General features: G+C 44.3%; 2 protein-coding genes and 1 pseudogene across 3 annotated transcripts; 1 reads left to right on the top strand and 2 right to left on the bottom strand.

Annotated features, from left to right (window-relative positions):
* The first annotated feature begins 13222 nt into the window (after nt 1-13222).
* On the top strand, nt 13223-34245 carry Mfsd1 (major facilitator superfamily domain containing 1). Of its 2 annotated transcripts, XM_038347815.2 has the most exons (16): nt 13223-13454; nt 15172-15224; nt 16076-16188; nt 17742-17784; nt 19551-19618; nt 21505-21613; nt 22626-22728; nt 24246-24344; nt 25059-25170; nt 25875-25931; nt 26246-26402; nt 27843-27940; nt 29558-29670; nt 30693-30740; nt 31383-31440; nt 32580-34245. In XM_038347815.2, the coding sequence occupies exons 1-16, from the start codon at nt 13295-13297 to the stop codon at nt 32581-32583; spliced, it is 1395 nt and encodes a 464-aa protein (XP_038203743.1). In that variant the 5' UTR covers nt 13223-13294; the 3' UTR covers nt 32584-34245. The 2 variants fall into 2 exon arrangements, with proteins under 2 accessions (XP_038203743.1, XP_038203744.1); XM_038347816.1 differs by lacking the exon at nt 32580-34245 and having other exon boundaries at nt 31383-31444.
* Nucleotides 34246-46549: 12304 nt separating this feature from the next.
* LOC119826568 (lysophosphatidic acid receptor 4-like) lies at nt 46550-48323 on the bottom strand. Its single transcript, XM_038347956.2, is given in 5 exon segments — nt 46550-46645; nt 46979-47141; nt 47143-47438; nt 47441-48190; nt 48261-48323. Coding segments are annotated over 5 exon segments (1368 nt in total).
* A 13908-nt stretch (nt 48324-62231) lies between these two features.
* On the bottom strand, nt 62232-63602 carry LOC119826774 (annotated as a pseudogene).
* Nucleotides 63603-71270: the final 7668 nt, after the last annotated feature.

Raw genomic sequence — 71270 nt, 5'->3', positions numbered from 1 at the left:
AAAATTTACTAAAAATTGTTCGAACACACAAATGTTCTGTAACTGCAGGATACAATATCAACTTTAATAAAATATTGGATGTATTTTCACACACTCGTGAGGAACAATCTGAAAAATAAAAAAAAATTTGATCCATAATTTGAATAGAAAACTAGACTATCTGGAAATAAGTTAAATAAATGTCTAAATTTTGTAGAATTAATAGCAAAAACATTTTTGAAAAACTGAATAAATTGTATTTATAAAATAAAATGAAAAGATAGTCTCTGCTCATAGAACAGAAGACTGAAGGGTCTAGGATGGCCTTACTACCCACGTTGATGCACAGACAAAAGTCATTGCCCAAAACTCCAGCTGAATTTTCTTTAAGAAACAGTAATTGACAAGTTTTTTTTTTTTATCATAAAATTCACAAAAAATGCATGGAACCTGGAATAGCTGAATATTCTTGGGAAAACAAACAAACAGCAATCAAAACCCTCTGGAGGGATTACAATACTTTACCCCGAAATTTATTACAGAAGCATTGTAGTATTGTTAGACGACTAGAAATACCTATCCGTGAGGTATGGTGGACAGACAAGAAACAAGCTGTTACGTTTATAGCTTACTGACTTTTGACATATGTTTATAGCTTACTGACTTTTGACATGGGTCCCAAGACAACGCCACTGGGGGAAAATAGACTTCTCGGCAAATCGTAAACTGGACGCGCAGTTCCACAAAAGTAAGTAAATGCTCTTCTTATATGCAGTAACTAACTTAAACTGGGTCACGACTGGGTACGGTGGCTCAGTCCTTTAATATCAGCATTTGTTAGGCAAAGGTAGGGATATCACTGTGAGTTTGAAGCCAGCTTAATAGATCAAGTGAGTTCCAGGACATCGACCACGGTCAGTGTATGGGCGGGGGAGGGGAGTAGGGGATACTCTCTCTTCTGGGGATCGAACTCAGGCTTGGTGGCAAGTGACCTCTCTTCCTGAGCCATCTTGTGGGCCCCATCTTTACCTTTCTCCTTTATGCATCAATCAACGCTTTTGGAATTGGCCAAAGACCCTTTTTTTAAAGGTCACCCTAGGAGAAGGACTGTAACCCATGTTGTTTGCCTGTTGTCACTGACTACTGTCCTCTAAGATGGAAATGCCCTCGTCCTCCCGTGGAGAGCCGTCTATGGAGTGCAGGTGAAGACGCCTGATGGATTTCCGTGCCTGTGTGTATTTTTTCATCAAAGGGCCCAAATGCCAAGCAGTTCGCAGTACAGATACTGAGTCCATGGTATCATTCACACCACCATGCATTTTGCATAATTTAGATAATTTGTTACCACCTCAAAGCCACCACACGTTTGAGAGTGTGCTCAAGGGAGCTTCTCTAGCCTTTCAAAAACTTCCTCCTGTTAAGCTTGGTAGTCTCGGGCTTCCCATAACAAACTTGACCCTCAGGAAGTTCTGCCCTTATCCATCCAATGAACACATGAGATTTATCTAAAAAGATTTTAACATTAAAATATAATTCCCTATTTTTCCCATTCCCTCCTTCCAGCCCATCCTTGGTAGAAGATGTGGATTTTTCTAAAATAAACGTGATTATTCTAAAATAAACCAGCCGAGAAAACAGTCCTAGAGTGACATCCGCTGGCCACGGGGCCTTAGTGACTGAGTGGCAGTGACAGGACTCTGATGAGCATCCCAGAGATGCTCCAAATATCTGAACGCATCCATCACAGGCTTAACGGTTTCCACTTTTAAAAAAATTACATCTGTAATGATCCTGGTGAAGACAGAGGCTGCTGGCATCCTGGCTAGCCAGCCTTAATTTCCAGCCATTAAGGACTTTATTTATTTATTTTTTATAATGTAGATGGTGCCTGGAAAATGTGAAGAAGATGACACCCAGGTTGTTCTCTGGCCTTCATGTCACGTGCACGCCTGTGTACCCACACATCCAAACGTGCACATAATTTCTTCCCATTATTAGAGACGTTCTCTTTATTTCTGGAAATTTATACCATATGTGCACCACAGGCTGGCAAACATTCGAAGGCACCCCGTTCTCTTGTTTTTAGTTGTGGGCAAACAGAGACTATCTTTGAACATTTTGTAAGTGTAGGGTTTTAATTTCACCCTTTGTTTATGTGTAGTAGAGGCTCGAGCAATTTGCATTCCCACCAACAACGTATAAAGGCTCCTTTCCCCACACCCTCCCCAGCATGTGCTGCATTGTTCTCTCCTTTGAAAAAAGATTTTATTTTTATTTTCAGTTGGATATGTGTGTGTGTGTGTGTGTGTGTGTGTGTGTGTGAGAGAGAGAGAGAGAGAGAGAGAGAGAGAGAGAGAGAGAGAGAGAGAGAGAGAGAGAGAGAGAGAGCGAGCAGGGTGGAAGGGCATATTTGCATATGAGTTCAGCTTTGTCAGAGGCTAGAACAGGGCTTTGGATTCCCTGAAGCTGGAGGTAGGGGGTTGTGAGTTCCCAGTCTTGGATCTAGGACACTGAGCTTTGGTCCTCTGCAAGAGCAGCACACTGTCTTAACTTCTGAGCCATTTCTCCAGCCCCGTTATTGTTTTTTTGATGATAGCCATTCTGATTGAGCTGTGACAGAGTCTTTAAGTGCCTCCCTCATCCCCCACCAGTGTGTGTGTGTGTGTGTGTGTGTGTGTAAGTCGGAGGACAACCTTGGGTGTCCGTCCTCACTTCTCTTGTTTACGTCAGGCTCTCTTGTCCACCACAGTGAGCCAGGCCAGCGGCTTGAGAGTTTCTTGGATTCTGTCTCTTCCTCCTTCCATATCGCCACAGTTAATTATGCAACTGCTGATGTGCACATCATATGGATTATGTGAGTTCAAACTAAGTGGTGTCACACTTTTCCTACTCAGCCGTCTCCAAGAATCTTAATGCAATTTTTATTTTTCTGATGACTAAGGGTGATGAACTTTTATTTTTATTGGTTTGCTTTGTTTGTTTGTTTTTGAGACAAAGTTTCTCTGTGTAACAGCTCTGACCATCCTAGAACTCACTCTGTAGACCAGGCCGGCCTTGAACTCACAGAGATCTGCCTGCCACTGCCTCCCAAATATTGGGAATAAAGGCCTGTGCCACCACTGCCCTGCTGAGCTTTTATGTATTTATTTTTTGGTGTACTTGTTGGACATTGGTATTTATTTTGACAAATAACTCCCTGTTCCCTTACTTTGCTCATTTACTGATTTGACATATGTGTGTGTGTGCTTTATTTTTTGAGTTTTTTATATATTCTGGTATATAATCCTGTGTGATATAAATATCTGCAGAGATGTTTTCCCATTCTTAGGCTCTCCATTATGGTGATTATTTGTTTTACAGAAGCGTTTTGATGTTCTGCAATCAATCTCATTTGCTATTTTTTAAATTATTTCTTGAGAGAATTGAAGTTCTATTTAGAAAGCCACTGTTTGTGGAGTGTTTTCCATATATGTTCCTCTGGTGGTTCCAAGGTTTGGGGCCTTGAGGTTTCTTGTCTGTTTTGAATGCTTTCCATATAGAGAGGGAGACAGAGATCCGGTTTCAATATTCTGCTTGGGGCTGTCCAATTTCTCCACCACCGCCTGTTAGCATAACTGTCCTTTCTCTGACATGTTCTGAACCCTTTTGTTGGGCTGTAGTTGTGAAGACGTGTTTATGGGTTTTCTACTTTAATCGTATGCCTGCCTGTTTTTGTTCCAGTACCTTGCTAAAATGGTAATTTTTATAATGCAAAATGCTTCAATGCTTCTAATGGGGAAAATTTGGCAACACTTAACAAAATTCAATTTTACTTTAACCCACGAATCCCACTGTAGCCTAAAGTCACAATTCCTTCGGGTAACAGAAAAGTAAATGCACTCAAGATTATTGCAAAACACATTTTGTAATAACACAATGCTGTAAATGTACGAAATGCACTGCAATCCAGGACACATGTCCTTGATGAGGTATTATGGGGGTGGAAGAAAATGAAGATCTAGTAAACTGGTAAGACGGAAGGAAATCTATGTAAAATTCTATAGAATATTTCTCAATATAAGTTAGGTAGATAGTGCTAGCTGTTAACAACAGCCAATGCTGCTTTTTTGAACATATATAACCCAGATATATATATATATATATATATATATATATATATATATATATATATATATATATATATATACCTAAAGCAGGAATCGAGTATGTTTTTAGGTAAGAAACTTGGGAGTGAGGAATGGAGAAGGTGGGTGGGTCCGGACGGCTTTTCAGGTCAAGCAGGTTACCAGCCTTCCTGCCATGCTCACCAGAGCAGGTCACTCACTGTGTAGACATGCTGCAGAGAGATAAGAACTACATGTGGTTTAGGTGGAGGAGTTGAACCACACACAGCTCCGCTCTGTTGCAGTTCTCCTAAACAAGTCGTGCTGGTGTGAGGGGCAGCAGGAGATCACGGGGTGGGGAGCCAGGTTTGTCTCATTAGTTCCTCTTTACTCTGACAAGCATGGTGATTGGCGCCAGTTGGGGACTTTCTCAGTTGTAAATTGCTTCTATACAGGAGCACTCCTCGGTGCTGTCTTCCAGTGGCATTTTAAAAACCTTCTCGTCCAGTATTCTTTTCTTCTTCTGTTCCACAGGTCCCTTTGTGTTAATCTTTTTTTTTTTTTTTAATTATGTATATAGACGCGTGCACGCAGTTGTGCGCGCGCGCCCGCGCGCGCGCGCTCACACAAGCAAAAATTCCGTAGCATTTTCTTTTAGAAGAGCACAGCGTGGACCTCAAACTCCTCTGGAGCTTCGGAGCCTTTTTGTCAGCAACAAAGGCGGAGCCCCTCCCTCTGAATGTCTTTCCTGCGCCGTCTACTGGCGGAGGTGAGCATCGTACCAGTCAGCAAAGGAAAACAACAGTTGACAGAGTCAAACAACCCTTCACACAGCCCTGGCCTGGGAAGGGTGATGTTGGCCCCATATACCATAAATCCAAAACTCGCGTGGAGCGTGATTATAGACACTCTACTTAACTGTTCCTGCACCAGGCTTGTCTTTCTCTTCAATACGTAATTCACAAATGTTATGTGCACCGTTTTCATTGTTTAATTTATGACGATGTGATTCCTCTACCAATCTAAATGGTTTCTTAGAAACTTTCCAGGACACTTGCTCAACTATGTTCATAGCAGCTTTATTTGTCATAGCCAGAACATGGAAACCACCTAGCTGCCCCTGAACCGAAGAATGAATAAAGGAAATGTGGTATATTTACACAATGGAGTATTAATTGGCTACTAAAAACAATGACATCAGGAAATTTGAAGGCAAATGGATGGAACTAGGAAAAAAACCCATCCTGGGTGAGGTAACCCAGACCCAGAAAGACAAGCAAGATATACAATGAGTTTATTTTATTTTATTTTATTTATTATGTATACAATATTCTGTCTGTGTGTATGCCTGCAGGCCAGAAGAGGGCACTAGACCCCATTACAGATGGTTGTGAGCCACCATGTGGTTGCTGGGAATTGAACTCAGGACCTTTGGAAGAGCAGGCAATGCTCTTAACCTCTGAGCCAACTCTCCAGCCCCCAATGAGTTTATTTTTGCAATTGACTTTAATACAGACTTCCATGCATCTGGGTAGGGAGACAGCTGATAACCATATCGATGAATATGCCAATGGTCACATGAGAAATAGGAGCACAAACACTGTTCTGGAACATCATAGAATGGCTGGGGTGTACGGCCTAGAAGCAGAAGTTAGCGACTGGAGAAGACTTTAAAGGTGGTGTTTATTTGGGGTTCCAGATGGTTCTATGGTCCCTTGTTGTTACCGTGAGGAGCTGCTGGTGCATATTGAACGCGTTCCAAACACCATGCCTTCCTTGTCACAGTGGACTGAACCCCCTCGCACTGTGAGACAAAATAAATGCCCCCCCCCCTTAGCGTTCTTCTGTTGGACATTTGGCCACACAGTGAGGGAACTAGTTAATACGGCACATGTCTGTGTTCCCAGCATGCCAGCCTTTCTGTTCTTCAGGACATAGCAATTGGGTGTCTTCAAGGGGATGTAATTTCTCCCTCTCCCTCTTAAGTTTTTAAAATTTCATGCATATGAGTGTTGTGCCTACATGTATGTATTGCATCACACACGGGCCTGGTGTTTATGGAGACCAGAAGAGGGCACTGAATCTCTGGACTAGAGTTACAGATGATTGCGGGCCACTGTGTATGTGCTGGGAATGGAACCTAGGTCCTCTGAGAAAGCAGCAAATCTTAAAGGTCTGGGTCACCTCCCCAGCCATCCTTTCCTCCCCATCTTTTCAAAATAGATCATAGGATTGCACAGCCAGTCTGCAGGTTTCTGCATTAGAAATATACATTTCATTGTATGAATTAATCCCATGTATGTTCCGGATTTCTGTTGCTTTGAGAAAATCAACTGGTTATAGGAAAAGGTTGTTTGGGTGAATCTTTCAGAAGTTTTCAGTTCACGGCTGATTTACTCTGTTGCTCTGAGGTCTGCGACGAGGCTGACACACCAGGGTAGGAGCGTGTGGTAGAAGAAAGCTGCTGATCTTGTGGTGCCAAGAGTTGGGGGAGAGGGGAGAAAGGGGGAGAGGAAGGAGAGCTGAGAAGATAAAGAAAAAAAAAAGAGGCAAGAAGAGGGCAAGAGCAAAGGGGTCAGGGGCCCAAAGGCATGCCCCCCAAGTACACACTCCCGTAGGTACAGCCACACAGATTCCACTGAATATGTTTCCTGTAAACGCCACTATTCCATTTATCTCTACGACTGAATAGATGGTGGCTGTGTGCATGTATCACCCGCTCACTCTGTTCTAGCCATCCAGGCTTGTTCCAGGCTGCAGCTACTGTCGACAGTGGAATAGTAAACACGACCATGCAAGCATCTCTGGGGTTAGATTCCGCTGGTACCCAGGAATGCTATAACTGGACCACGATAATCCTGTTTTTAGCTTAGATTTCTCCATGTTGATCTCTTCTGTGGCTTTCCATAAAGATTTACTTTCCCCACCACTGGGCTAGCATTTGCTGAGGTCTTTTCCCCCTTGCTGTTAGCCATCGTGGGAAGCTGAAGCCATTTCCAAACATTTATTGGCCAGTTTCCCTTCTTCTTTTGCAATCTGTCTGTTCATCTCAGCGGCCCTTTTATTAACTGGAAGGTTTATGAGGGTATTAAGTTCTTGCTGTTCTTTATATATTTTAGATAGTAATGACTGACTGATGTAGAGCTGACAAACTTTTTTTTAAAAATAATTCATAGACTTTCTCTTTACTTGGGATTGTTTCCTGCACTTTTTTATTGAATATACTCCTATTTGTCAGTTCTTGGGGTGACTTCATAGATCGTTGCAGTCCTTTACAGGAAGTGCATAGGTACAATACCTTAAACAATAGCAAAAACATATGTAAGATATGTTATAGAAAAAATAACCTTAAATTGGTATAAATATACAAAATCTTTTAAACAGTAATAGAAACATACATACAGTGTGTTGTAGCCAAAATTACAATTTGTATCAATATACAAAAAGTCCTTTAAACAAGAGTAAAAAACATATATACTGTGAAACAAAATTGACTTTGAATTTGTACCCATATACCAATATCCATGCCAATGCAAAATATCTGAGATTAATAGCTGTTTGTTTTCCTACATTCCCATATTCCTCTAAATCATTACAAACATCCATGACCAACAGAATAATCAAAGACCATTCAGACCCTACTCTTGGGAAGGTGGACCTTGTGTTCTTTAGACTGCTTCCTGCTGAACGTGGGCAAAGTATTTTTAGGGTCCCAAAGAGAAAATCTGTGCTAATGGCCAAGTCTTGGGAAGACCATTATAACCTTTATTGATAGATATTACCTGTCAAAGCCGGGCGGTGGTGGCGCACGCCTTTAATCCCAGCACTCGGGAGGCAGAGGCAGGCGGATCTCTGTGAGTTCGAGGCCAGCCTGGTCTACAAGAGTTAGTTCCAGGACAGGCTCTAAAGCTGCAGAGAAACCCTGTCTCGAAAAACCAAAAAAAGAAAAAAGAAAAAAAAAAGATATTACCTGTCAAGTTTCAGGAGGTCTCCCCTGATCAGACCAGATCCAAATCAACCTGGAATGAACCTATAGCACTTCTCTTCTCCAAAGCACTTTTTATTTCCATTTGACAAGTAAATTTTTGACTATTTTAAAGTTAAGTCACTCTTCAACTATCTACTCTAGGTTATTTCAGCAGTCCCTCCTTCAGTTTCAGGTCTCTCGGCAGCTGTTCTTTGCTTTTTAGCAATCAAAAAATTCAAAATCCACACAATGCTATTTAGGATCCAGACTCCCTGTCTGTCTCCCATCTTTATGTCACCTTTTTCTTTTATATTATTTTTTGCTGTCTCTGTAAAGACTTTATTATTTTTAATCTATTTCTTTCTCTCTATGACTGCCTATACACATTTTCTTTCTTTCTAAAGCCCATGCATATTGCAAAACATACGAAAACCTGTTTAGAAGAATTTTTGCATCTCGACCTCTTTTACTGCATATCCTTTAGCCTTCTTTGACTGCACAAGCAAACTTTAGACTGCTAAGCTACTACACCTGGATCCTCCTTGTGCTCCGCCCACTCTTGGGTTGAGTCCTGAAAGCCAAGTTCAAAGTTTATGTCCTGCTAAGAAGTTCCTGACTGAGAGCTGCATTAAATCTTTCGAGCTATGAAAGCTGGCACCTGTGTTGCCACAAGTGGTTTTTACTTGTGTTAAGTAAAATTCTAATTTCTATTTAGCACTGCCAACTGAACAGCGCTGCCTCTTAAAGGAGTGCTGTACTTTTTTTTTTTCAGCTTTCTCAGGCCCTTGATGGATATTTGAGCCCCAAGTTGTTACACACACACAAAAGTGCAAATTAGGAGAGGTCGATTGCAGACTCTCATGACTTCCAAAGACTGCTAGGAGACATTTCCAATCTATGGCCCACTATTGGGATAAAAACTGATGAACTCGTTAATTCAGACAAAACCTTAGATGGTGACAAGGACATAATCAAGAAATTATCATCTGAAGCTGAGAGAGAACTGACTTTGATAGAAGAGAATTACGGAAGGCACATGTGGATCATGTGGATCGTGTGGATCTGAATCTTGAACCAATTCTATCCGGTCTTTAGGGATAAGTCTATTACAAACTGGCCATCAGTTTAACATTTGCTTCACAAAAGGTGAATGTATGCCATGTGAGACTGTTACTTCCTGGAATCTCCGTAAGTCTAACATTGACACAGGAGACCGATTAGCTCTTACAGAATCTCTATCATTTGGCAATTCCTTTAAAGTTACTGGATATAATAAGTAACCTCTCCTATCCAAGCATCATCATGTTCATGAAATTTATATTGATTGTATCTCAGATCCATTCCTCCAATGGTATTGACCTTACCTTTAAAGGCCTAATCATCCTTTTGCATTGGGAATTAGCATTTTAAAAAGTCAGAAATTTGATTATTATTTGTTCAGATTCTGAATTTGGTATCATTCTATTTACTGATGAAGTCAATATTTGTAAGAAATCTGTGAAGGCTTCCTTTGGGCCCTATATAATTGGTCATTTAGAAGAAATTCCACCTCCTTCAACACAATAGAAATACAAAGTGACTATAATAACAATTTCTACTTAGAATTTCAAAGACTTAAACATTTAATAACAAATTGGATTAGAGATAGTAGAACTAGGCTCTTAGCTGTATTGTTGATAGATATACAAATGGGAATTGCTATGATGAAAAACCATGATCCAAGCAAGTTGGGGAGGAAAGGGTTTATTTGGCTTACACTTCAACATTGTAGTTCATTTCTGAAGGAAGTCAGGACAGCAACTCAAGCAGGGTAGGAATCTGGAGGTAGGAGTTGATGCAGAGGCCATGGAGGAGTGTTGCTAACTGGTTTGCTCCTCATTGGTCAGTCTGCATTCTTGTAGAACTCAGGACCATAAGTCCAGGGATGGCAATACCCACAATGTGCTGGACCCTCCCACATCAAACACTAATTAAGAAAATACCCTACAGGTTTATTCACAGCGTGATCTTATGGAGGTTTCTTTTTCTTTTATTTTTCTTTCTTAAAAGAACTTTTTATTGTTTCTTTGTGGATTTCACATCATGCATCCTGATCCCATTCATCTCCTGACTGAAGGGTCCAAGAATAAGAATATAAAAATGTAGATTCCAGAAATAAGAATGTAGAAATAAACAAATATAAAGTTGTAAGCCTAGGAGAATGAGAACAGACTGTCAGCAGCTTTCTCAGCAGCTTAAGGACTAACATGGGTTACTCTGCTTTATAATCCATAGCTCTATTTAGAAGGCCAAAACATCTCTCTGCAAACCAAGAGCTAGCCCATGAATAGGAGCTGAGTCAACTTTTAGGAAATAGATATATGACCTCTGGGTTATGCATTATCCCTGCTATGTGAAACTGGCAGCATCAAAGGGGAGAGCACAGGGCTTCAGTAAACACTGCCTGCAAGTACCAAGGAAGACAATAGATTAAGTATAAACACTAGTTTAACTGAAAGACTCTGTTAATGGAGATTGTAAAGTAAGGCAACCTGTATCTGAATTTCACCTCAATATTGTAAAAATTCCTTTGTTCAGACCTAATGCTTGGTGCCCCTACTATAAAAAGGTGGGTTCAGAAACCGGCCTTTGCCACAGCCTTACAAAATCTGTCTCTGGCTGTAGTCTCAGCTAGCTGATAAGCTTTTTGTGCCCCATGGAGATTTTTTTATTTTATCTTATTTTTTTATTTTATCATTGAATCTGGTTTCTGGAATAAAGTTTGCTTCTGGTTTATTAGACTTTGGTAGTCTGTCCCCATCTTTGCGCGACCCCATGGACCTAACACTGACCCTTTGTATCTTCCCTTGCAACCTTTCCCCAACCCTGCAAAAAAAATGTGTCATGGAAGCTGTAGTGTGGCCCAGTGAGTCACACAGTATACCCTTTAGCCCATAATCTTTACTTGCAAATGTTCTTTGCAATGAGTCATTGGTCTGGCTCAATGCCTCTGCCTTCTGCTACACCATCAATACAGGTCCCTCACTGGGACTTCTCCTGGACATCCTGTTGTTGACCTGTGTCACGGAGATCCTGCAGCTTTGGATCTGCAGGACCAGCACCTTTACGCACTCCAGCAGATCACAGATGGGGTGAATGCTGGGGTGGTTTCTGGCCTGGGTGGGGTAGCTGGGTCGGTGGGTCAGCACCCCGCCAGGTCTTTCTCACCCTCACCACTAGGGTGAGCTCTCCAGCACTGTCCCAGTTAGCTCAACCAATGCAGCAGGTAGCAAGGGGGCAGGGCCAGTTCTCCTGCTCTCCTGCCCTGGGGCCCAAGCAAGCTCACCCACACCCACACCGCCAGGGTCAACTCTACTGTGTTGCCCACTAGGTGCAGGACCTACTCTTCTGAGCACTGTAGCTGGTGCCCGGCAGTGCCAGCCCTCCCATTGCCATTATCCTGGGGCCAGCTCTTCTGCCTGCGAGAGGTCAGAACTTATGGGGGTATGGAGGCTTTTTCTTAGTTGAGGTTTCCTCCTCTCAGGTGACTTCAGCTTGTAAAGTTGACATAAAAGTAGCTAACACAAGACATTTAGTCATGTATCTTGTGGGCAGAGTCAGCAGAAGTAAATTGATGGTCTAGACCCTTCACTGCATTATAGCTGTTTAGTGAAAGAATAAGTCCAAGATGGAGTGACTGCTGCGCTGGAGATGTTAGTCAGAGGTCTAAGAGGTAGAAAGCAGGTTCTGTGTAAATATTCCAAATCATATCTCTCCTCGGACACTCCGCCTCTACTTACCCATCCCCTCTCTTTGGATCTCTTTGGAGAGCCAACCTAGACATCTGGGAGACACTCAAAAGGCCCCCTCTTTGTTAGGGGCCATTTCAGGCCTCTTTCTTCTCAGGGCCTTGAAGTAAAATCGTGACATTTCAGGCCTCTTCATTTTCACAGGGCCTTAAAGTTTTAACTGTGAGACATAACTCAAAGTTAATTAAAACATTGAGTGCTAATCTTAGAGACTCAAGGTCCGAAAAGCACCATAGAGTGCTCCCCTTGTCTGTAGCTTATGCTAACGTTCTAACCACTGACCTTGCAAAGCTGCCGAAGCTGCTGAGTCTCTCTGCCCAAGTTTCCCCCCTCCCTCTCTGCCCAAGTGCAGCCGACTCCCTCCTTCCCTTTTCCCCTCCCTCTCTGCCCAAGTGCTGCCGAAAAACTACTTAAGACAGAAGCCTGCTTCAATAAACTGAGACCTTGACAAGTGCACCTAGCTTGGTCTCATTCTTTTCTCCCCCCATGTTTTTTTTTTTTTTTTTCAGATAGCGCCCCTTCAGAGGACCCTGAATAGCTGACCCCGCTGGCGGGGTTACACCTCTTCTTTCAGATCTCATATGCTATAGTTTAAACACGTCCCTACTTTACCTTGTAGGCAGTCCCTGAAACTTTCCTTTGTGCCAAGCCTATGGAGAGTCAGACTCGAAGTCTCTCACTTTTAGTTCTTCCGCATGTTTCATAGCTATTTTTAGCACCTAGGCTTACTACATTCCAAATTCTACTTGCAAAGCCTTGGGACACCTAGAAAAGTGGCGTAGTAGGCTGCCGCTGCCAAATCGAATTTCTCAAAACAAACCTAGTGGTCTTGACTCTCTGCTGGCCATCTTAGAAGGGCTCTTCATTCAGGACGTTTCACATCGCTACTCTGGACTTCCTTCTCTTATTCCAGGATCAATATAAACGTGTAATTATAGACGCATAAAACCCAGATGAGACATTTGTGAGGAATGCCCGTTCCCGCTGCAGTCATTCAGCCTCCAGATTATTAGTTTCTGTCTGGCTCCCTAAGTAAATTCTCTCACCCGTACTCTCGAGGTGAGAGAACTCGTCCTTTTCCCCGACATCAGTGCGAGGCACATCAGAAGGTCTGGGAGCAGATAGAGTTGGCGAAGTGAGGGAGAGAGGGGGGCTCAGCTGCCGAAGGATTTTGAGGTCCCCAACTGCCATCCACTGGGAGTTCTGCATCCGCACATCCTCCCGGTCTTAAACCAGACGCTAAGGGGAATGGGTGGATCCGATCCACCACACTTTACCCCACTTACATCAGTGGACCAGAAAACGCAGTAAACAAATACTCCGCCACCACGTGAACAGGCGTTCACGTGAGCACGACGGTGCGTGACTCGCGGGGGTCACGTGAGCGCACGCGGTCACGTGAGCGCCGTCTCTCCAGCCTTGCTTTTGCTTCCCTCTCCGTTCCGAGCTGCTGTCCGATGGAGGAGGAGGATGAGGAGGCGCGGGCGCTGCTTGGGGACCGGCCCGAGGGGGACAGCGCGGTCCGGGGCGCCCCGCGCGCTCTTCCCGCGCTCTGCGACCCCAGCCACCTGGCGCACCGGCTCGTGGTGCTCTTGCTGATGTGCTTCCTCGGCTTCGGTGAGCCCGGGAGGGTTAGGGAGGATGCTCGAAGGGATTCCGGGGTTCAAGTCCCCGGATCCGCTCTGCCGCCCGGGCTTGGGACCCCCTCTATCCTTGTCGCGAGCGAGGCCTGGGGACAGAGCTAGCGACTTTTGTTCCTGCTAAGTCCCAGAGTGCAGCAGTTCCTCCCTGGGGACGGGGGTGAGAAGGAATCTCAGTTGTTTGCCCAGGAGCCCTGTGCTCAGGAGACTTCTGAGCGCTGTTCAAATCCCTCTCCCTCCTTTCCCCAGGCGTCAACTCCCCACCCCACCGCGCGCTCATTTCTTTCTTGGTGTTTCTTTAGCTCTCGCACCGGCTTTGGGTTCACTGTACTTTGCTGGCAGCCTAACACTGGGCGTCTTTTCTTACCTTTCCCGTGTGAAGCAACCCTACGGGATCCCACTTGTTTGGAGGCTTTTGGTTTCACTTAAGAAATCTGATCCTCGGAAAGCAGTTTCTTAAGATTCTTTTAAAAACATCTTTCCCTCCTGTGTTACAGCTTACATTTTCGCTGCAAGTGTACCGATTCGTAAATAGTGGATTGACTGGAAAGTGTTATTTCAGGGATCAGATTCAAAAATATATGCCCCTGGTGTATAGCGGATACTTTTGGCTTTGGTTTCTTTGCAGTTTGTACACGCTGTTGACTAGTTTTTGGAACGATGGAACCCATTCCTTTGCTTTAAAACGTGGTGGTACTGAGCCAGGCGTGGTGGTGTACTTCTTTAATCTCGGTCCTGGGAGGCAGAGACAGGTGACTCTATTAGTTACAGAGGATAGCCAGCGCTAGCGTGAGATCGTGTCTCAACAAACAAACCTTGGTATTGAATCTCTTACTGAAAACTAAACTAGGAACCAAAAGTTCTAGGTTTAGAATCAACAACAAAGAAGCAAAGACAAAACACTTGAAGATTTGGTCCCTACTCAAGCTGACAGCTTATTTTTGGTAGGTAGATTGGGTTAAGAGTTTGAGGAGCCGGAGTCCCACCTCTCTCGTTACCTTGTCCACCTTGGTACTGGTAGCTTTGGGTATCTGCAGTCAGTGTGGAAACAGGCAGTGTTGTCTTGGGGGCCTCCTCAAGCCTGTCAGTCACAGTTGAGATACTTCTCCCGGTCATAGATAACACCTCTCTCCCCACTTGAGTTTCTAACTCCTCAGGAGACCGTGTTATATTTTCGTTTGATCCTTTAGTCTCTCGGTGTTGTTGTTGTTTCTAGTACCGTATTCACGTAGTCATTTGCTCCTTGGTATTTTGTTTACAGGACCAGAATTTATTTCAAAGACTGGTTTGGTTTGAATAGTGGAAGTTAATTCTGCTTTCAGGAAAAGTGACGACAGCTAACTTGCAACTGTAAAGAATGTAGGATTTTTAGTGTTGATGGCTTTAAGAAAGGAAAATGAAGGTATGTCATGAATATATTAATATAGTAATAAGCATGGGAAGCATAAAAGATTAAAAACGGTGGATGTTAGGTTTCTGTTATTTGCTGGGTATGCACATTGCTCAATTGTGGAAGTTCTTTTGGATGGCAGATGAGGAAGTGTCTAAAAAACGTTTCCATGGCATGAGCAATAGCGTAAGCCTTAAACTCCCCAGCGTAGTTACTAATTAGGCCTTGTAATTAGGCCTTGTATCTTGAAACCTCTGTGCAGACTTGATCATTGCAGCTGACATATGCGCTCTTTCTTCCCTAGGTAGCTACTTTTGCTATGACAGCCCTGCTGCCCTCCAGACCCAGGTTAAACGGGTGAGTTGATCTTCCACATTCTTGTGCTGTTCTTTGTTTTGGAGCACTGACTTACTGACTTACAGATGCCATGAGCTCTCGGGGTGCCCCATTCTAGTGTCATCAGCAAACCCACAAGCTGCAGGCTTCTTGGGATCATATTTGCTTCCCCACAGAACTCATGGATAACACATATATGGCAGATAGTTTCATTCTTTAGGTAGATGATTGTGAACTTGTGTTGCTAAAAATGCCAGTTTTTGTTGAGATTTTACACTCCCGCTGCCTACCCCTCTGGATAAGTGATCTGTGGATTGGCTTTGACCTTCTTAGATAAGCTCAGCTGATCTTTATTAATGTGGGTATCGTTTGCTGAGTATTGTCCCTATCAGCATCTGTAGTCTGGTTTTGAATTGTAAATGTATATTTGATATTTGTTGTTTCTTGGGCGTTTAGACTGTTGTTGGGAGTATATTTTTTTAAGCCATTAAGCAGAGGGTAATGGCACGGGTTGTCCTTCTGTGTTCTAGTAGGTGTTAAAGAGGACAGAGTCCATAAGACTGGGCAAAGATGATTCTTTTCTATGTGGGAGGAATCCATAATGCAGTCAGAAATGAAGACATAAGGATGTCGGAGATAGAAACAGTCTGAGTTGTGCCCCGTACCAGTGACTGGTCCTGGAATCCATGAGGCCCGATCAGTAGTGTGTGGAGTTAAGCTGTGCCCACGTGTGACTGTTCTTCTGAGTGCAAGGATTGTAGCTTCCCCGAGAGTCTCAAGGAACTTACCCTAGACAGCTGTAATCACTGTTTGTTTTGATTTGTTAATTGCTAAACCTGTTTGGAAAAAAGTTTTCTTTTCTTCCCATGTAGGACATGCAAGTGAATACCACGAAATTCATGCTGCTATATGCCTGGTATTCTTGGCCCAATGTAGTCTTGTGTTTCTTGGGTGGCTTTTTGATAGACCGAATATTTGGAATACGGTAAGCTTGCAGAAAAGTTAATTCGTGGGCAAACTTTACTGGTGATTGGGAAAATGTAGGAATGGGTTGACATTTTTCTTTGAAGAACTCAATAGACTTGTCAAGTGACTGATGATGGACATGAGGATTTGTGCTCTGTTTTTGAAGATTTGTTTTTGTCTCTAGACTTCATCCTTGAGGCTTGGTTGATCAGTTAAGATCAGGCCTAGTAAATGCTGCAGATAGAGTAAGGTCATCAGTTTCTGGAAGTTATGCTCTTAATTTGGGTCCAACGACCCAGGTGTGAGTCATCTCACTGCCACTTGGTCAAGTCCCTACTGTCCTAAGCTTCGGCTTCCTCATTGCCAAGTAGGGTCACAGTTCCTGCCTGGCAAGTGTCTACAGAGATTGAAGGAGAGCTGGAGATGTAAGGTCTTTGCACATAGGTAGAGAGACATCCCTCAGCTCTGGTAAGACTTAAGAATTTTCCTGTTTCCGCCTTTCTGTGGCCATTGAAGTTTTTGTGGCCATGCACGTTGGAGGCTGAAGAGGGATAGTCCTGTAAGCTTTGTCACTTTGTACCTTTCTCACTGGCTGTGAAGACTTGGTGAACATAGCTGGGAGTTCCCTCGGGAGGCAGAAGCGATGCTGCTGCTGTGGATTCAAATTGTGTCTGAGGGATGTGTGTTGAAAGCACTCCTGTGTGCTTGGTTTGGGGTTTGCTTTTAAGAATCTTAAATAGTTAAGTACGAAGGAAGTATTTTGCTGGGTCCCAAGGGATAAAATTAGAGTTTTCAGGGAAATGAATCCCACTTATTCGGAGGAGGAACTTGATTTTTCATTGGGATGACATAAATCATCTGGGGACACTGAGTTTTCCAGTTGTAGAGAACATTCAACTGATGGTGTGGTCTTTTTACAAGGATTTTGAGTGGGTTTCAGTTTCAGAAATACAGTTGACTCTGGTGACTTTTGAAGATTCTTCTGATCCTGCTATTTTAATTGAGCTGGTGAAATAAATAGTTACTTGGACTAAAGTTGGACTTGGAACTCCATTAGCTTGCCTAAGATTTATCTTCTAAAAGTAGTTTTTAGTTATCAAGAATTATAGTCACTTAAATTATCTACTGTAGAACTTCATAGACCCAATTCTAAACTCGTAAAATAGAGATTTATTTTATGCCGCTAGCATCCCGATCCCCAGGAGCTGGAGTTGCAGGCATTTGTGAGCTGCCTAACCTTGGGTCCTCTGCCAGAGCGATGACTGCACTTAACAGCTAAGCCCTGAACAGAAGTTTATTAAAGAATTTCCATTTCTAAATGGCTTGATCCTGGAGCGTTTTGAAGATTGCTCAGGTTTTAAGGGGCAACAGTGATGTGCGTGAGCCCGGGCCATCGCTGAACCTCTACAGTCCCATCAGAATGCTGGGCTTCTGTGTATGAGTGCCTGGCTTAGGAAAGCTGCAGGCGAGCGTTTTTGTAGAGTGGGCAAAGAAACCCGAACAGCTGGTTAGTCTAGGACTCTGTGGCCACTGACAATAAGATGAAGAAATGACATTTTCTCTCTCACACAGATGGGGCACGGTTATTTTCAGCTGCTTTGTTTGCATTGGACAGGTAAGAAAGGCCAAAATATTTGTTCATTCCTTGACAGTGACTTTGAAGTCTAATCTAATTCCCCAAGCAAGATATGTTTAATGAATGACCAGCTTCATTAATCAGGCCCACGAATGGCCACGTGGAATCATTTATTTTAAGCCTTTAATTACATCGTCTTAGTCGCTTTCCTCATCACTGTGAATGGCAGAAGCCACTTAGGAGGGATGAAGGTTATTCTGGCCCACAGATTGAGGGGAAGGCATGTAGGTGGGAGTATGAAGCAGCTGGTCACACAGTGTCTTATGGGAACCATAAAGGTGCAGCCTCTAAGGCTTCCTCGCAGGGTTCAGAGGAAAGATGCCACAATAAGCTAAAGGAACTGAAGTCTGAGGTTAAGAAGTCCACTCACAACATGCTCTTTCTATCCATGTGTCTTTATTGTTATTTCTTTCTTGTTCTCCATTCTAATTCTTCTCTCCTAACTGTCTATAACTTCTCTGTCTCAACTTTGATTCCAATTCCAACTCTCTACTACATTTTTTTCTTCTTCTTTTTTTATTTTTCTATCTCTTCTAATTTCTGGGATGCTTCTGCTCTCTTTTGCTCCAGCTTCTTTCTGTTTCCACTTGTGTTAACTCTCTTTGCCCTTGCCCAGCTATAATGACCCACAAAACCTTGCAAGGCATAGGTAACCAGGCAATCAATATAAACAGACAAGGGAAGTTTATCGCCCTTGGTCCATTAGCGTTTTTTTGTCAAATGTTAGCAAGCTTCATTGTTAGCAACTCTTAAGCTCGATGCTTATAAGAGGCCCCAGTGGAGGTTTGTCTTCCTCTGGACTGTGTGTAGATGGTTAATTATTTTTTCTGAGAGTAAGACTCATGGTTAATCTCCTGAACTAAAGTCATCGTTAAATGGAGGTAAAGGTGAGGTGAGGAGTTAGGAATCTTTTAATGCAAGGTTAGGTCATCACTTTCCTTATCTATAAGTGAGGTAAAACCAAAACATGCTTATTTTTTTCTTTTTTGTGAGCAGCTATGAATTAGCAGCTTTGGGCATGTAGTAACTCTATGTCCTTGGACGTCTGGGAATCTCTTAAGTGGAGTGCTTTTGCCTAGACCCTAAATGCTGACCAAATGCCAGGCAATAAGAAAAATTGCAGGAAGGCAGATCTCTGTGCTTACATAGGAGAGAGGAGCAAAGGCCTGGTAGTGGGAAGCGGGATTCTAGACTGTGTGGCTGTCTCCAGACGTAGCTCAAATAGTGCTGAACTGCGGGAGACAAACCCCAGATTTGTAAGAGAAGGGGGATAGCTACAGCGAGAAATCTTACAGCGAGAAGCAGCCACTTTATTCACAAGGTAACGATTCCAATATGCCCTGAGTCTTGGTTTAAACCGCCAGCAAAGCTTTTGGCTCTGATGAGTCGCTTCCTGAAAAGCTGGCTGAGTAATTACTGTATAATGTTGTGGCTTGTAGCCGTGTGTGTCACAGGAAGCAGAAAGGGAGGGTGCCCGCCCAACTTGCTTTCTCCTTTTATGCTGCCCAGCTCATAGAATGGCACCACCCACGTTTGGGTGGGTTAACCTGATCCGGAATATCCCCCACAGTTATGCTGGAGGCTTGCCTTCTGGCCAGCATAAGTCCTGTTAAATGCATGAGCATTGGTATTTTAATTTCTCAGATTTTCTAGTCTGGCTAATAAAATTATTGTGAGAATAAGGTTTGTTGTGTTACTCAGCCTTTTCAAATGTCCTGAATTTATTTTTCTATTACTGTTTACAGGTTATTTTTGCTCTGGGTGGAATAGTTAATGCATTTTGGCTGATGGAGTTTGGGAGGTTTGTGTTTGGGTAAGTTATTCCATAATTTCATGTTATCTTAGCATGTTTATTAAGGATCTGTTTAATGCTAAGGACCAAAGCCAGGGCTTTCCATATCTCAACCTATCCACTGACACACCACTTGTCCCTTATTGAGGATTTAAAAGAAATAACATCATCATCCCTTGTGAGGTATTTACTGCTCTAGAGGCTGTGGGACCTGGGAGAATGGAGCCATAAATGAGGCAGACTAAAGTCTCAGGCAATAAACATTTGTCAGAGCATCAGACAGTTTATACTCAGGGTTCAGTGGAGTCACCAGAGTAAAGTGTGTGTTCACAAGGACGAGCTGCAAATGACTGACAAGTCACATGTGGCCAAAACCTGTTTTTCCGTAGAGGCATCTAAGCAAGAGTAGCCAGTTGTACTAAAGTAAGCTCTCTCCTAGCTGCCATTCCTGGGAGGTGCAGGAAAATAGTTCAAGAACATTTTTGTGGTTTTGAAGAAACTGAGGTCATAGGACTCTTGCTTTCTTGGCGTTTTCTCACAAGCTCTCAGAATTCTCCTCACATGACTCCATTCTCGGACCATGTTCAGACAGCAAGGAATTATTTCACATCCTTGAAATGTAGCCTAAATATGTAAGTGTGCTTCTTGGTTACTTGTTCTAACCAAGATGCAGTGTTTTGAGTGATCGTGGTTAGCTGTAGAGTTTGCTTCTTCATAACGATGTTTTTCCTGATTGCATTTAAGACAGATTTGATTCCATTCACGAAAGTATGGACCATCAGTTTCTACGTCAGTTACTCTGGGCGTCTTACTCTTTCTGAGTGAGTGGCGTGTATATCTTCCTGCTCACTGTTCAGGTGTCTTGAAGTAGCGCGCTATCTCTAGGCTGACTGCTTCTAGGTACACTTCAGTGTCTGCTACACAAACCTGTTCTGAGTCCAGCCGCAGGCTTCCTACCCTGAGGCATACAGTTGACAGAAGGAAGTCTTTTTTCAGAGGCACCAAGGGCACATGGATAGATAGATGTGGTATATTTCTGAAGGAAATAAAATGTATAGAAGACCTTGAAAGAGATTCTGGAACAAAAATGTGGTTAAAAATGGCCACATGGGTGACGTGAGAGTGTGGGAACTTATTTGTAGACGAGGAGGAAGATGCCTTTGGACTAGGACAGAGCCATGCGGACCTATTTTAGGATGTGGAGGTGACATCTTTGAAATGGGTCTCAAGGGGGTAGTAATAAATGTGTGGAGCTAAGTGGAAGAACATTAGGACCCAAGAAGTAGAAGAATGTTGATTCTGCAAGAGCTTTGCGTATTGGTCTGAAAAGTGAGATTTCGGCTTTACAAACTGTGAACTCTGCCCCCTCAGTGTTTTGTGTGGGACAGATGGTGCAGGGGTCAGCACTCCCCCCCTCAGTGTTTTGTGTGGGACAGATGGTGCAGAGGTCAGGCTCCTTTCGTTGCATGTCATGATCGCGAACTCAGCTTGCTGCATCATTCCAACATGCCACAATAGAAGACAGTCATCACATTTTGTTTACAGTTCGTGGCAGGTGGAGTATGTGAGTAGGCTGTCTGCCCTGGTGTCTGGGATCTCTGCTGCAGAGATTCATGGAAGGCCAGTGGTGCCTCTCGTGTGGGTTGCTTTCGTGTACCGTGGGGATGGTTGCTGTTTGTGCAAAGTAACTTCGGACTCCAGCTGTGAGTGCCGGGCTGAAGTGGCCGATGCCATCTTTGAGATGCTTATGACTACGCAGCATTCGTTCACTGTGTCTTCTTGGCTGGAGCCCTCAAAACTACCGCCATTCAAGAGGGAACAGAAGTCCTACATCTTTTGGGAAGGAGTGTTGAAATTGCTAACTGGGGTTTCTTTCAAAGCTGTGACTTTCCTTCCCCCACATTTAGAATTGGAGGAGAGTCCTTAGCAGTTGCCCAGAATACATATGCCGTGAGTTGGTTTAAAGGAAAAGAACTAAACCTGGTGTTTGGACTCCAACTCAGCATGGCCAGAATTGTAAGTATGGTGCCAGACCTCGTGAGGCCCAATAGGAGGCAAATTATCTCTTCAAGGTCTTAGAAAGAAGTCTGCTGGGCACACTTGGGTGTGAGGAAGTAGGCATTGGTTTTTATATGTCACTTTCAGAAACACCTGTTTGTGTGTGCGTGGTCCTGTGTAGGTGCCTCTGCATGCAGAGGTCAGAAGGGGGCATTGGGTGTTACTCTCTGTCACACTCTGTCACGCTCCTGTTCTTATAAAGGAAATCATTTGATTGGGGCTGGCTTACAGTTTCAGAGGTTTAGTCCATTATCATCAGTGATTTGACAGCATGCAGGCAGACATGGTGTTAGAGAAAGAGCTGAGAGTCCTACATCTTGATCTGCAGGCAGCAAAAAGAGACTGAGCCACCCTAGGGGTAGCTGAGCATATGAGACCTCAAAGCCTGTCCCCACAGTGACACACTTCTTCCAACAAGGCCACACCTACTCTAGCAAGGCCACACCTCCTAATAGTCCACTCCCTTTGGACCAAGCATTCAAACACATGAGTCTATGGGGGCCATACCTATTCAAACCGCTGCACTTTGTCTTCAGTAAAGGATTCATAAATAGCATAAAACAGTAAAATGAACATCCATTAGTTCAGAGTCTTAATATAGCTTGTCTAATTTCTCATCAATTTTGACACCCTGCCTCAAAAGTGCTCTACAAAGAAGTAGGCTCCAATGCCAGTGAAGAAATGGACTTGAAAGCAAGGAGTGAGCAAGCAGGCAAAGAGCAAAAGCTTCCTTTTCCCGGGTCCTTAGATAGACTTCCAGAAGAAGGTGTTGCCCAGATTAGAGGTGGATCTTCTGCCTCAAAGGATCTGGATTAAAGGTGTGTCTTCCCACCTCAGACTAATCCAGATTATCTCCCATGTAACGTGGATTCCGGTTATACTTACTTTACTGAGATACTATAAGTAAATAAGTAAACCCTCCCCCAAGAGTATTAATAATTGAGAATACTGTTGTTTTTTCCTTCCTCAGGGAAGCACAGTGAACATGAACCTCATGGGATGGCTGTATACTAAGATGGAGACTTCACTGGGTGCAGCTGGCCACCTGACCCTGGGAGTGACACTTATGATTGGCGAGTGAATCCTTCTGTCCCGTGCCTTGTCCTCTGAAGGCCTGCCATAGGGGATACTGTGCCAAAGGAGAGGAACTCTAGACTCAGTGCCGACACTGTGGTTCTGGGTTGTGATTTTTGTCTCCTTAGCTCATTAGTTCTTTTGGTTAGAAATAGACAGTCATGCGCCTTGTTTCTTCTTTAACGGGCTCTTCGAAGGAGGACCTGATTTTCCCATGTGTACCTCAGTGCTTTTTTTGGATATTGTATGTGCAAAGAGACCGTGCGTGTGAAGTGAGGTCAGCCAGGGAGTGTGTCCAGGTGAGCTCACAGTCACAGAGAGCAGGAGGAAGCTGAGACCCTTTCGCGCAGACTCAGCAAGGCCACTAGAGAAAAGTGGTGTGGCGTGGTGGAAAAGTCCACTAAGTTAAAGCCGGGAGCCTGGGAATCCTCTGCTGCCATCACTAGTGGTCTTTGCGGGTCTTTGCATACCGGGTGGGCTCCTCTTGTCCCATGGTGCCGGTTGCCGAGTGACTGAGCGGAGCATGAAGATCTGTGTGTGCCTGCTCTGCACAGATCTCAGATGAGTGACGAGCCCGGGTGCCACTGGCTTCTCACGGTGGCTTGTGGAGCAGTGAGGTGCAGCTTGGTTTCTCATGTCTTCTTTTCCTTGTAATCGCTTGGTGCGCACAGCGGTTAAAGAGGTAGTGGGGGGCGAGGCTAACAGGATCCTGTCTCGAGGCTACTTTCCCCCCACACCTCCCTTCTCAATGGCTTTGTCTTAGTTAAAGTTATTTTTACTGTCAGTTGCTCTTCAACATTCCATTTAGTTTTCCCCACATGCAGAATTTTAAAGAATTTCAGAGGTAGAAAAGAAATGGGCCGTCATCAAATCAAAGCCTCTCATTTTATACGCGAGGAACTGCGCCTTAGAGAGGCCAAGTTTGGGTCCAAAGCCATCACCTTGTCGGTGGCAGCAGCAGAACCCATTTTTTTTTTAAATTGGAACATACATAGTGTGCTACTTAGCTGGAAATTCCTCCCCCTCTCTTTCTGTGATGTATGTATGCGTTCATGTTGTTCTGTGCACATGTGTGTACGGGTGAACGTGTTACATGTGTGTGGAGGCCAGAGGTCAGTGGTAGATGTCTTCCACCATCACTCCCCACCTTAGGTTTTGAGACAAGGCCTCTCCCTGAAGCTCCTCAGTTAGACTGGCTGTCCAGTGAGCTCCGAGGATCTCGTCTTCACCTTCCTGTAGCAGCCACCTGCTCTCCTGTCTCTGCAAGCCCAGGCTGTTTTGTTCCAGTATTTTCCTTCTAGTTTCCAACCTTCTGTTGAGCCATACCGTGACAAAAGTGACCCCTGCTTGCCGGCTGTCTGCCGCTCTGTGCCTCTTGTGTGTGTGTTTGGCGTTGGTCTGCTTTTCTCAGCCCTGACTCTATTTCCCTTTCCTCAGTGACCACGCTGCTGCTCTTTGTGTAGTCTGCAGCTTTCCCAGCCTTTGGGCTTTTCTAAAATTTCTCTCCTTTATTTAGGGGGTGTAACGTGCATTCTTTCACTAATCTGTGCCTTGGTCCTTGCCTATTTGGATCGGAGAGCAGAGAAAATCCTTCATAAAGAGCAAGGAAAAACAGGTACGTCAGCCTGGATGAAGAGGGGGACAGAAGACCATACAATAATCCAGATCAGACCAAATCAAACCGAATTAGAAAAAGCCCAGGTTTAATGGATACTAAAGCTCCCAGGTGACCTTCCAGGCCCTCAGAGAGGAGATGGGGAGGGAAGACTGGGAAACCACTTGTTTGTTCTCTAGTAAATACCCTGTGAAGAGTGGTCTTGAGCATCTCTGGGGAGGGGTCACTGTTTGGCAGACCACAGAGGTGGAGTCTGGACTGAGGCAACTCCCAGGGGAAGGGGTTTGGGATGCAACCTCCACCTGAACATTCCAGACTCTCTGGATATATGATGCCGGAGGCTGGGGTGATGCTTCTAACTAACAGGCACCGTTAAAGCTACTTTAGAGTGGCATAGCCACAGCACAGTGCTGTGGTGCTGAGTGTTTATATTTTCAGACTCATTTTTGCTTATCTAAATTTTTGTATGTATTCCTCCGTTTAAACGTTTTGACAGACTGTACATCCTTGATTGTTTTCATATTAGTAAAATGATTTTAGTTCCCATAGATGGGAACAACTGTACCTTCTGTTTTTTCCCTATTACTTGTAAGTTATCTCAGAGATGCTATTTATGGAATTTTCCAGAAAAAATGTTAATTATGTGAGTAAAAACGATGACCATAGATGAAAGGTCCTTAGGTTTATGAAACAACGCGTCTTCCCTTTCTCAAGGTGAAGTCATTAAGCTGACTGACATAAAGGACTTCTCCTTGCCCCTGTGGCTGGTCTTCCTCATCTGTGTCTGCTACTACGCAGCGGTGTTCCCGTTCATCGGCCTGGGCAAGTGAGTATCCTCCAGCCGCCTGCCCACCTGTAAGTTATAGCGAGAGCTGAGTCACGTCGATGAATGGGTACTTTCTGTAGATAAGTTTGCCACTCTGGACACAGTATATATTTCGACTACTTAATTCATGTTCTGGGATACAGTGGGCATTGACAGCTCCGGCTTAGCTTTGTTTTAATACTTTCATTATTCTCTTGAAGAAATCCTGCAAAATTTTCTTTCATTCTTGGATCAGGAGGCTGCTTACTGTGCATTGGTGCCTGTCCACTTAGGGTTAATCCTGCCAGACTTAGGATCAGGATTCAAGGCAGGTTCTTCCTTGCTTCGTCTGCTTCTTGCTCATTCGTTGGCTGCTGCGGTGTGAGAGTGCAAATGGGTTTGCAGGAATTGTGTTTTTATGTCTTTATAACCTTTAAAACCACGTAGCCACAGTGTGGCAAGAACTCTATTGCACAGTAAAGGACTCAGCCGTTCTGCTGTTACTTTGGTGTTCTGAAGACGTGTGGACAGGCATAGTTGAGTCAGTGAAGGAGTCCCTTGAGTCCTGAGCTGCAGCGGGTGCTGTGTGACTGATAAAAGACAACAGTGGGAGAATGTCACCAGGAAAGGAAAGACCGTTGGACATTAGAGTTATTTTTAACTTGTCTTTATTTCATGAAGCGAAAGTAGTTCTCCTAATGTGCACTTTTCTTTTTTAATTTTAGAGTTTTTTTCATAGAGAAATTTGGATTTTCTCCCCAGTCAGCAAGTGCAATTAACAGGTATTTGGTATAATTCTGTACGTTCTTGTTGCCTGTGATATTTGGGGTATTTATAAGCAGAGGCTGTGCCTGAGAGGCCAGAAAAGTTGTGTGACCCCAGCCCCCCCAACACTGTGGACCCCAGTCCCAGGGACTTGGCTTTGCATTAAGGGGAAAAAAAACCCCCAAAACCAAAGAATTCTCCTTGGTTTTTCTCTTTCTCTTTTCTGGTGGTCATTTGGGAAGAGTGCTGAATTATCGAGCTGGGCTTGCTTAGTCTGCTGGTTGTAGAGATGCTGTGTGGCCTTCTGTTAATTCCTGTGCTCTCTGGGCAGTATCGTGTATGTCATATCAGCTCCCATGTCCCCAGTATTTGGACTCCTGGTGGACAAAACTGGGAAGAACATCATCTGGGTTCTGTGTGCAGTAGCTACCACTCTCGTGTCCCACATGATGCTGGCCTTCACCTTCTGGAACCCATGGATCGCTATGGTAATTAGTGGGGGATGGTCAGGGCTTCAGAGAGCACCCATGTATGCTTGTTGTGCCTGGCAAACCCAGCTGGCAGTGCCGAGGGGGGCGTGACTTGATGATAATTTTGATAAAGTAAATATATATATATATATATATATATATACACACACACATATATATATAAGGATTATCAATTATTAATGTATAAAGGTTTTTCATTTGGCTTATTTAGTAGGGAGCAGTCAAAGCTGAAGCAGAATTTGAAATAAAATAGTCTCATGACTGGAAAACTAATTACTTCCATTTATTTTTCTGAGCTGCATTAAAATAAGTCATTTCGCCGGGTGGTGGTGGCGGCGCATGCCTTTAATCCCAGCACTCAGGAGGCAGAAGCAGGCGGATCTCTGTGAGTTCGAGGCCAGCCTGGTCTACAAGAGCTAGTTCCAGGACAGGGTCTAAAAAAGCTGCAGAGAAACCCTATCTCGAAAAACCAAAAAAAAAAAAAAAAAGAAAAAAAAATAAGTCATTTCATTAAAAGTGACCAATCTTTTGGCCCAGTAGCCATTCTTCTGCCTCTGATTCTTAGTAGGAATAAAGGTGGCAGGAAGTCCATGAAGGTTTTGCTGTCTTCTTGGTGTCCATTTTCAGAGTGTAGGCTGAAGTGCTGTGTGTCTTACCTGTTCTCACTGGAGCACCCTGGGCATCAGTGGGCAGTTCCACGGAAGTCTCCTACACGGACATCCAGGTCCTAGGGATAGGAGTACTGCCCTAGAGGCTTTGCACAGGGAACGTCTTACGTTACGATGCTCAGCACTCCTTCCTCATTTGTAACTGTGCCAGGAGTGCACGGATGTGTCCATTTTCCTTGTCAGTGTTGGGTGTTGGCATTATTTTCTTATTTACCAGTTTGATAGGTACACGTAATACTTAATTTAAATTCAAATCATGCTTTTTCTTTTTTTTTTTTTTAAATTTGAGACATACTGTTGCTGTATACAGCTAAAGTTATCTCCAAATCACTATGTAGACTCGACTGGCCTTGCACTCAGAGTTGCACATCTGCAGGCTGTTGCCAGCATAGTCAGCATGGCAGCTGGATCCCTGCTCTGCTTTTCAGTTCAGAATCGGTCCTGTACGGGTCCTGTAGTAGAATAACGTCACTCTGCTGCCTTGATTATTCATCTGTTATTAAGAAAAATCAGATAAAAATCATGCCTGAAACTTGGATAAGAACTTCTTGGAAATTGTCTGTGCTCTTGACTACCCAGTGGCCCAGACAGCTTATACACACCATTGAAAATGGTTAAGACAGTGCTGGGCACTGAAAGAGGCCAAGCATTTCAAATTTTAGTCTAATTACAGTAAAACCTATTTACATTTCCATTTAGCTAGTATGTGACTTTACTAATGTTTATCAAGGAAAAATCACATACTGTATCCTTCTGCCCTCCTGTCCAGTGTCTCCTGGGACTCTCCTACTCATTGCTTGCCTGTGCTCTGTGGCCAATGGTGGCATTTGTAGTTCCAGAACACCAGCTGGGAACTGCGTACGGGTTGTAAGTATTGCATTTTCATCGCCTGTCACACAAGCTGCCTTCCACCGTGTCAGTTATCGTGATGCTCCGTGTGTCCTAACTGTAGTGACGCTCAGAGCTCTGGGAGAGCGCTGACCCTGCGGGTGACTGGAAACGTCGTTAGTCCATTTTTAAGCAACTGTTGCGGTGTTTCTGGTCATTTTGCCTAATATTGGTCTGAGGAAAACAACCCAATGGAGAAGGTTAGTTTAGTTCCTGGTTTTAGAGGTTTCAATCCATAATTCCTGACTCCATTGATTCTAGGCTAGTGGTCAGGCAGATCCCTCATGGCAGCCTGGAAGCAGGTGCGCACGCACGCGCGCACACACACATCCTACACCTGCTCTGAGGCCTTTCTTCCTGTATTACTCAGGACTCTGTAGAGTAACAGAATTCACAGAATGCATCTCTCTATGTAGAAAGGGATTTATGGAGTGGCTTACAGACAGCAGTCCAGCTAGTTCCAACAATGGCTGTCTATGAATGCCAAGTTTAAGAATCCAGTAGCTGTTTAGTCCATGAGGCTGGATGTCTCAGCTGTTCTTCAGTATATTCTGGAATTCTGAAGATGTAGGCTTAAATGCCAGTGAAGAAATGGTCTTGCTAGGGACCTGAGACCAACCAGGCAAAAAGCAAAAGCTTCCTTCTTCCATGTCCTTATATAGGCTTCCAGCAGAAGGTGAGCTCAGAGTAGAGGTGGGTCTTCCCACCTCAAAGATCTGGATTAAAGGTGTGTCTTTCTAACACAAAGATCCAGATTAGAAGTGGATCTTACTTCAAATTAAGCAAAATTCCCTCATGGTGTGCCCCTCTGTTTCTGGGTTTTATAATTCCAGATGTGGTCAAGTTGACAGCCAAGAACAGCCATCACGGGCCTTTTATTTTTCTCAGGCCTCCAGCCTGTGGGTGGTGCTTACCCATGTCCAGGGTTTCCCGCTGAAGTCCTTCCTCCAGACATGACCAACAGACATACCTTAAAGAGTTCTTTTCTGTTAGGTGCTCCTTAGTCCAGACAAACACAGGTATACTTGGCCGTCCAGCAAGGGAAGCCTGTAGCAAGACAGCTGGCGGAAGCTAAAACCCATAGGAGACATGGCTACTCCTGTCCATCTGAGCTCTGCTCAGTGGGAGGATGATCGGTATCCCAGGCCCCCAAAGGCAAAGGGGGGTGGTCAGGGGAGAGCGCCTGCTCCGGTGACTGCTGTGCAGGCAGCTCTCCCTTTCCTTCATCAGGTAGGCATTTCAGACTTCCCTTGCCTTGGAGCCGATGGCCGAGTAGCAGGAACAGTCCAGGAGAAACCCCCAAATCTGCTGGGAGTGGTGGCGCCCGCACACCTTTAATCCCAGCGCTCTGGAGTCAGAGCCTGGTGGATCTTCGTGAGTTCGGGGCAAGCTTGGTCTACAGAGTGAGTTCCAGGCCAGCCAGGGCCTACATAGCTGCCTTGTCTCCAAAACCCAAAATCTATCCTGTGCTGCCTGGCTGAGAGTCTTTCGTAGCACCCGTAATGTGTAGTCTGTGATATTAATAGTGAAGTTAGTCTGTGTATGAAGACTCTGGAGAATGAAATGATTTTTTTTTTTTTTATCCCAAAATCCTAGCATGCAATCCATTCAGAACCTCGGGCTGGCTGTCATTTCCATCCTTGCTGGCATGATACTGGATTCTCGAGGATACTTGCTTTTGGAGGTTTTCTTCATTGCCTGTGTTTCTTGTGAGTGTGCCATGTGGCAGCATTTGATTTCTTGTGATATAGAGTAAAATGTGCAGATTTTCACAGTTGGGTTTGCCATATCATCTAAAGGAAGATAAACAGTGTGTATGCCTCAGCAAGTAAGGGCAGGCAGCCAGGCTCCACCTTGTGGGCTCTGAACTGGCTCCTGGTGGGAAGTTAAGGGGGACGTTTTCATTTGTTCCTTTGTAAAGGCACACGGTGTCCTCAGATGAGAAATCCCTGCAAAGCCTACTCCTGTCCTGTGGAGTGACAAACTGGCCAGGAGCTGGCAGTTCTAGGGGCGAGAAGTGAGGAAGGGGGAGAGAGAGAGAGAGAGAGCGAGCGAGCGAGAGAGAGAGAGAGAGAGAGAGAGAGAGAGAGAGAGAGAGCACTCGCACACGTGCGTGCGTGTTTGTATGTATGTGTGGGGGGGTTGGCTCCCTCCTTCCTGTGAGGTGTCAGCCACCATGTCATCCCTGAGCTAAGGAGCAGTGGTTCCCTGTAGGGAAAACGCTGCAGCACTTGAGAGCTTTCAGAAACAAAGACCTGTGTTTTTAAAATGACAATTGTCTTAGGGTTTCTGTAGCTGTGAAAAGACACCACGACCATGGCAGCCCTTATAACGGAAAGCATTTAACTGGGGGTGGCTTACTGTTCAGAGTTTAGTCCGTTATCATGGTGGGAAGTATGACCACACGCAGGCAGACACGGTGGTGGAGACGTAGCTGAGAGTTCTACATCTGGATCCCTGAGCAGCAGGAAATGAACTGTCCCACACTGGGCATAACTTGTGCATATATGAGACCTCAAAGCCCGCTGCACGGTGACACACTTCACAACAAGGCCATACCCACTCCAACGAGGCCACACCTCCAATAGTGCCACTCTCTACAGGCCAAGCATTCAAACACATGAGTCTGGAGACCATATAGTCAAACCCCTGCACCCAGGAAGAGAAATTTGGTTTATGCGTTAATTTTGATTACAGAGGGGTTGCTTACAAGGTGCCTTGTGTTTTCCAGTGTCACTTTTAGCTGTGGTCGGTCTGTGTCTGGTGAACCGTGCCCGAGGTGAGCAGCTCTCATGATTTCTTTTTCATCTCCGGTGGATCTTCCCCAGGGCCAGGGCTTCACGCAGTGATTTCATTTTTATAATCACACATTCTGAACCTTCGGTTCTATCAAAATTGCTGTTATGCCTATTCGTCTCTAGTTAGATCAGTGTTTCATAATATAAAATCTCAGGTGTATATTAGCAAAAAGTCCCTAAACCCCTCATAATCTCATTTCTAAAAATAAAAAGTAAATTAATTTCCACTTTAAGGTTGAGTATATTTGATTTAGAATGAGAAATAGCAGATTTTTGACTAGTCCATACTAGTATGCGTTAGTGTATTTTTTATAAGAATTTGATGTCTATTAATCTTTCTAATTGCTTGTCCCTAAAGGCATGATATACTTAAGAGAATATAACACAAAATTTAGATTTCTTTTAATTTTTCTTAATTTTCAGTGATACTGACATTTAACAGTGTTTCAGTTAAAAAACCTGAAGCAAAATATAACTTCAAGCTTAAATATACAAAGCTAAAATTAAAGTGTGATTATATATTTTTCATTTTGTCTTTCATAACTTTTCATGCAAATATTTATGTGTATGATTAAATTTTAATTACTCGTGTTGCTTAAAATGGCTACTCATTTACATTTTAGGTGGGAATCTAAATTATTCTGCAAAACAAAGGGAAGAATTAAAGGTTTCTCATACCGAGTGAGTACTAAAAGGGAAAATTTGTATCTTGAAAACTTTAGCTGTGAGCATTTCATTTCAATTGAGGTTTGGACTTTAAAAATATCAGTTGTTTTCTTGATTTTTAAGAGCGAACAGGTCTGGAAATAGCAATACAAAATTCTTAGTTATTTTAGAAAATTTAAGATGACTATCAAGGCTTAAATGCAAGAATGAAAAGAAGTGGGCTTGTTGCCTCCTGTCTGGACTGTGCCCTTCCGTTCTCTCAGTTTGCCCCGTTAAAGTAGTTACAGTAACTTTTTGTCTTGCCCTGTGTCCTCCTCTCATCCTTCATCAAGAGAGGCGGGGGCGGAGCCTGAAGCGGGGCGGAGCCTGAAGCAGGGCGCTGCCTGCTGGCTCCCTCACTGGCCCATGCTTGCCTGCCTTTCTTGTACCGTCCGGAGGCCTCCTGTGTTGGCATGATGCTGTCCCACTGGACTGCGTCAAGTAGCAGTTAAGACAGTGCCCACAGATATGCCACAGGCCAGTCTGGTCCTGCAGTTCCTCAGTTTAAACAGCATGTGCATTACATTACGTCCCTGGTGACTCTACTATGTCCAGTTGATTTCCTAATATCAGTGTGCTGTTTGCTTTTTTCAGATTTCTTCTTAACAGATTAAAGACTGTAGTAAGGGGTTATGTTATTTTTTATAAGTATGTGTTAAAACATGATGGTAATTCTGTTTCCTGTTATTTTTTAAAGATTTTAGCCACTAAACTTACGATTTAAAGATTTATTACAAAAATGCATATCATCTGATGTTCAGTTTTTGTGACTTGAATAGGTTGAAGTCTGGAGTAACAGCCTGTGTCTTTTAGAACATGTTTTTCATGTTGAACTGAAATGAAAGGCTGCAGAGCTGGCTCAGTGATTAAAAGTGTATGCCGTTCTTACAGAGGGCCAGCGGTTAGTTTCCAGGGCCGATGTTGGTTTGGGTATCTCACCAGCTCCAGGGGACCCAGGGGCCTCTTCTGTGGCCACCTGCACTCATGTGCACCCCCACTCCACCCCAATAAAATGATAATGTTTTCCATCTGTATCTTACAAAGTTACAATTTTCATTTTGAAAATTGTATGAAGCTTCTTTCTTTTGGGTAATTTCTTGTATTCTGTTTTTCAGATAGCACTCTGAAATGATCGTCTTGAGAATGGGCAGCGTGCACCACTAATTGGAAACCTTCATAAAATTTTTCTTTCTTTTCTTTCTCTTTTAACAAAAGAGTTATTTAGAAAAATAGTAGAGTGGAAAATATATTTATATTTCAAATATACCTACAAAAAGTGTGTTCCTGTAGACCATTTTGGCCTGTGGTTTCTGTAACATGAGTTACTAAATAATTCTAATCAAGAGGGAACACTTAGAAAATTGGTCTGGAACGTTCAGTGAGATTTAAGAAAGACCAGACGCAATGGTCGGTCTGCATATTCTATTGGGGTAGTTTTTAGTACGTGCATTTTCAGGATGAACATTTTCTATGTATTGTAAAAGGGAAAAGAAATATGAGGGACGGTAGAGAAGTCTGTTCCATGTAGAATAAATGACATTTGCACTCGCTGTCTCATGGAGAATGCTGTGCGACTGCCCCACGTTCTCTACTAGGAGATTGAGTGTCATTAAATGCTGGCTGCTGAGCAGCAAACCTTTGGAGGGTTTTGTTGTCGTTGTTTCTATCAGGGACATGATTTGTAGCATAAATTTGCTGAAGCACCTCCTCCCCCAAGACAATAAAAGTGTCCTTCAGTTTATAATGGCTACCTGCGTACATGGGTACATAGAATCAGTGCAAAAATTATTCTTTATGTCTTCCTTATACTTTTAAAACATTTCAACACTGAATTCACTTTTCCTGGGGAAGATAATCTCCAAGAATCAAAGCTGCAATAAGAAAATGTCCTAGGCACAGCCTCACTGAATGATTACACGTGGTGCGAAGCGTCGTAGGCTTAAAGCTTGGGCACCGAGGGGCTGCGGAGGCGGCGGTGCCTAAGAACACTCACTGCTCTTCGAGAGGACCCCTGTTCAGTTCCCGGCAGCCACATGGAGCAGCTCACTGTCACCTGTAACTCTAGCTCCAAGGGATCCAGCACATTCTTCTGACCTCAGGCTCTTGCACATGTGAGAGCACACAAATATAATAATCTTTTTAAAGTGCAGAATCTGAGCAAGCATTCATTTTCTTTTTGATTTATCATCTATTATGGCTTTATTCACTTGAGGCTTTGACTACTTGTGGCTGTTGTAGCACGCACCAAGTATGACGTCGTCCCTGCTGCATGCTCTGCCTGGCTCCTGTGTGCTGGTCTTGCCCTTCCCGCTGTGTCTACACATGAGCTGTAGGGAGCCTTGACGTATTTGTAAACGGGTTGTGCTCCTGCTTCTCTCAGGCTTCGTCCCTTGCCTAGAGTGTGTTCTAGGGTGTGTTGAGCACACTCTAACCTGGTTTCATCTGATTTAAACAAACGCCTTGGCTGCTAGCCCAGAACCTTTTTCCATAAAGAAACTCCTCCAGACCACTCAGGCCATATACAATCCGTGATGGCTATGAACTTTGAAAGCCTCCTTCTCCTCTGCCTTTTTAGCTTCCCTTACTTTGTGAAGAATTGGTGTCAGTGTGGGTTTCGAGTGGTGTGTTTCCTCCTCAGATTGTCAGCTCCATGAGAGCAGGGACACTGTCTGGTTTGTTAGTGAATGTATCCATCATGCCTAGCACAATGTATGTACAAAACTTTTCCTTGCTTCCTTCCTTTTTAAAAATGGTATGTAAAATAAAAAGTAATTGGAATAACCTGTTTGGAGCATAAATAACAATTCAAATAAGACCCCCAAAGGTTTGGTGGGCTGCATGTCTTTTGGCTTAGAAATCTTATATTTACTATGTGCCCTAAGGAAACCACCAGGCACTCACATATCTTCCTTTTGGGTTTTCTAATGGTCTGACAGGGAGCCATTCGCATATGAACGTTTAAGAGTTGTTTTCGTGATTTTAAGGTTCTGGGATTGAGCCCAGGCGGGGTCATTCCTGTGCTAAGCTAGTGTGAGGAACAGCCCCAAGTCCCAAGCTTTGGGACACACAGTCTGTGGAGATTAGAGACAGCTCATGGGTAGAGTTCATCCCATTATAGTACCAGCAAGGACAGAGTTCACAAGCCACCCAAGAACTGCTCCAGCCTACCCACCAGCTGCTTGTGAGTGCTGGAGGGTGTTGTTTAGCCTCTTAACATTGTACCCATTTGACAAACTAAGCACAAGCCTGAGTTTTCATGGGAGGTGCGGCACCCATGACTGCTCAGCCCAGAAGGGGCACCCACTACAGACTGAAATCCAACTTGGTGAGCCAATGAGTTTTCTCCTCCTTCCTTTCCTCCTTCCTCCCCTCCCCTCCCCTCCCCTCCCCTCCCCTCCCCTCCCCTCCCCTCCCCTCCCCTCCCCTCCCTCCCTCCCTCCCTCCCTCCCTCCCTCCCTCCCTCCCTCCCTCCCTCCCTCCCTCCTTCCCCACCCCTTCTCTTTCTGAAACAAGGTTTTGCTACATAGACTTGACCAGCTTGGAACTTGCTATGTTGACTGTATTGGGCTCTTAATTCAGATTTCTGCCACACCCCAAGAACCAATGGGTTTTAATTGGTGTTACAGGAGCAGGAATGACTCAAAAGTGGTTGCATCACACATATAAACTCAGACTGGCAACATATACAGGGCCTGCACAGAATCAAGCCAGAGGAGGGAAAATGTGCATCCACTCCTACCTCTAACCAAGAAGCTGTCTGCAGTTGGTACCTGCTGGCAAAGGAAAAACTAGTTTTCTCTAATGGAGTCTCACTGGGTATATTAGCCACACTTCAGGGTTGGTCAACACAAAACTCAGTATTTTTGTAGACTTTTTGTCTGATTTTGTTTTGTTTAGACATTCTTTGCCTATTATTGGTCTTTTGCTTGTATATTCTGGTTTCTGATGCCCCCCCCCCGTATTCCATTTGTTTGCTTGTTTGTGTGAGGGTCTGTAGTAGGAGGTTTCCTGGCTACCAAGACCCGAAATAGTCACAGAAACTATATTAATTACAATACTGCTTGGCTAATGACTTAGACATGTTCCTGGCTAACTCATATCTTAAATTAACCCATTTCTACTAATCTATGTATCACTACACGGCTGTGGTCTACTGGTAAGCATCTCCTTCAGCAGTTACATGATGTCTCTTTGGCTTCACCTACTTTCCCTCTATATCTTGAATTTTCTGCCTGGCTATATTCTGCCCTGCCATAGGCACAAAGTAGTTTCTTTATTAACCAATGGTAATAAAACATATTCACAGCATACAGACGGGAATCCCATATCACCTCTCCTTTTCTGTCTAAATAAAAGGGAGGTTTTAACTTTAATATAGTAAAATTACATATAACAAAACAGGTATCAAGCAGTTAGTTATAATATTTATATCTACTTTATCTTTTATCAAAACTTAGGAAAACTATAATTATAACCATCTATTCTTCAATTCCATCAAAGACTCCAGAAGGATATATTACCTAAGTAAACAGGAAGTGCATTGTAAGCAACTTCCAAAACTCTAGAATTGACAGAGACATCTTGCTGCCTGGACAGTCACCCAAAGTTCTGTAACATTGGGCATCCATCTCCAGCCTATAGACCCACAGTATCTGGCAGACTTTCCCATGAAGCAGGAAATGTCAAAGACAGTTCTGCCTATATTGGCAGTTTGTCTTCTCTGTCCCGCAGAATGTTTGGAAGATCTTTCATGAAGCAGGAAGCCTGAAGGACTGTCTCATCTTTAGGCAACTTCAGGGTGCGGTGGAATGAGCAAACTAGAATGCGCCATACATAGGTATCACGAAAGGTTATTGGACATCAGAGTGCCCAGACTATCCTCTTGGGGACGGGGCAGACAGAAAGGAGCAAAATTTTGGAAAACAAGCGGATTTTATATGACATCAGGTTGCAGATTTTTGAGTGGATACAGGCTGAACTGGGTGCTAGGTGCCCTTGCCCAAGGTGGTTGACCTTGGGGCAGGTTCATAGAGGATTCCGGTAAACAGAAACCTGTTTTAGGAGATTCCTGGGGGATGCTAAATTCAGGTTTTCTATTTACCCAGTCAGAGTCTCTCTGCTTATTGTCACTGCTGTTTTGGGGTGCCCAATTTGAACCTAACTTTTAAAAAGAGGAAAGGGTCATGGAGTTGGTAGGATGGGGTGGTACGGAGGATATGGACGAACTGCGGCAGGGGAAAAGTGTGATCAGAATAGATTGAAAAGAGCTTTGAGTGGGTTGCATTATCCAAAGGCCCACCCTACACAGTCAAGGACTTACAAAATTGCTTTCTTGAAAGTCTGCCCAGCTTCCAGGTAGCCAGCTTCGCAGTCCAGAGAAGTCTGTAGCCCAGAGTTCTGCACAGCCTGCAGGTAGCTCTGCAGTCCAGAGAGGTCTGCAGCCCAGAGCTCTGCACAGCCTGCAAGGAGCTCCGCAGTCCAGAGAGGTCTGTACTTGGTGAGTAGTTCTCCTCCAGCAGCTGTTTAACGCTTCAGTAATTTAGGGAGGGGTCTTCTGGTAATTCAGTAAACCCCAGCTTTCTCAGACAGCAGGTTTGCTTCCTGAATCTCAGAAGTTCCTCTCCTGGAGGGAATGTTTCAAAAGAAACTTAAACATAATAACAGCCTACTTAAAGTAGAATTTTAAGCAGCCACGAAGTGCTTTTGTAGGGATCATGCTCACAGGGGGTAATACAGATAGTATTATTTGGATTCTGCCATTTCTAAGTACAAACAAACATGTGGAGGAACACTACACCAATGTCTCTGAGGGATTGCTTTCCCAGCTCATGTTCTCAAGTTTTATTTATTTATTTTTACAATAAATATGTGAAAAAAAAGCTTTAAAACCCACAAAGAACACAATCACTGTCAAGCTTGAGTCACATTGCATGAAGAGGGTAACTTTTGCAAAAAAGAACTTTTGGGATTTAGACAGAGCCAAGAGTTAGAATTGCATGGATGGGAAGAAAATTTGATGAGGAAGAATATCCTTGCAGTCTGGGTAAGTGTCCCAGGATAACAGGAAATAATGCATGCATATGGGTAAAGGGGAATAATGTATGCATATTGATGGGTAAAGGGAAATAGTACATGTATATGAGGTAAAGGGGAATAATGCATGTATATGGGGTAGAGGGAAATAATGCATGTATATGGGGTAAAGGGGAATAATGCATGCATATGGGGTAAAGGGGAATAATGCATGTATATGGGGTAAAGGGGAATAATGCATGTATATGGTGTAAAGGGGAATAATGCATGTATATGTGGTAAAGTAAAATAATGCATATATTTCTTGGTCCTGGTTTGCAGTGGAAGCTAATTGCAAGCTGTTGATGATGCTAGAGCGTGTTGCCTGCAGCTGCAGACACCTTAGCATCTTTTAGTGTTCATGATGCTTCACTGGGAATCTCTGACTTCGGCCCTGAACAGTGATTTTTCTGCTGTGCAGCTGAGGAGGAAATTGCTGGGGTTTTGTAAGTAACACTAGAGTCCTCACCTCGAGCAGACAGCCTAACTTCTCCAGCTTGCGTTTACTCTCTAGAGTAGGGGTTGAGCTTATGGCCAGGAGCACACCTGTGGTTGTTCTTCATCAGTATCACATCTTGGGACCTGCACATACTTCTCTTTCTGATCCTGGGCTCTACCCTTCTGACCAGTTTGACAGGAAACAAATTGATTAGTGAGATTTGGTGAACAGGACATTTCATTTGGGACGGCCATGTTGCACGAGTTTGTCTTTTGAAGTGGGTTTGATGCCTGTCTCCAAGTGGCTTTGTGTGCTTCCGTTTCCTGAAATATAAAATTGCTTCCATTCCTTGTTGCACCTCCATTTTTGAAGTTTCATTCTGAGTTGAACTTGAGAAGCGGGGCTTTGCTGTGTAGCCCCGTCTGGCCTGGAACTTGCAACAATCTTCTTATCCACCTTACCAAGTGCTGGGGATGTGGACCAGAGCCATCATACCTGACCTACGTTTCCTGACATGTAAAAACTGTCTATATTTATGTCCATATGATGTTTTGATGCTTGCATGTCCAAATCAGAACTGTCTTAGGGTTCCCATTGTTGTGGTCAATACCATGACCCAAAGCAACTCACGGAGGAAAGGGTTTGTTCCATCTTGCAGCTGGGAGCCACCCATCCAGAGAAGTCAGGGCAGGAGCTGATGCAGAGGCCATGGAAGAACACTCCTTCCTGGTTGCTCTTCATGGCTTGCTCAGCCTGCTTTCTCTTAGCACCCAGGGGTGGCACAGACCCTCCCACATCAATCATCAATCAGGCTTAACCACAGGCTAATCTGTTGGAGTCATTTTTCTCAACTGAGATTTTTTTCTTCCAAAGTGACTAGCTTGTGTCTAGTGGACGTAAAATTAGCAAATACAAGAGCATAATATTCTCTTTAATTATAATTTCTTTACAGCTAAAAATACTGAAAATCTTTTTAGCTCACATTTGTTTGTTTATTCATTTCTTTAGTTTATTGACTCTGAGTCTCACCTGTAACCCTGGTTGGCCTGGAGCTCACCGTTGTAGACCAACCTGACCTTGAACTCACAAAGATTTGCCACCCTCTGCATCCTGAGTGCTGGAATTCAAGACACATGGCGGCATTGCTGCCTCATTTGAGTTAAAACGCACGACACATTATTGTTACTTACAGTCAGGCACCCTGTCATGCATGGGCTTTTGTGCCATTGTTCGTTCATGGGATCATTGCCTAGAAGGCGTTTTCCTAGAGCTGGTGATTCAGGGATCTGGAGGACCTGGGCTGTCTGCTCAGTGAGTGGTGGTCTCAGGCATAGGTCAACAGTGCAGAGGCTGACATTTGATAAGTGTTATCACACAACATTGTCTTTGGACTAACGGTTTAGAGAACCTGGAAACACGGAGATTTTCAGACCATATGGCTTTTGAGCCCCATTGCGTAGGAGGAGTTGGCTGATTCATTTAGGTGGAGAAGGGGAAGAGTTAAGGGTGAGTAGGAGAGGGAGGCTGGACACTAAGGCCGAGCAATCCTGCTAGGCAGTGGAAACGAGAAGCTGCATAGAAAAGTTTGGGTTGAAAGGTTGGTGTAAGACAAAGGGCCGAAGGCCTCTTGTCCATGTTCAATAAAGGGTCCAGCCGTGACAGGCTCAATAGAGGCCTCAATACCTGGTTCTAAGAAAGACCACAAACTGGGACCACTCAGGCACCACCCAGGAACAAACCGTCTAAGGGGAAAGTGCCTAATGTTCCAAAGGAAAGTCCTACTGTTCCAACTATTGTAGATAGGATCACCTGATCTCACCAGGACACCCCCAGACAAATGTGAGCCAATCAGGGTTCCTAAACCTTAAAAATCCCTCACCCAGCTTCTGCTATTATAAAATCCCCACCCAACTGAGCTCAAGGCTCTGCTTGTTTCAATGCATTGGACCCACAGAGAGTCCGAGTTCGAACTTGAATTAGAATAAAGGCTCTTTGCTTTTGCATACTGGACTCGGTCTCTTTGTTGGTGTTCCGTGGACTCAGCGAATTTGGCATAACATTCAGCATGTGGTCTTCAGAGCTCTGTGAAGAATTTTATGCTGGGGATTGCCAAGACTTAATTTGCATTTTAGGACAACTGGAAGCAGTAGAAAGGGAGTGAATCATTGTTAGAGGGAACAAATTTGGAGGCAGGGGCGTGGTTAATAGGTTGTGGAGGCAGGGGAATGGTTAATAGGTTGTGGAGGCAGGGGAATGGTTAATAGGTTGTGGAGGCAGGGGCATGATTAATAAGTTGTAGAGGCAGGGGCATGGTTAAGGATACTGGACAGATGATAGTTTACATACTCAGCAGGGACAGGATGGAACAGAGAGAGATCCTGACTATGGCTGGGAGGTCCAGCTGAAGGTGTGGCCATCCGAGGAGGTGAGGTGGGAAAGAAAGGCTCAAATGAAGGTCACCTTCCGGATTTCTGGCTTGAACAGAAGGTGCTGTCCTTTAACCATTGAGACCACAGGATGAAGCTGCAGTTTGGGAGGCAAAAGGGTTCTGCACTGGCTTCATGGAGCTTGCGGTAAGCAGCCAAGACACTTAGAGAAGTTATCACGTTGAGTGGGCATGATGGGCAGGGTCCCAAAGGGGGACAAAGTATGTGTTTGCGAAGTCAGGGAGGCAGTGAGCTGATCCAGTCAGAGATCAAGGTAAGTGAAGGGATGGCAAGGTCACAGGCCTAAGGGCATGAGGTTGGAAAACAGAAAGCAGAGCAATCAGTAGAAGCCAAAGAACTAGCTGAAGCGAGTAAGAAGGGAAAAACAGCACAGAAAAGTCAAACATGGGCCGATGGGATTCGTTCATTGTAATTGGCAGGTCATTGGTGTGTTGTTGGAGCAGTTGGGGAATGGGGAGTGGGGATAGGCAGCAGCAGCAGCCAGAGAGAATGATTTAGATTATGGTATCAGGGTAGAGTTTCGACAGAAAGTGTAGCCTACCCCTGTAAGAAATGAGGCCATAAAAAGGAAGACATAAGGAGCCTTCTCTGTGGCTGCATTGCTTGACGGGCTAACGCGTTCTAAAGGTCTTTTGCCTAATGCGTTCTTCTGCTTGCAGAGTGGCGCAGTCTCAGACGCTGTGATTCTTTAATTTCCTGGAAGTGGCACTTTTTGCTTCGTGTGTGTGATTTAAGCACCATAAAAATGCTCAGCTACAGCTTGCTTCGAGAGCGTAAGTTCTGCTTCTGCGCATGGCAGTTTGGTACTTTAGCATACAAGCCCATAACAAACCCCCATGCTGGGAAATTGAAACCCTTAAGAGATTTGGCTTGTTTATAAGAAAGTAAAAGATGAGAACCCACAAGTTTACAAGCCCAGGTTGTGCTTAATTGCAAGTGATTCTTTTCTTTTCTCTCAAGAATTTTCTCTTTTTGCTGTCTTCGGAATACAGATTACAAAGCAAAACTGAGACTATGTGTAGGTAGTTTGTATCCTTTTTTTTTTTTGGAATCGAAACTGGTGGGCATTATGGTTTGAGCCTGAAATGTCCTCCCAGAAGCTAATGCACTCTTGTGGGTGCTGGGCGCCAGCGGATGCACTATTTTGAGATGTTGTGGAAACTTCGAGAGGTGGGATCTACCTGCAGGAAGTAGGTGTTGGTTGAGACAGGAGGAGGGGCGTGGCCTTGGGAGGCTCCATTACCCCTTCGCTCACTTTTGGTTGCACCCTCTGCTTCCTGGCAGTCTGTGACAGGAACTACCCTGCTCCAGTATGCCCTCCCCGTCATGAGGGACGGAAACTTCCACAGCTTGAGCCAATAAATGGCATCTCTGAGGAAGGAGTGAAGGAAAGAACAGAAGACCTGGGATAAACTGCAACTCCGGACTTCAAGGCGGGGTCGGAGTTGCCATTGGATGACACAGCATAGGAATACCACACGCGTGAAGAGTTCGAAGACAGAAGTCGAGGTCGTCCTGTGAATCTAGTAAAACAGAACAGGTACCGGCAAAGGGCTCAGAGCGTGCCCTTGTGACGTTGGTTACGTCAGCAGGGCCTCTCCTTTCTTCACCCCCCTCACATAAGGTGCTCCTCACCCCTGCCCACTACTAGAGGCATGTGTTTTTGTCTTAAGGTCTCACTGGCTGTTCACACCCAGCTTGTTTAAGTTTGAACTCTCCCGCACAAGCCCAGTTCTGTTCCCTTTTTCCATCTGCCCTCCCTTGGCACTACAAAGTGTCTGCTTTGTGCTGGTTGTTGCCTGTCTTTTTGTTTCCCCAGAGAGACTCTCCGATCCCAGGCTGGATTTGAACTTATACAGCTGGGGATAACCCGGAGGTTCTGGTCTTTCTGCCTCTAAACTCCTAAGTGCTGGTGCTAGGGTTACAAGCACATGCCCAGTTTATGTGGTGCTGGGGAGATACCCTCCTCTGTGATCACACACAGAGGAGGCAAATAGCCTACCAACTGAGCCACATCTCTGATAATTCTTGTGATACTTGAAGCTCATAGTCGTTTTTCTGTTTCTCTTCCCATGCTGTCAAAGCCACTGTTTTATTTCTTTTTATGATTTCCGGTGTACTTTAAACATTTTAATTCTATCTGTGCCACTTTTGTTCTGCCCATTGTCTGGGCACTTAGATCTCTGCTATGGTCTCCTGATATTCATCATTTCCATCTTCCTCCTCTGTGTTCTCAGCATCCCCTTGCTTCCTCTCTGCTCCGGTTGGAAAGTTGTGTTCTATAGATTGAAAAACTGTGTTCTACGGATTGAAAACAGAGTCCTGAGAGAAGGAAAGAGACCCAAGAGGAAAAAGACATGCATCAACTTCAAAGTGGAGTCAGCAGTCAAGAACACTGCGAGGGCAGCTGGAGGAACTGGAGTCCTTCGTCTGTGGGAAGGGAAAGCTGACATTTGGAGAAGGTTCTCTCTGGATACAGAGTGAGAGAGAGCAGGCTCAGGAAAATGGTGGTGGGGGATGGAATTCTCACTTTCAGTGGCACGGTGAAGTTGAGGGTGAAACAGTATGCGGGGAAGGCTTGTGGTGGGGCTGGCAGACCAGCCTGGGGGCGCTGGGCGTTTCTCTATGGAGCATCTATGGAAGAAATGGGGGAAGGGAATGTGTCGAAAGTGCTTTCTTTTCTTTGAGGCATTTCTCATGTATTCCTGGCTGGCCTCGAACTTGATGTCTATTTAAAGGGGACCTTGAATTCCCAATCCTCCTAGGCCCAATGCCTGGAATTGCAGGCTTGCTCCATGGTGTTCAGTGTGGTGCTGAGGATAAAACTCAGGGCTCTGTGATTATTAGGCAAGCATTAAACCGAGTGAGCTGCATTTCCAGTTCCTGGATACTTTAAATGTGTGTGTGTGTGTGTGTGTGTGTATGTGTATATTCATGTGTGTGTGTATGTGTGTGTATGCATGTGTATGTGTATGCGTGTGTGTATGCATGTGTGTATGGTGTGTGTGCGTGCGCGTGTGTGCCTGTGTACGACACATATGTGTAAATACATGGAGACCAGAGGACAACCTCAGCTATTGGTCCTCATTTCTCACCTTCTTTTTCACAGACTGTTTAACGCTGTGTCTTAGTTAGGGTTGCCATCGCTGTGAAAAGACACCCTGACCACAGCAGCTCTTATAAAGGAGAAACGTTTAATTGGGGTGACCCACATTTTCAGAGGTTTAGTCCATTATAGTCATGGTGCGTGCGACATGGTGGCGTGCAGGCAGACATGGTGCTGGAAAAGTATCCATCCCAGTGACTTTCAGGCAACAGGAAGTGGTCTGTCTCACTGGGCGTGGCTTGAGTCTCCATGGTGACTCCCTTCTACAACAAGACCACACCTCCTCCAACAAGTTCAGACCTATTAGTACCTCTCCCTTTGGGGACCATTTTCTTTCAAATTACCACATTGTCTGTGATAGGCTCTCTGGCCTTTGATTTCCTGGATTCTCTGCTTACCACCTCGCCACAGGAGCGCCGGAATTACAGACGCATGCTAAGGCCTCTGCCTTTAGTAGCTTTTGGGAAATCTGAACTCAGGTCCGCACAACCTGCCAGCACATGCTTGACCCCATGAGGCGGCTCGAAAGCCCCTTGGAAATACTGTTTTTAAACAAAGCTGCAAGTGCTGGGTAGGATGGCTTTGAAGGGAGAGAAAAACCAATTTAAGAAACCTGGCAGGACTCTGGCTGTGACCAATTTTCTCAGATTGCTCTGCTCAGGTGCAGTTCCCCACACCTGGAGATGCCATTCTCCGTTGGCTTTGGAAGTCTCCACTGCCCGCTTCTGCCGGCTCTTCCAGCCACGTCTCTGACTCCCTGCTGGGAGTCAACTGATGATCTCGGACAGGTTGGATTTACTCATCAGGGTTGCATTTCCTCTTTTCTTTGCTGCTTGGGAGAGTCTTTAGACTGAAATCACATTTGACTTTCAACTATATGCACAACCCCTCCTCTCAGCTGGGGTGCTCCCGCCCCGCCCCCTGAAAACCTGGGTCACACGGGTCTCTGTTTGTTAATGAACAGCTGACAGGTTAATGAATGTAGCTGCCTCCACGGCTATTAGAGCTCACACGTTACTTGCATGTTTTTACATTTTATTTTTCCCATGGCTTATCTATCGCCCCCTGAAGGACCGGGGTCATGATCAGCAGTCTTGGTGGTCATGGTCATTTTCATCCATTATAGCTCTGATTACCACCTTTTCAGCGGGATACTCGCTGACCTTCAATTTTACTTTTAACCAGTTCAAACCACCGGACCGACTGCAGAAGGTGGCGAGGAGCCAAGAGCTAAGGGGCTTGAGGGTTCTGGATTTCCCTGCAGAGCTGGGCACACTCAGGGGGGACATTTGGCCTTGCTTTCCTTGTGTCAGTGGTTGTCACTAATCATGAAGGACGTGTAGAACACACTGCTGTGTTAGAGGATTTGCAGCTTCATCACAATGAGAGCAGACTGATTTGATTCTAGTGTCTGGAGACATGATTCCAGGAAAGCCAAGGATGTGGGGTTAACTAAGTTAGACTTTCTCACCACACAAGTGAGACAAATATGCATGTTTGCACTTTTCTGTTAGGTAGGGAAACAAACAATCGCAGGGGAAACAAAACCAGCTTTTACAGCAAGCACAAGGGTTATACCAGGGCTTCACGGCAGGAAAACGTTGCCAAGGGGAACGAACACGCTCTTGAGATGAAGGCAGTGGGTGCTGAGGATTCCAGGGGAGGGTTCTTCCTGCCGGTAGGGTTGGAAGGATTGTGGGCATTAGATGGTAGTCTGCTGTGACATGGGGCGGCTCCAGACTTTCACTGGGGCCCTGCTGCTCTAATTCTGCAGGGATGTGGTCATGTACAAATGTAAGCAGTGAGAACTGGAACTGTTAGGTTAGCTGAATCTTCCCTATGTGCTGTGCACAGAGAGAGAGAGAGAGAGAGAGAGAGAGAGAGAGAGAGAGAGAGAGAGAGAGAGAGAGAGAGAGAGAGAGAACAAGTGAAAAGAATAAACCGTTTTAAGCTCTCTCGTTATTATAGAAATATTTGCCCATGGAAAACAGCCTACCCTCTAATTAGGAAGCATCTTTGCCTGTTCATTAGACCAATTAACCTGAGAAATTCTTCGAAGCAACACTTAATCTTGAGCTAATTATTGGTGGCCTTGAAAGCAATAAACTGTATTTTCAGAATGAAACTTCATAATTCAGACATATGCGTTGTCTCCTACAGACATTTCCCGTAATTAGAGTGGTACCATAAAGGGAGGTTGGTTTTTATGAAAATGATTTGTTCACCCCTTCCTGGAGAGATTGTAATAAATTATTATATCAGAAAGGTCTTAGGGGGATTGTATTGTTTAAAGGAAAGGTTTTTTTTGTATGTGTGTGTGTGTGTGTGTGTGTGTGAAGGCTATTTATTTATTTTTTACTATTTAAGTCCTTAAATAATTAAAAAATTAATTCATAGGCAAAGTTGAGAGTGAGAGTAATTCATTATATATGTGTGTGAAATTATCAAAAAGAAAACTAATGTGTTATGTGAACTGTGTAAAAACTAAAAATTAGAAAATGGAAATTGTATGCATATGTGTGTGTATGTATGTATGTGTTGTGTGAATGGAGACATTATGCTTGAATAAAAAATAAGAGAAACCTTGTTCAGGCAGATCCCAGGCTCCATATCTACCTTTTCTTCTGGAGGAGCTTTTCCTGAGGGAGCCGTTGCTAAGCAATGTAATGAAAAGCACAGAAGGCAGATTCCATGATCTGTCAATAGCCAACCATGGGAATGAGCCGGATGACCGATGGGGACAGGCTGTGGTGTTGAACACTTGGGCAGTCCTAGCTTGACTTGTAGGCTCACATGTTTCAAGGGCCCCTGCCTTGCATGCAGCCTTTCTTCAATTATGATCTGGGTGGGTGGTCTCCAGCCGGTGAACTTGCCAAAAACCTGTGTGTGTGTGTGTGTGTGTGTGTGTTTTGGCAAAAGCCAGGCCAATAGCACCACTTCTCAGGGCTGCTGAGGCTTAGAGGTCCTGCCCGATTACACGGTAAGGGCTTCACTCTCTCTACCCTTCACTCCCTCATTCGCTCAGCCTCTGTCTGCTGAGCAGTGCTCTGCAGGGCCCTGCTGTAGAGACCGGTGCTGGGTGTCAGCAGTAGGAAGAGGTCCTTCTCCTGTTAGAACCTGTGTACCAATGGGAAAAGACAAGTCAGAAATAAGTCAATGAGTGAACAAGCCCAGGTGTTCAGAAATCCTCCACAGACCATAGGTCAGGGAAGGAAGAGAGTGGTTAGGTTATGGTGAGAGACCAGCATGAGGTGGGGCAGGGGATGCAGCAGAGGCTTCTGGGATGCTGCTTTTTGAACTGAGACCGCAATGGCAGTATATCAATATCTGGTCGGTCACCTTTGCTTTGGTGGCTTTCTCAATAGTCTTATTTTCAAACCCTTCACCATTTCTATTAAGCCCTTCCTACCAGCACCCCTGTAGGAGGGTTTCTGCTCCTCTCCCACTAACCAGCTCCGTTCTGGGTCCAGCTCTCTCTTTCCAGACTTCATCCTGGCAGTGCCCAGATCTGCCTAACCCTAGGTGCCCCTTCCACAACACCGGGGGATGCTCACCCACCTTGTTCTGTCTCAGCTTCTGGAGGAGTTGGGCTCTGTTGTTGCCCCGTGACAGGAAGTACAGGATGGGATTGAAGCAGCTGCTCATGCTGGCCAGGGGTCTGCAGATCTTGTAGGCTAAGCTGGCTGCCCACAGGAGTTCGCAGTCCCCTGAGTTCCGGAAGCGGGTGACGAAGTAGAAGAATCGGGCAATGTGATAGGGCACAAAACAGAGGGCGAAGAGGCTGCACACCAACAGGATGGTCCGAATGGACTTGGCACGGGTTATGTAGCCTGTCTCTGGGAGAGCCTCCACTGGAGAAGTCAGGCTTCTGACCATCAGAGAGTAACACACCAGAATGATCAAGGAGGGGAAAAGGAAACCCGAGAATGTCAGAACCACGCCATAGGCGAAGAAGCGATCGAAATTCTCTGGGCTGGTTGTGTCGTAGCAGATCGCCCGGCCATTTACATTCTTCGTGCGGGAGTACACCAGTGTGGGGAGAAGCTGGAGGACCACCAGGGTCCAGGTGGCAGCAGCTGTTTGCCAGGCACGCCGGCGAGTCCGGTAAGGCAGCGAGCTCAGCGGGTGGCACACACCTAGGAAGCGGTGCAGGGAGATGCAGGTCAGCAGCAGGATGCTGCTGTAGAGGTTGGCGTAAAACAGGAATCGCACTAACTTGCACAGCATCTCCCCAAATAACCAGGTGTCGCTCACCGAGTAGGTGACGACGAGGAAAGGCAGGCTCAACAAATAAAGCAGGTCGGCCACCATAAGGTTCATCAGATAGATGGTGGCGCAGCTCCAGGGCTTGGTTTGGCAGCAGGAGAGCCAGAGGACAGCCCCATTGAGGACCAGGCCCAGGATGAAGATGAGGCTGTAGGTTATCGGAAGGTAGACCTGCTTGTACCTCTCTGAGACGTGGCAGGCATTTCGCTCCTTTGAGGCATTCAAGTCTGGCTTCTTCATCTCTAAGGAGGCTTCCTCTGAGTCGGTCTCTATTTCTCTTTCTTCTGGGAGGAAAGTCCAGTTCAGCATCAGGACCTCAGCTGGGTGCTCACCTCCGCTGACCTGACATTCAGCTTTGCTCCCAATCTCAGAGTCCTTACTTGAGCAGAAACTGCTCTAGGTGGAAGAAGAATTAAACCCAGTCTCAAACTGAGCTCCAAATGTCTGGGGCCTCAGGGGTCTTTACCTTGCTTCCTCTTGTCTCTGTGTTGGCAGAATTGTAACAGGGGCTGGAAGACAGCACTGTCATTTAAATAGGGCCCAGAGAAATGCCAGTTGCATGCCTTCCCCCTCTCCCCACTTGCTAGAACCCTTTGCATAGACTCAGGAACTCTCTTGGGGGAGACATTTTCCATCTGAGAGGACGGTGTGCCCAGGGGTGATTTTGTACTGCCCACAATCTGGTGCTAGCCACGATATCATGGTGGAGCAGAAAGTGACCCGTGAGGCTTCAGGAGGATTAGGGAAAACAAAGGTTTTGCCTATAGGCTCTGTGGAAGGATTTTGATTTGTTTCTCTTTCGGGGTTTATTAACTGCCTGTTTGAATACTGAGGACGATTTGCTTATTGGCCATCAACCTCCTGAACTTTTAAGAAAACAACTTTGAGCTCTGAAGCCAGGTGCAGGTTCTTCCTTATTGCTATTCAGGCTGACAAATCAGGCCCAAAGGATGGGCCCCAGTGTGTGTGTGTGTGTGTGTGTGTGTGTGTGTGTGTGTGTGTGTGTGAGAGAGAGAGAGAGAGAGAGAGAGAGAGAGAGAGAGAGAGAGAGAGAGAGAAAACCTGTGAGCCTGAAGGTTTCTGTCACGGTAGGCAAGACAGTGTGTGGTCAGCCAATTAGCATGAAGCCCTGGGGCTTGAAACATGTCTAATCTCAAACCTTAACAATCCATACTTAATATTTAGAAAGACAATTAAAATAAGGAGCGGGATAAAGCTAGAGTGGCGATGTACACTTAGATTCACGCTAGAAGGGAGGCCTAGGCAAGATCAGTTGGACCCAAGAGTCTGAGGCCAAACTGGGCAATATGACAAGACACACAAACCAAACCCCAGTGAGCAGTAAAGCATAGCAAGAGAGAAAAGCTGTAATTTGCTGCCCCATCTTCCAGCCATCACGTTATCAGATATGAGTCAGCTCCTGTGATAATTCCTAGGTGATCTGCATCCTCTCAGTTCTGATTATCTGGAAACCCCTTCTAGTGATATATTTGAAGAAGATATTAATAATGCCATAGACTTGAGCCTGGAGCAGGCCAGGCGGTCATCCAGGATGGACACAGAGCAGGGAGCTGACAGGAGTCGCACTACTGATACAGAAGTGCCATGCCTTGGCACAAGTCTGAGAAGCTGAAACTTTCAAGTTCCTGAGTGTTGGGGTATGGTGAGGCCCGGGCCTTGGAGGCACAGCGGAGATTGGCTCCCGAGGTGGTGGGAGATGGAGGATCTCTGTGTGTCAGAGTGCCAACCACTTCTCTATCTGGCTTTAAAATCCTCTGAACAACAAGAAGAAAGCTTTTTGGTTGGGAGAGGGAAATAAATGTAGTTTTTATTCATTTCATTCCCTGTAATCTTTCATGCTGGGGTGCTGGTAAATGCTTAGTTATTTCCAGCAAAGCTGTCTTCCCAGCTCAGTGTGGGCTCTCAACGGGAAGCTGAGACTCATTGCTGGCTCCGGCAGCCTGGGTCTTTCACACACGTGACTAACCTTGTGAATCAAGCATTACCTCTGTCTTGCTGGTGAAAGTCAGAGAACATTTTAGGGTACATTGTGAGTCCCAATCTGAGGAGCAGACCTCTGGTTGGGTCACTGACCTTGGCCCCACACAAGAGCTCTTTTTGTTTGTTTGTTTGTTTTTGTTTTGTTCCAGGGTTTCACTCCTGGAACTAGCTCTTGTAGACCAGGCTGGCCTCGAACTCACAGAGATCCACCCACCTCTGCCTCCTGAGTGCTGGGATTAAAGGCATGCGCCACCACCGCCTAGCCAAGAGACTCTTGAATGCTGTTCATAGTACTCAGAAGGCTGAGGCAAAAGGATAATGAGTTTGAGGCTAGCATAGGCTACATACAGAACAAAAAATAGGCCATTCTAAAGTACATGACAAGGATCCGTTTCAGATAATAATAATGATGATGACGATGATGATAATAATAACGATAAGAATAAAAACACCAGAGTCTCACTCTTTTATGTAAAGATACAAATTTAAATCTAAGAACTGATTTCAAGGTTTAGCATTTTACCTGTGTCTGAAAAATATGTTTTCAAGGTGAAAGGGATTGAAGTCAGGCCTCATGCCTGCTAAACACCGCTGAGCTACATCTAGTCCCTGGAGACCTCTCTTTAACAAATGAAGCTATTTAATGGAGGCTCATGAATATTCCCAGGAAGTAACTGTTTATTTCTACCAAGTTTTGTTTTCTAAAAATTGTTGGCAAATACTAATCTGTTTATATGTCAATGTATTTACCTGTTGACACGCTTACATATGTATGTATGATATACATCAATTTAATATTTATTTACAAAAATGAACCACTCACATAACACCACAAGTATTTGTTTTTATGGTTTCTTTTAAATGCAGGTACATTTAATTCATTTGATGCTATTTTGCCAAGTGACCACTAGGTGGCAATAAAGACCACAGACAGTTTTCAACCTTCCTTCCTCACCTCTTGTAAATGAAAAGCTGAATTGGAGTTGGGCTTCTGTCCGCAGAGCGGCAGCTATAGAGAAGACAGTTCATTGAGGACCCCCATCCCCACCCCCGCCCCCACCCCAAGCTCCTGTCAATCAACTTTTCACTTATCACTGCATCCACAGTTACTATGTTGGTATCACACAAACAAATGGAGTTAGATTTAGCTGAGAGCAGCCCTTTATCATGGTGGCTATTGCACAGAACACTCTGGGAGGTAAGCAGAGAAGACCTTATTCCCTTCACTGTACAGCCAAGAGTCTAAGGTTCAGAGAGGCTCAGTGGAATCGTGGGGCAATTGATTCAGGGCAAGCTTGGACTTCTTTTTTTTACAAAGCCAGCTTTCTTATCTTCCTCTCTCCACCATGGGTGCCCATCCCCCGACCCCAAACCAAAAGAGCAAGGCTTGGAAAGGAAGTACATGTCAACTCCCCAACTGTATGTACTGCCTTCATTATGTACAACAGAATCTGACCACACATCAGAAAAACAACTAAAAAGAACACAGTAGTCCTCCTCTAGCCTGGACTTTACCTTCTGAGATTACAGTTGTATGAAGTCAGCTACAGTCCAAAAATATTAAATGGAAAATTCCAGCAAGAAACAGGTCCTAGCTTTTAATTTGTATGCCCCTCAGAGCCCATGGCGGGTTCTCTTGATGAATGTTCTGTCCCATGAACCCGCCCTGTCAGGTGTATACACTGCATGAGCTACCTGCCTGTTAGTCACTTGGTAGCCATTTAGGTTGTCAGACACATTATCATAGTAATGAAGTTCTCATGTCAAAGTAACCCCCATTTTACTCAATAATGCCCCCAGAGCACACATTTTCATGATATTGTTATAATGCTTTTGTTCTGTTATTCGTTACTGCTGTTAGTCCCATCCTGTGCTTCGTGTATAAGTTTAACTTCATCCTGGATATGTGTGAGCAGGAAGAAGCACAGTAAATGTAGGTGTTAGTACTAAACACAGGATTAGGTTTCCACGGGATGTGTGCTTTGGAATGTATGCCCCTCAGACAAAGGGGGGGATAACTGTATGCGTGGTTTTCGGAAATGATTAAGTAGTAGCAATCCACAACCCACCTTTAAAGTTTACCTTTAAGACTTAAATACGTATGCTAGCTTTTTAATAATTGTGTATTGTATTTTGCAGTATGGGCTCTTGCTTGTTCTGCACCTGGACCCTGATTCAGCACATGAATTGTTCTGAGAGGAGGGAATCTGAGGATACTTATGTTTTCACAACGAAAGCAAATTGCATTCTTAAATAATTTCGAAGACTATCCAATGCAGCAAATTGTTCATTTCACTAGTGAATTTGGGCAGTAGTTTTAAGGCTTTGTTTTCTGTTGACAAGGATGTGACCTAACTGGCAGTTTCAAGTCAGGGTAGACATGGGGGTTTATGACAAACATTGTGCTGTCATAGCAAAGAAGGTTCTGGAACTGCTATTGCTCTGAAAAAAAAAAAAAACAGACATTATGCTCTTGTTGATCGTGAGTGTTGCCTCTAAACTGAACTCTGAAGTCAGAAATTTTAGCTTCAGTGTAAGATGAAAAAAAAACCCAAAAAACCCCAAAATGAAATAGCAATAACAATAACCAACACTGTCACATCACTGTATGGCCGTGGAAGATCCATCACTGTCTCTAGAATTGGAACCCTAAGAGATGATGTCTAAGAAAAAAATTCTCCTTTCCTTTTCCAATATCTTTCTATATACCATGCCTGAGTCTCGTGTGCTAGGTTTGAAGAAATAAAGATTAGTTTGGTGTGGGGCAAGGAGGAAATCGGTTGTAGGGGCTGAGGTAAAGTTACTCAAGGCCTCAGAGAGCCAGAATCCCTTCCTCTATCCATCCTCACCCCAAGGCAGAGAACACCTTCAGTAACTTGCAGTATAAAAGCTAATAGCATGGATTCGCCCAAGCTGTTCCGTGGGAAGTCATACTCTGTCAGTGAGGGGGAAAATGGAGTTGTCTCAGCTTGGGTCACCCAGGAAGCAGAGCCCTGGCTAAAAGTGCTAACATTTTTCAAAGAAGACGGGGGCATGAGGAACAACATACCCACAGAGGAAGCCAGAATGAGGATTTAAGAGATGTGTTACTGAGGTGGTCCCACAGAGGGCAAGAGAGTGACCAGCTCTATGGACTGTCCTCTGAGAATCGGAGCCAACATGGGTGTCCATGAGCTATTTCACCTGCGGGTCAGGGACAGGGAGAGAGAAACAGCGGCCCCCATGTTACTGTCTCTATCTTACTGGTCAGGCCCATACTTCACAGGGACATCTATCCTGCTTTTTCATTGGTTTAGAGATGGGAGTTCCTCAGACGGGTCCATAACAGCTGAGGCAGGGAGTGTCCTACAGATATAGAGGGACACTGGGGAGAGGAGACTCACCAGGAGAAAGAGCTTTTGCTTTTATCCTGAGCCCATCCTTCTTTCCTCACACATTATTTTCACTTGGGAGAGGAAGAGCTTCTTTTTGTACTCCCCGACCTGGATCTTTTGGCATGAAGCATTTGTTCCAGCATATTCTGATTCTTCTTATTCTGTTGTCTGTCTCCTGACTGTTGATAAGTCAGTTCTTTATATATTTTAGGTTAAAAATTTCCCAACTATTCGTGTCTCATTTCCCCTTATTTCATGCCTTATTTTCCTGACTTCATGGTATATAAATGTCCATATCTAATTTTGTTTGGGGGGGGGGATAAAAGTTTTTAATTTTGTTTCCTGACAGGATTTTTCTGTATAGCCTTAGACTGGCAATCCTCCTGACTCTATGTGAGGTCACAACACCAGCCTCATTCTTAGTGTGATTACAGTTCGGTTCATTGTTTCTTCATGCTTTGTGATTTTGGAGACAGCTTGCAGTTCTGTGTGCTTTGAGTCAGTCCTGTGTTAGTGTGTGAAAGCCTTTTCCTTTTAGTTGGGCTTGATTTGATCCTCTTAATAGGCTGAGCATCTCTCTAAACTTGCTGTGTGTCTGTTTGTGTGCAGGAGAAGCACGACCGTATGGTAGGACTTGCTTTTTGAAAAGTCCCTGCGCTGCTGGTTGAAGGACAGAGAACGGCTTCATTGAGGTAAGGGGGCCATTGTGCTAGTCTGGGGGAGAGATGAGCGGTGGGTGGAGCCCGATGGGTGGAGCCCGATGGGTGGAGCCCGATGGGTGGAGCCCACGAGAAGGTATAGGTTGCAAGTGAGGTTGAGTGGGTGATGACCTGAATTTGGGATGCGGGAGGTGGGGCAGACTTCTGTCCACGCTACAGATGCCTCACCCTTCTTCCTTTCTCTACTCCATGCTTCTCTGTTCAGTGTTTGTTTTCTCCTAACTTCCCACAATTCTCCCTACCCCTGGCAGGTGTGACAGCCTCTGGCCTCTGGGCTGCATGCACCAGGAGAGCTATGAATGTGGGCCAGCACGAACTTTTAATCTTTCTTTAGAAGGTTTTTTTTTTTTTTTCTTGTAACTCTGTTGAGTATTTTTAGAGCACAGACTTTTTAGATGTGTTGCAATGTCAAAATGTTGGACAAGCCTGTTAGGGCATCCTTTGACTTCTGTTCTTGTTGGAGGTCTCTCAGTCTCTGCACAGAGCCCAAGAGGTCTTCCCAGAATATGGTGACTGGTCCCGGTAGCCAGGCCACGCACACGATGTGGACTAACAGTTGTGGACTAACATTCCCATTGTGGGGCTGTGTGGTTCCTCATAGAACCTGGGGCTGGGGTGATGGCACTTAAGGAGCTGGGAGCAGAGCACACTTGGTGGAGGAATGCTCAGGGCTTGCTGCTCTGGGAACACAGTTCCCTCAGAGGGCGTTTGTAAGCCGCTGGTACCTGGAGGGTCCTGAGAGGACCGAAAGCACCCACCAGAGAAGACATGTGCAAAGGGCACATTTTCTTTTGCAACCCATTTTTTTTCTTTAATCATTTCTAATTGATGGGCTCGGTTTCTGAAACATATGACTGCAAAATAAGATGTGGATGGAAAAATGACAGTTGAAGTCAGTCTCCAGATGCAGGGTTTCATTTATTAAGAGATATATCAGCCAGAGCTTTGCTCTGAGATGTTTTGTTTAAGCAGAAGCCATAAATTTGAATTGGCATTCCTATTAATGATGGAAGGCAGTTATGGATGTTTATGGAAAAGGAACAAAGTGGAAAACTTTGGAACCGGTTACCTACAAAGCCGATTAAAGACAGTAGTCATGGAAAATGAAAACGAGCCTTGATTTCCAGTTCAGTAAAACCCGTCAGAGGTGAGGTTTCTGAGAGCCCTAGAATGAAATATGAGGGGAAATGTGGAGTTGCAGGGGTTCCATTTAAACACACGGCTTGTGTATTAATATTCTCATTGATTTATTTTCATGCCAATATGTCTTGACATAAATATGGTGATCTATAACGTATCGACCATAAAAGTCAACATTATTTTTAAAGCTGACTCAGGGAAATCAAAACCTCATTGTTAGTGCTGATATATATGGTACGCTGCCCGGTAGAGAGTTAACCTATCTGTGTCTAGTCCCGACTGAGCCAAATGAGAGGGGTGCATTTACTGGCGCCCAGCCTTTACTGCAAGCTTGTTTCTTAGGCAGTGTCCAGTGGCCCAGGATATGAACAAAAGAGAAAAAGGAGGGTGTGTGTGCCCAGGACCTCAGAAAAGACTCTGTAAACTGAGAATGAAGGCAAAACCTTTATACCTACTGCTCAGAAGGCAGAGGCAGGGGGATTTCCGTGTCTTCTAGGCCAGCCTGATCTACATATCAAGTTTCAAGTCAGCCAGGGTTGTACAGTGAGTCCCTGTCTCAAAAAACAAAATGAAACAAAAAACAAAAGCAAAAACCACAGAAGAAGCAGTAGCAGCAGCAGCAGCAATAAAGAAAAATCTGCTAAACAGACAGGTACTTGGCAAACAATCATCTTCTTAGGGTGGAAAGCCCAGGATGCCACTCCCGCCCCTGACCAGGGTGGATACCACGAGTCCTTCACTCTTGTTTTCAGTTGGTAGTGGATATGGTGATGAACAAGCACAATAGGGTGCTCCAGAATGAAGGACACGTGGAGAAACTGTCAGCTAGAGAGACTCAGCCTGGGGGCCAGAGACAAGGGCTGTACACCACAGCTTTGCCCAAGCTACACACACAGCGATGGAGCCTTTGGTCAAATGATCACTATGGGATGACATCGAGCTGAAGAGGATGTATTTCAGCAGCCTAGGGAGAATGCCAACACACACTGGGAAGACCTGGGTGGTTGCTCCTCTTGCTCAGTGTCTGAGCAGCGTAAATTGCTAGAAATAACAAATACTGGGATGTTTATAGTGGGAGGGTTTCCTGGGCACCAGACAGCTGTAATCACTTGCCAGATACAGATGTTGGTAAACCACCTAAGTTAAGCAAGTGATTTACCCAATGGATACAGCTAGTCAATGGCTGAGCTGTACCCAGAATGAAGACCTCTGGCTCTCTGTCCAGGGTGCTCCCTTAGTCTACATGATGGTTTAGAAGCCATAGTGATAACACATAGGCATGGAGAACACACTGCAGTATCAGAGAATCTTGTTTCCAAGTCACCACTGTGCAGTCACAGATCTTGCCAAATCCTCTGGTGACCTCCAGGGTGTCGAGCTCTAATGTGAGCTCTGAAATGCTGAAACCTTCAATCATCACAGCTGAGCACACTGGGATCCAGCCCCTTCTCTTGTTTGTCGATTGACAAACGACCTCCTTGCTGGGGAGGAAAATGCATGTCAGAGGTGACCAAGAAACTAATAATTTATTGACTCTAATAATCCATGTGTCCTTGTGGGACTGGCTCTAGGTAAGGCCTGAGGCAGGAGCCCACGTAGTGCCCCCAGAACTGCCCTAGTTTTGCCCATTTCTTGCTCCATTTTCTCCAAGTCTTCCCCACGCTAATATGCATTCTGCTTCCCCTTTCTGTGCTATTGACTGAACCCTTCCATCTACTCACGTGAAAATCCAGCTAGAAAAATGTCTCAGAAAGTCCTGGGATTGGTCCCTGTCAGTCCTATTATCTTGTCTCAGGCTTTGTGTCTGTCCTGGAAAAATCTACTTGGCCAGAGGGATGATTTGCATTGGTTGCCAAGGCCTTTGTTGTATGTTCCACCAATAAGACCCAAGGGAGAAATTACTATACTCAAATCTTATGCAGAGAGAGAGAGAGAGAGAGAGAGAGAGAGAGAGAGAGAGAGAGAGAGAGAGAGAGAGAGAGAGAGAGAGAGAGAGACACAGACAAAGACAGAGAGACACACACAGACGGAGAGAGGAAGTTATCTGAAAACATAACAGGGAATATTTTAGCAGAAGATGTGATGCAGCAAACCCAGCCAACACCAGTGACTTCTCTTACAACGTCAGTTCACCCTATGTCTCTCCTTCCATGCCTTTCTTTTGTTTGTGATGTCACAGTCCCAAATGTGGCCTAACAGTGGGGTTCTAGGGCCTAGCTAGTCCCAAGTCTTCCTTCTTTCTAGGTGTGTACTCACTGTCAAGGGAGTTGTGAGGAGGGAAGAACATCATAGCTTGGGGCACCCTGAGCCAACCTTGGCTAAAACTATAGTCAATATGGTAGGCCAGGGAACTTAATGGGGAATAGTATTTGAAGAGGAATCTCAAGGGGGAAGGAAGGCTGCTGGTACAAGTGTTTTGAGACTGAAAAGCACTTGCTACCCCTTGTCCTTTCCTCCAGCATCTGTGGGGGGGAAGGTTGAAGAATATTTCTAAGTAGTTATCACCGAGGCAGGAAGGATAAAGCGAGCTAGCCAGGTGGGCTGTACTCCTATGAAGGGTTGGAGTCCTCTATACTTGCTCTTCTCATTGTGAAGTTGAATTTCTGGCTGATTGGTTTGCTGGAAAAGAGATGAAATCTCCTGAGCGAGGTATTTCCGTCTCCTCCACAGAGGTTTATTGCGATCGTGGAATATATTCTTTAACTCCGAGGTGCTCTTTACTGCCATGCTTGCTTTGTTTGTTTGCCGTGGAGGACTGCGCTTTTCAGCTTGCATGTTATAAGAAACTGTATGTATTAGGACATGGAGGAAGAGATTGGAGATGTGCCCCTGAGCTGCCGCATGTCCCTCCATCAGCAGCAGTGACACCACTCCACTGCATAAGCCCACACCTCACTGTCTGGAGAGAGACCACCGCGGTCCTCGGATTAGTTTCCTTATGCTAAGTTTCCTTGAGAGAGTGTGACTCTCAGAGAATCCTTTGTAAACAGGCTATGTATTCTTCACACCATCTGTGCCTTCAGATCCCCTAATTCCTGCCAACAGCTCTCTGTTCTTTCCTTTGGACTCATAACAAACTGGCTGCCCAGAACCACCTGGGGACTCCAGAGATGTCGCCACCCAATGGTCAGTCCCGAGCTCCTAACTTCCTCTCCCACAAAAATCTTCTGTGTGTGCATGTGTTGTGTATGTATATGTGTATTGTGTTTGTGTGTAGTTTGCCTGTGTGTGCCTCTGTGTGTATGTGTGTTTACCTCTCTCTGTATATGTATGTATATGTGTGTATGAGTATTATTGTTTGTGTGTATGTTGTTTATGTATTTTGTGTGCAGTTTGCCTGTGTGTGTGCCTCTCTCTCCATCTCTCTCTTCATCTCTCTCCTTTCTTTCTCTCTCTCTCGCTCCATCTCTCTCTTCATCTCTCTCCCTCTTTCTCTCTCTCTCTCTCTCTCTCTCTCTCTCTCTCTCTCTCTCTCTCGTGTGTGTGTGTGTGTGTGTGTGTGTGTGTGTGTGTGCATGATCGTGTGTATGTGCACATACCTGGATGCTAGAGGACAACCTCAGGCTGTCATTCCTCAAGTATTGTCCATTTTGATAAACATTTTTTAAAAATAATAATAATATCACATATGTCTGCTTTTCTCACTGATTGCTCTCAACTTCTTACCATTTCTGTGTGTCCTTCCTCCTCCCCACAGACCTCTCTCCCACTCATATCTGTTCACTTTGTTTTGGAGCCTACAAGGCTGCCCATGGCCATCAGAATGACTGCAGATTTTGGAAGTACCAATTGGAGCCTGGTAGACTCAACAGGGACACAGCTGAAGACAATGACTGCTTCCCTTCCAGAATCTGTAGCCAGTCGTTCAGCGTCCAGGGGTATGGTTTCGTGAGCCTCTCTTCTTTCTTTGACCAGTTGTTTTTAGGGCTGGCCTCATGTGGGCCCAATTCAAATAACCACAGTTACCACTTTGTTACCGCATGCTCTGGACTCCTAAACTGGGTGGCTAAGAGCCACGTCAGCTGCCTTCTGTGGGTCACACTTCTTCTACAACAGCAACATGGACTTCATTGCTGGATTCAGTGTGTCAGGTAGACTGTAAGTTAGTGCAGGGTGACACAGACATTCAGACCTATTGGGGAATATTATTTTAAGGTGTGTGTCTTTTGTTTATGCTGCATTTGTTTAACTCTGTGAAGCTGTGTGACTGTGCCTGTCTAAAACACCTGATGGTCTAATAAAGAGCTGGATGGCCAATAATGACGCAGGAGAAAGGATAGGCAGGGCTGGTGGGCAGAGAAGATAAATAGGAGAAACCTGGAAGAAGACAAAGAGGAGCAAGGAGAGGAGAGAGGCTGCTGGGGGCCAGCCACCCAGCCACCCAGCCACCCAGCCACCCAGTCACCCAGCCACCCAGCCACCCAGCCACCCAGCCACCCAGACACACAGACACCCAGACACCCAGACACCCAGACACCCAGCCACCCAGCCACACAGCCACCCAGCCACACAGCCACCCAGCCACCCAGCCACCCAGACACCCAGACACTCAGCCACCCAGCCACACAGCCAGCAAGAGTGAAAGTCAGATACACAGAAGTAAGAAGAGGCAAAATGCGGATGGGTGATTTAAGTGAAGAAAAGCTAGACACAAGCCAAGCTAAGGTCGGGCCTTCATAACGAAGATGACCTGGGGGCCTGCCAATGTGTTTGATTTATTTGGGATCTGCGTGGCAGGCCCCCAGAGAGTTCAAGAACTCAAAAGAGTAAAACATCGTACAACACAAGCTTGTGTACATCTTCACTTAGACCGCCTTATGGTATAGCCAAGGTCCAGAAACACATGAGGGAGGCAGGGGGTACAGGAAACAGGAACAGACACAGTGAATTTTAATAGAGCCTTTCCTTGTCTTTAAGTTCCTCATTTGGGTGCCTATTCCAAGCAGGATAGGGCTCTGATGGTTTTAACAGAAGAGGCAAGTTGTTTTTTTTTCTTTTCCTCTCACATCTCTGGTACATAGGCCTCACTTGGAGATGTAACACTTTTGCATTTTTGTACAATGTGTATGGTTTTCCTTGCTTAAACTTTGCCCAGCGTCAGCAAGGCTGTACTGTCATTGGAGGGAATCAGCTTCTAGGAAAAACATGCCTGTCTCTTATCACCCCGTCCCCAGCACATTAGAAACCTTGTTTCTCAGCAGTTCTCCTCTGACTTTGATTCAGTCTGAAATATTCCGATACGGAGTTGTTCCTAGGACTCAAGTCACAAGCCCATTTCTTTGAAAGCCAATCTGCTCCGGGAATATGTCATGCTCTTTTGTGCCTCAGAATCTTTGCAACCCCTTCCCCCCGCCCTGCTTCAAATACGCATTCTCAACTCTCTCTCTTTGTGGCTGAATTTGTCTTATCCTTAGGATTTCAACTAAAATGTCATGTACCACGGGGGCTTCTAGCTATCTCAGAGACAATCTGTACTGCGATTTCTGACGTTATCAACTTATTTACTTTCCACATTTCCCACAGAAATCTGCTTATTTATATTTTGATTGATTTTCGTCTCTTTTCCCAACCAAATTATACATTAAATGAAGTCAGTAACCTAGTCTGCGTTCTTGTAGTATGTTGCATATGTAGACACTCAACAGTTGCCAGCTGATTTCTCCTTGTCTAGTGATAGGGTCTAACCTGTGACCCATGGGCTGTGTGTACTCCAGGAGAGCTATGAATGTGGACCTACCTAAAATGTAAACTTACTTAAAATGCTATGAGATTTTCTTGCAATGTGTTTTTTTGTAACTTGTTTGCGTGGTTATTGGCATGAATGTTGTAGATAACAATATCATGTTGCAGTGTTAAATGTGTAGATATGCCTGCATGGAATGGAGACTTGTGGCTTGCTCTGCTGAGGGTCACACTGTTTCTCCCATACAGTGGAATGGGCTTTACTGCTGGATTTATTTGTGACAGAGAGAAGCCATGTAGCCCTGCTGGAGCCAGATGGAACTTTACCTGGTAAGCCACAGCCATGTGGTGATACACAGATTAATAGACATGGGTTAAATTAAGATGTAAGAGTTAGCCAATAAGGAGCTAGAGTTAATGAACCAAGCAGTGATTTAATTAGTACAGTTTCTGTGTGGTTATTTCAGGTCTGGGCAGCTGGGAACAGACAAACGGCCTCCTACAGCACATTTAGATGATGACCAGGTGGCCTCTGTGGTGTTGGTGTGGCTGTTGGTGACCACCATCAGAGATTAGCATGAAGAGGAGTAGTTTGAACTGAGGATGTGGCTCAGTGGTAGGACATCTGGCTAGTAGGCACCAGGCCCTGGCTTTGATCCCTAACATCTTTTAATAAACAAACAGATAACTAAATAGGCAAGTAAGTAGCATTTAGAAAAGGAAAAGCAGTTTGAGATTTTACTCCAATTTTGGGTGCTGGAATTCTTTGCTGCTTCAGTTCTTCACCTTCCTTTCCGAGTAGCAGCTGGAATGGGGCATTGATGTGAATACAAAATGCCTTCATTTCATACTCACTTTCTATGAAATGTGTGCTCCTGAGAACATTAAGTGAAAGCAGCTTCCTGGGAAAGAAGTTCTATGCAGTGTGGAAGCAAATGCATCGAAGAAAAAGATTAGTCAGTGAGGCCAATCTCTTGGTTCAGAATTTTAAGAGTAGTGTAATGAGGACTGGTTAAATATCTTTGTTATTGACATTTGCTGTCAAACGTATCAGTCAGCTTTTACTGGTCTTGTTAGAACAACGAAGTGTTCTAAATTTTTGTTTTTAGATTCACTAAATTTCTTTTAAAAATCATAAAACATTTCTCAGAAAAGAGCATTACATTCTGCACACTGCTCTGAACAAATGCCAGAAACACGTGGACTATTACTTTCCTCCCTGTCCCACCCCCACAATGTTACAGTGATCACAAAACAAGGTATTTGTAATATTTACCAGTGGGAAAATATTTTTAAATCACCAACAATAAAGAAAAATTAAATTCACCTACTCTGCTGCTGTTTCAAATTTTTAATGTTTATGCATGCCCTCTCCCCAACCCTATAAGTAACTAAAACATTAAACATCTTGTCAACACTACACCTAGAATGAAGAACACCTATGAAGCAGAGGAATGTTGGCTTTTTAAACAGAAGCAGATAAGAAAAAAAATGCAGGACTCCTTCAGTTCTTCACTGATCTTAGAAAAACTTTCCAGAATACTGCTTCACATTGTTCCGCATCAAATACTGTGCATTCTGTATCTGGTCCTGTGTTCCTGTGATGATAATGTTCCAATCTTCAGATCCTTCCAAAGGCTCATCAAATTTGATCGATGCTCCCAACTCATGATGGATTTCTTTAATCTGCTGACCACCTTTGCTAATAATAGATTTAGCCAAATCTTTGGGAATAGTTACTTGTGTGATAATAATAGGTTCGCCAAGATCACCATATAAGTTATGACCCCCTGCATAGAAATAATCATATCCAGAACTACCCTGTGGTTCATAAGCCATCTGTCATTCTGATGGACTCCACGTGTCAATTGCAGAGTCCCAAGTTTCATTAGAACTGAACCCAACCATGCCACTGTAGAGGTCTCCTCTTCTGTCATAAGCCAGTATATCTCCTCCTCTGGGAGGTGGTAGTGGAGGAAAAGGAAGATTCCAAGCTCTGCTCCACCCTGGTCACCATGACCAGGAGGAGGTGGGGGAGGTCCTCGACGAGAGCTCATACCATCACAATCTCTTCTGGAGGGAAGTATGGAACGCCCACCCTGACCAGGAGGCATTCTGTCAAAACCACCACATGGGAAATCCCACAGGACGTCCACAGCGGCCATCAAACATCAATAAAACCATCATAATCATAGGTTTCATCATAAAAGTTGGGATCACAAGGCTGTGCACGTCCTTCAATGGGAGACTCAGATACAAGGTCAAGGGTGATCTTGGTGCACGCTGCAGACCGATCAGGCTTTCCTCCAATGAGAACAGCTCTGTCAGTGGAGCGAGGGCAGCTTTCCTGGAAAATTCAATTGTTGTCTGAGTGTTTTCTTAAAGTTCTTTAATTTTAGCACCTTTACCACCAATAATTCCTCCTGCTGGACTTTGATGAATCAGCAGTCTCAACTAGCAGTCAAAGTCACCGCCTTTATACTGTTGGTAATTTAAGCATTCCGCAGCATCAGACTCGAGCCGGAGCTGGCTGGTTGCAGTGGGTCACGGCAACTGCAGGCTCCCTTCCAAGGTAGGGATGATTTTCTCCAGAATTTCTCCAATTGTTTCAATATCAGCACTGATACTCAGTATGCTCTTAGAGCCACTGCTGTCTGGGACTGAAACACTGGCATTGTAGTCTGTATGGAGAGCCTTAACAGTCTTACCTCCTTGTCCAGTCCCTGCCCCAGCATTCTTGCTCTGAAGCAAAATGTGACGTTCAACCATCTCATCAGTATTTCTAGATCTTTTAAAGACTTCCTCCTCTTCCATATCTTCTGCAGGGTGTTTACCAAATTCACCATTGGTTTCAGTGTTGGGGAAGGTTTCTTCTGGCTGCTCAGTCTCCATTTTCTTGAATTAAATGGATACACCAACTTGACAGAACGAAACTGGGAACTGAGGATTTGATGAGGCTCGAAGTGCGGGTGTCTGTAAGAAAGGTTTTGAGACAGTCTATGTAGCCCTGGCTGCCATGGAATTTACTATGCCGAGTTCTAAAATCTTCATGGTTTGCAACACCGTATTATTTCTCACTCACAGCATATCGACTCTGGGTCAGTCTCAGCTCTTTTCTGTTTCTTCTTTGTCTTGAGATCCAGGCAAAAGGAGCAATCTTTATCTGGGGAATTTAGCTCATAGCAGATGGATGATAAACTTATAGCATACTCGAGTGTGACTTCAATGGGACAGTGAGATCCTCTCAAAGGGAGGCAGAGTTAGCATAATCAACTGAATTTTCTAATGAAGCTTGTTGACAGAAGTTTCTGTTCAGCCAGGCCCCACAGCTGTTTAGTCCCAAAGAAACCCACAGAGGTGTACATTCATCATAAACTGGTTGGCCTATTAGCTCAGGCTTCTTAATAACTCTTAAATCCTGCACTAACCGTGTCTGTGTTAGCCACATAACTTGGTACCTTTATCAGTGAGGCATTCCCATTTTGTTTCCTCTGTGTCTGGCTTCCTCTGTGATGACTGCAGACTGACTCTTTCCTCTTCCCTGAATTCTTCTGTTCTGGTCACCCTACCTATACTTCCTGCCCAGCTACTGGCCAATCAGTGTTTTATTGGAACAATACAGTATAAGTGACAGGGTACAAGACCATTTTCCCACAGCAGAAGATAAAAGGTATTGTTGCTGGAAAGTTGTGTGTAGGCATGTCTGTGTGTGTTTGTGTGTGTACCTATGTATCCATGTGTGTGTGTGTACCTATGTATCCATGTGTATGTATGACAAAAGCCAGTCGTATGTCTTTCTCTATTGCTTTTCACATTAGTTTTTTTTTTCTTCGAGACAGGGTTTCTCTGTGGCTTTGGAGTCTGTCCTGGAACTAGCTCTTGTAGACCAGGCTGGCCTCGAATTCACAGAGATCCGCCTGCCTCTGCCTCCCGAGTGCTGGGATTAAAGGTGTGCGCCACCACCGCCGGGCCTCACATTAGTTTTTGAAGTCAGGGTTTCTTCCTGCCTCTCAGCTCACTAACTCAGCCAGTCTGCTGGTCAGTTTGGCCCTAGAGTTTGCCATCTCTGTCTCTCCAGAACTGGGATTAGAAGTGTATGTGTGCTGTGTCCGGCTTTTTCTGTGGCTGTTGAAGATCTGCATTGGCCAAACTATATATCTATATCCAGATCTATATTTAAACTATATCTTTATCTATATGAACACACACATATGGTCTCACTGCGTAGTCAAGAGTGATTTTGAATTTGCAGTGATTATCCTTTCTTAGCATCTGAAATGCTAGGGTTACAGGACTGTGTCGCCATGCCTACTTTGGCGACTTTCAAAATGAATGACAAGTATAACAAGGAGTGGTTTTTATGCGGCAGGGATGGAACTCTGGGTTTTGTGTATGGATGGCAGGCAAATGCTCTGTCACTGAGTTATAGACCCAGCCATGGGAAATAAACATTCTAATTTGTCACCAGATGTTTTATTATGTGTAAATGCAGGGCAAAGAACACAAAATAAAGACTTTAGAGACTTTGCACGCTCACAGTTTATTGTGTGAGCTTGAATATAACACTTCCGTGGGATTTTCACCCCTATGCAAAACAAACTTAAGTGGTTTGAAGGAGATACCTACAGTTCCCTGTAAATCAAAGAGAGCCATTTTTCTGAACCCACATACATGCTTGGTTGTGTGTCTGAGCCACAGGAGTGACAGAAACCTCAGCTCAATTCACAGGGTCTTCCAGATGTTACAAAGGATTATTCTTGGTTTCCATGGCCGGTGAGATGTAAGGCCTCTGTCCTTCACTGGATTGGGAAGGATACATCCTGCATATCATTTCTTCCCATGGAGCCCTTCTCCCACAGGGGGCTGCTGTCCAGTTTAGGGATCTCCACTCTCTCTTCACTTAGCCAAAGGATAGGTTCTGACAAGGTGGCTGTTTGGGTATCGTCACTGAGGAACGGTGGAGGAAGCAGCAGTGCCGGGCGAATGGAAACCAGCCTCAAAGGGGGCCTGAAATAGTTTGGGAACAGAAAAAAAAAATCAGACTGTGAAGAGCTCCTCCCTCTGCAGCTTATGTTGTGGAAGTGATGCTGGATGCCCCTGGGGTTTTGAAACTTGTTCCATGAAATGTACACCCAAAACTGTCAAGGTGGGTTTTTTTCCTTTGCTTCCCTCAGTACATCTATTCTCATTTCCTTTTCTATTTAAGTCTCCTTGACATATATCTTAAATTAGATGCACTCAACTCTTTCAAGCAGACTTAAAGCTTAGATGAGAGCATTCGGAGTCTCAGCCACTGAAACCAGAACTTCAAGTTGGGCGACTTCTGTGTACTCTTTATCTCCATCTAGATGATTTTACATCATCTAAATTGTATCTTGAAAATGAAACAGCAGTTTCAAGCTATTATCTGAAACCCGAACACGTCATTGTACTATTTTTATGGTGAGCAAATAGACTGTGGATTCAATTTAATAGGCCGTGTTTCTCCAGTGTCTTAAAAGCTTACATATGTGTCTCTTACATATGCGTATAAGGAGATAAACATCAGGATGTTCATGGCAATGTTGTTTCTAATCAGAGAAAAATGGGGGGAAGATGCTAATATCTACCAGTGTTATCAGCATACAATATTCACAAAGGGCCTAAAATGAATGATCCCACATGTAGAGAATTAAGACACCGTGGAACACTCAGCCCTAAATGGGGCACATGCACCACACCCCTCCACCAAAGGCTCTGGGACCAACACTGATGAGAGCTCAGAGCTATTGTAAGGGTTAGAAGCAGTCGATGACGTCTGTGAACCAGCATTTTCTGGATACGACAGGGCCATTGCACACCTACAAGATGAAACATTAAGAAAATTACATAAACATACAAGACCACACATATGATGCAAACACACAATAAATGTCCATGATATATAAATAGGAATTTGGAGATGTTTGCCTCTTGAGAAAGAGGCAAAAAACAGAGCAGGGTCAATATCTGTCTATAATGTTTTATTTCTTAAAAGAATTGAGCAAGTAAAAGAGAAAAAGAAATATTGCAGAATATGAATGTTGGCTAAACTTTGGTGGTGGGCACGAGGGTGTTTGCAATGGGTTTCTTCATATGTTTGGTGTGTGGGGAATATTTAATCCATTCACTGATCAGCTTCATTCTCTTTGACTCTCCCCTGCTTCACCTGTGACCTCAGAGAGACACTGTAGCATTGCACTAGGCTACTGAGCTCTTTTCATGAGCTTTTGAGAAGGTTACCTTTCTTTTTAATTTGCAAACACCACCTCCAATTCCGATTCAAGATAGATTTTGAGAAGAAGCCAGACTCTCGGGGCTTTTTGTTTATAATGATTTGTTTTGCTATTCCCAAGGCTCCTCTCTTGCTCTGGCCTGTCCCCATACTTAAAAGCCTCCACTAGTCCCATGCTGTCTTCAGAAGCCCAGGCCTCACTGTGGCCAGCAGCTCTGTAGCATTCAGTCCCAGGCTCCTTCCTCAGCAGGCTGGCCTTCCTGTCAGGCTACTCCCTGTTGCCTCCCATGGGGTTCATCTTAGGTCTCTGCCTGCTGCCTACCTGGCTCTCCACAATACCGTTACACGCAGGAGCTCACAGTGGCTGCGGCTCCATGCACAAGACCTGTGTGAGATCTAGCTAGCCGAAGCCCCATTTCCCTTCCGCTCCAGGCTCTAGGTACTTCCCCAAGACAGCCTTCCTCGAGTCACCTTGTTAGGATCTGCACTACTGTCCTTACTGCCTGCTGGATCCCCAGTTTTAGGTCGCTTCCAAGGACATACGAACAATGCGTTGTTTATGAACTCTCACGAGCCTGAAATTAGAGTTGTGGGGATTAAAGAGAAGCAGCTCACCACACGGATACACCTAGGTGTCACCTATTAGGAGTGGTGACAATGATCCTTCTACTTTTGCTGTATGTAAAACAAAGATAGTTATAAAAAGAATTACCTTACTAGAATAATAGAAATCGCTGCCTCGTGTCTTTGGACACACTGAAATTCAGCATCGCTTTGCATTAACGAGACATAATGTGAAGGACGTGTTGCCTCATGAATTAAGTACTACTGGCTATTTTTAAGTTGGTTACTTATAAAGTAGATTATTTGATCCCCAAGGGTTCCTGCTGAGTATGTTAGTACTGACAGGCATCGCACATAGGAAGGAACCACACATTCTAAGAGAGACCCATCTAGAGCAGACTCGTTTCAAGCTAATGAGTTTAAAGTCAGGGGTAATTTTTTGATCGCTTAATTGTGGCAGACTGTTCTGTGGGATGGATTCGTGAGGCGGTGTTAAAATCAGAATCCTCTAAGCCTAATCATGCAAGTGAAAATTTATGTAGTGTCTCTCTTGCCTTTGTGTAAGAGGCTGGACATCTACAGATCTTAATAGGGTCTATCTAATAACATGTTAATAATGCACACATTGCTGGCTTTGGACTGCAGACCTTGAATGAGAGGGCCTTCATGAATTATACATGCTGACAAATAGGTGATACATTTTTCAGATCACACAGGATCTTCAGAAGCAAGAACGCTCTGTGGAGAGAATTAAAGAAAATCGATATGTGTTGATTGATAGATATTCGACTTGAAAACACATTTTCTATGCTGTCTCAGACAATGGGGCGCCTAAGCTCCAAGACTACTGTTTTCTGAACACAGGGCAAGGCTGAGGATTTGTGTGATCTGGGTGTGATGCACAGCTCACTCCAAGAGGTCCAGTAATAGCCCCAGTCCTGCCCTGACCCTCGCTCCCCAAATGCTGAGGGCAGTAGATTGGCGTTTTGTCTCTTCCCTTCCATGGGTTACAGACTGTGACTCAGGCCCAGTCTCACAGGACCCTGGGAGGATTAATTCATCAGTATTTGTAGAGCACTGTGAAGATGAGAAGTGCCATGTCCCTTCTAAGCAACATTATTGATTCAGCCTTTTCCTTGTGGTTAATATAAAATTCCCCACATATCAGATAATGGCCCAGCATTGCATCAACAGCCAAGAATCATTGGCAGGAAAGATGCAGCCTGTGTTTTCTCTCAGGAAAATTGATGTCTATAAAATGCCTCCAGTTTCTCAGGAAAAAGACATTATTACACAATTTAAATTGATTATTTGGCTATTGTACTTTTATTTGCTTATTGGAGTATTTTCTTTTAATTGTTTTTGTTTGTTTTTTTAGTAATTATTGGAAATAAAGTTGAGCTAGTAAACCCTTCATATTCAGAAAGGTCTGGATTGGAATCAATTTTTCTTAGCTATTGTTAGTTGTGTTATCCATAAAATAATAGGAGAATGCAAATGTAAACACATATTCATATGTGTACTTGTATATGCATAGATGTGTATATGGCACATGTATATGTGAGTTTTGTGTAAATATAAAATGTATATTTTCTACAATGCACAATTCTGTTAGCTAAATATCAAGGATGTAAATATATAAAATGTAATGTTAATATACTTATATGTTATTTATTGTTATATTGAAATCAGTAACTGCTAGTTTCAACCAATCTGGTATTTTTTATTTTTAAATTTTTTTGGGGGAGGGCTGGGTTTTATACAGCCCAGTTGGCCTAAAACTTGCTACAAAGTTGAGGATAACCTTGAAGTTCTGATCTTCCTGTTCTATGTCCTGAGTGCTGGGAATCTAGGTTTGTACCGCCATACCTGGCTTCAGTTCTGGATTCCTGAAAATATTTTAGTAACTGCATTCCTGAAGTTGCTTTCAACAGGAATTTTATGAGTAAGGAAGAAATGTAGACCAGTCACTTAATCATCATACTTAATTAAAGATTTTATTTTATGTGTGAGAATATTTTGCCTGCAGGTATGTTCGTGTATCACTTGTGTGTCTGACGCCCTTGGAGGCCAGAAAAGGGATTCAGACCCCCTGGAACTGCGGTTCTCGATGGTTGTTGGCTAACATGTGGGTGCTGCAAACTGAATCCAGGACCTTTGGAAGAACAACCAGTACTCTTAACTGCTGAGCTATCTTTCCACCTCACCATACTTTATTTATCTATATGAGTGTTCTGTCTGCATGTACACCTTTATGCAAGAAGAGGGCATCAGATCTCACTATAGATTATTGTGAACCAACACGTGGTTGCTGGGAATTGAACTCAGGATTTCTGGGAGAGCAGACAGTGCTCTTAACCACTGAGCCATCTTTATAGTCCCTCTGTCATCATCCTTTTTTTTTTTTTTTTTTTTAAAAAGCCCCAAACTGGTGTAATAGACTTGATTATCTATCTTATTATTCATCCAACTTGGATCTATAACTTTTTTTATATTTACAAATTCTGGTCTGGGGTGGTGCTTACCTAACAAGTATGAGGCCCTGGGTTAAACTCCTGACACTACAACTTAAATACGATAAACACAAACAGACAAAACCCAAATGCCCCAAACTCTCTATTCCATGTTTCTGAATACTAAGCACATCTAGGATTAAACACTGTTGATAATTGTAAAAATGACTGTGCTGCGGACTTTTGCATTGAAAGTGAAAATTCTCCTTTGTTAATTTAAAGTATATTTTGTTCAAACAAACAAACAAAGAAACAAAGCTATCTATCAGTATTTGTGCTAACATTAAAAATATTAGCATTTTCATTATACATACTGGGTCTAATCAATTTTATAATATCATAGCCACACTTTTTCATAACTCAGCCATGAAAATAGTCTACATATACATTAGGTTTTAGTGTATATAAGGTTTTAACAACAGAAACAAAGTATATATGAAAATACCCTAATTACAGTATGTTAAGGGCGCTAACTGTATGGTAGAACATTTGACTAACATACACAAAGTCCTAGGTTCAGCCCCTGGTAACATCAAAATAAAATTCTCATAACTATCAGTCTGAAGAGGCCACTATGAAATACATTTCTCTGGATACTTACTTTAAAAAAATATAACAGAAAATAGGCCAGAAACACCAAAGTCTGTATTTGTTTCATTTGGTGATCATCAGTTCTTTTCCACATCATTGCTGGATGTTTGGCCAGTGCTGGCTGCCATGGAGCATTGCACACAGCAGAATCCAACTCATGCTCTTGAAAATATTGTAGTCTACTCAAGTCCAAATCCATTGGTTACAAAAGCAAGAGATTGATAAGATTATTATGGAAAGAACCTGACATTTGTACCCAACAACTGTCCTCCCGAATTCCCAGTTTTCCGAATTCCCAATTTCCAGCTGGATGTGTGTCTTCCCTTGCAGCTAGATAGACTTTGCTCAAGTCTGAACAATGCTATAGATGAGTGTTCTGGGAAACTTTTGATAATCACTCTCAAATGTCCGCTGGGCCTCCTGTGACCTTCCATTTTCAAGTCTTCCTTCTGCTCCCTGGATATAGATGTCACCGACGGCGTTGCTCTTGGGACTGTACTGATGCTTGCTTGCGAATGCTAGAGTTGTGTGAAGCAGGAGCTGAGTTCCTTTGTCTGTGGGAATCGCACTACCCTGAGGAGGTTGGCTTCTCGATTTATATCCATGAAGTAGCGACACACTGCACCCTGTCTCCTACTG

Source organism: Arvicola amphibius, chromosome 11, assembly GCF_903992535.2.
Source record: "Arvicola amphibius chromosome 11, mArvAmp1.2, whole genome shotgun sequence".
NCBI classification, from domain to species: domain Eukaryota; kingdom Metazoa; phylum Chordata; class Mammalia; order Rodentia; family Cricetidae; genus Arvicola; species Arvicola amphibius.
This window is presented reverse-complemented; position numbering and strand designations above follow the sequence as displayed.

Bases quoted from the DNA above. Each gene is read 5' to 3' on its own strand.
- Mfsd1 (XM_038347815.2), top strand. From the start codon at position 13,295: ATGGAGGAGGAGGATGAGGAGGCGCGGGCGCTGCTTGGGGACCGGCCC. The intron at 15,225-16,075 runs GTGAGTTGATCT...CTTCCCATGTAG, and splicing joins TCCAGACCCAGGTTAAACGG to GACATGCAAGTGAATACCAC. The intron at 25,932-26,245 runs GTATTTGGTATA...CTCTCTGGGCAG, and splicing joins TCAGCAAGTGCAATTAACAG to TATCGTGTATGTCATATCAG.